This window comes from Amia ocellicauda, chromosome 7, assembly GCF_036373705.1.
Source record: "Amia ocellicauda isolate fAmiCal2 chromosome 7, fAmiCal2.hap1, whole genome shotgun sequence".
Classification (NCBI taxonomy): Eukaryota; Metazoa; Chordata; class Actinopteri; order Amiiformes; family Amiidae; genus Amia; species Amia ocellicauda.
The window spans coordinates 38737790-38809391 of NC_089856.1; the positions used below are offsets into that span (position 1 = coordinate 38737790).

The 71602-nt window shown below is 37.9% G+C and overlaps 7 protein-coding genes and 1 pseudogene across 7 annotated transcripts; all 8 read left to right on the top strand.

Annotated features, from left to right (window-relative positions):
* Window positions 1-3612: 3612 nt before the first annotated feature.
* LOC136753924 (extracellular calcium-sensing receptor-like) lies at window positions 3613-8659 on the top strand. Its single transcript, XM_066710304.1, has 5 exons — window positions 3613-3632; window positions 5595-5766; window positions 6880-7107; window positions 7200-7323; window positions 7746-8659. Exons 1-5 carry the CDS (start codon window positions 3613-3615, stop codon window positions 8657-8659), a joined length of 1458 nt encoding a protein of 485 aa, XP_066566401.1.
* Window positions 8660-10104: 1445 nt separating this feature from the next.
* LOC136753925 (extracellular calcium-sensing receptor-like) lies at window positions 10105-13212 on the top strand (annotated as a pseudogene).
* Window positions 13213-13522: 310 nt separating this feature from the next.
* LOC136753926 (extracellular calcium-sensing receptor-like) lies at window positions 13523-20755 on the top strand. Its single transcript, XM_066710306.1, has 2 exons — window positions 13523-14384; window positions 20706-20755. Exons 1-2 carry the CDS (start codon window positions 13523-13525, stop codon window positions 20753-20755), a joined length of 912 nt encoding a protein of 303 aa, XP_066566403.1.
* Window positions 20756-28102: 7347 nt separating this feature from the next.
* On the top strand, window positions 28103-32580 carry LOC136754143 (extracellular calcium-sensing receptor-like). The gene is made up of 5 exons (XM_066710476.1): window positions 28103-28360; window positions 28520-29335; window positions 30834-31061; window positions 31153-31276; window positions 31667-32580. Exons 1-5 carry the CDS (start codon window positions 28103-28105, stop codon window positions 32578-32580), a joined length of 2340 nt encoding a protein of 779 aa, XP_066566573.1.
* A 3940-nt stretch (window positions 32581-36520) lies between these two features.
* Window positions 36521-41023, top strand: LOC136754144 (extracellular calcium-sensing receptor-like). The gene is made up of 5 exons (XM_066710477.1): window positions 36521-36778; window positions 36938-37753; window positions 39240-39467; window positions 39559-39682; window positions 40110-41023. Exons 1-5 carry the CDS (start codon window positions 36521-36523, stop codon window positions 41021-41023), a joined length of 2340 nt encoding a protein of 779 aa, XP_066566574.1.
* A 3687-nt stretch (window positions 41024-44710) lies between these two features.
* LOC136753927 (extracellular calcium-sensing receptor-like) lies at window positions 44711-49672 on the top strand. Its single transcript, XM_066710307.1, has 5 exons — window positions 44711-44719; window positions 45033-45221; window positions 46376-46603; window positions 46827-46950; window positions 48759-49672. Exons 1-5 carry the CDS (start codon window positions 44711-44713, stop codon window positions 49670-49672), a joined length of 1464 nt encoding a protein of 487 aa, XP_066566404.1.
* A 5891-nt stretch (window positions 49673-55563) lies between these two features.
* Window positions 55564-58741, top strand: LOC136753928 (extracellular calcium-sensing receptor-like). Its single transcript, XM_066710308.1, has 4 exons — window positions 55564-55707; window positions 56944-57171; window positions 57311-57434; window positions 57822-58741. Exons 1-4 carry the CDS (start codon window positions 55564-55566, stop codon window positions 58739-58741), a joined length of 1416 nt encoding a protein of 471 aa, XP_066566405.1.
* A 2967-nt stretch (window positions 58742-61708) lies between these two features.
* Window positions 61709-66333, top strand: LOC136754145 (extracellular calcium-sensing receptor-like). Its single transcript, XM_066710478.1, has 6 exons — window positions 61709-61749; window positions 62031-62322; window positions 63444-64256; window positions 64542-64769; window positions 64909-65032; window positions 65420-66333. The coding sequence occupies exons 1-6, from the start codon at window positions 61724-61726 to the stop codon at window positions 66331-66333; spliced, it is 2397 nt and encodes a 798-aa protein (XP_066566575.1). The 5' UTR covers window positions 61709-61723.
* The last annotated feature ends 5269 nt before the right edge of the window (window positions 66334-71602 follow it).

Below are 71602 nucleotides of genomic sequence, written 5' to 3' on the forward strand. Positions count from 1 at the left end.
TAATAATAATAAATGTACATAGCTTACTTTGCATTGATTGTAAACACGTGTGTGCAGCTCGGGGCAGATGTGATCTTTCTCCTTTGCGGAGAAATTGGCCGGTCGGGGTTGCTGTGTGGAAATACATCTCGGACTATTACTACTTATTTATTATTTATTAATCTTACCAGCTTTCTTTTGTGTCAGTTTTTCTTATCTGTTCTTTATGTTGAAAAGGAGATTCTGACATTTATGTTGACCAGCGGAAATAAACTAGAAATGTCTTAATCTTAATCTTCACCCCTCGCATCTATTCCCGTGATAAACATCTGCCTGCCTGGTGGAAAGAGAATGCTAGGCTGTCCACTGCTCTCCAGGCTAGCAAAAGCATACCTCTCCACAGCAGCCACCTCTGTCCCTAGTGAAAGGGTTTTTTAATCAGAAGGGGACATTGTGAATGTGCAGAGATCTCAGCTTCTGTCAGAAAATGTGGATATGTTGATATTTCTTAAAAAAAAACATGACAAGCTAGGAAAGAGCACAGGCAAAGCCTTAGTTTGTTTATATGAAGATATTTATTTTATTTCTATTATTAATTTATTTTTTATTTGATTTGGGAATTGTTTTCAATTATTTAGTTTTGTTATCTGACATAAAAGGTATTTCAGTTTCACAAAAAAATGTGCAGCAGAAATAATACTTTTTTCATTTAAAAATGTATCTAATTTTGTAAACAAAATCGTGAGAAAATCGTATTGTGAAACCAGTATCGTGAATCGTATCGCACAGCTGTTTGTCTGTTAAAAGTCTGTTTGTGGACTTAATTGTTTTCCCAGACAGGGAGGAGCTGTCTTTGTTAATGATTGATTGACAGTTGCTAATGACGACCGTGGGATCGGACCTTCCCCAGTAGATCAAAGGACGCCATCTGGTTTCTGCATCCCACACCTCCCCCAAGGAAGACAACCACAAACATTCAGGGACCTGCCCTCGAGGAAACACTTTTTGCAAGCATGTGACTGACCTTGCCCACAGAACCACATGTCATGCATTGTATAAAAGGCTGTTCAATTTTGTTGTTCAGAGAGACTCCGCTCAGGTGGAGAGCTTCCATGTCGGGGCCTTCCAGGCTGGGCATGTTAAATAAATACATTATCCTCTGTGCTAAAAGACTTAAATTCTTTAATGGGTTCTTCAGATTGTAACTAGGGGGATGCACTAGGGGGAGTCAAATGTTATGAAATAGACTGGTCTGTGGTGTAAATGAGAACGCAATACAGAGAAGACTGCTGTCTGAGTCGCAGTTAACTTTTAGTTCTGCTTTAAACATTGCTCAAGCTATGGAGTCTGCAAACAAAAATGTAAATGACTTACAGTCTCGGGTTCGAGATCCAACCATCAGCGCGCAGCAAGAGCAAGCACAGTACACAGAACAAAGTGTTTACTAGCAGATGACAGTATAAAATGCCGGCACACACTAATTGTTATCAATGTGGAGGCATGCATAATGCAAAGGACTGTATATTTAAGACAGAAATGTGCCATACTTGTGGCATGAAAGGACATATTAGCAGAGCTTGTAGAAACAAAGCCAGAGTGTATCCTAGTGAAAAAGGGAAACGTCAGATGACCGCCACTGACACCCGCAGTGCTGTTCACTTAGCAGAAGGGGGCAATACTGTACCGGATAGACATGGAAGAGATGTACACAATCTACAGCATGGAGAACATGGATATAGATAAAGTAGATATTTTTACTGTGTTGCTTGATATAAATGGAAAATGGGTAGAATTTGAAGTGGATACTGTCTGTAGTGTTACAATAATAAGCAAGGAAGCTTATTCTAAATTATGTCTTGGAAAACAAACCCAAGCATTAGAAAAGTGCTCCATTAAATGAAAAACATACACTGGCCAGCTGGTGAGTTTTTTAGGAGCAACTACAGTGACAGTGACACACAAAGAAAAGAAAAATGGATTGGAGATGGTTACATCAATTGACACAAACAAACTGTCGGAGACTATGTAATGTACTGGAAGTGCATGAAACTGTATTTAAAGAGGAATTGGGCACTTTACAGGGAGCACAAGCAAAAATATACGCTGATGACAACACTGCGCCCAACTTTTTCAAACCCAGATCAGTCCCCTGTGCTATGAAGTCTAAAGTGGAAGCAGAGCTGGAATGATTTTCAAACTGGGCAGCGCCTATTGTACCTGTCTTGAAACCAGACGGCTCTCTGCGCATCTGTGGGGATTATAAACTCACTGTGAATATAGTGTCCAAACTGGAGCAGTATCCGATACCCAAGATTGAGGATTTATTCGCCATCCTAGCAGAGGGAGAGAGATTCACTAAATTGGATATGAGCCACGTATACCAACAAATTGTTTTAGACGAGGGGTGAAGGAATATGTGACTGTAAATACTCACAAAGGACTGTTTAGATATAATCGGCTTCCCTTTGGTGTTTCTTCAGAACCTGCTATTTTCCAGAGGACCATTGAAGGGTTGCTATGAGGGATTTCCAACATCTTGATCACAGGATGCACTGCAAAAGAACACCTCCAGACTTTGGCAGAAGTGTTGAGCAGGTTGGAAGCGGCAGGACTGCGACTTAGATGAAGTAAGTGCACCTTCCTCGAGAAAGACATTGTGTTTCTGGGACACAAAATTGATGCCACAGGCCTGCACCCAGTGAAAGACAAAGTCAGAGCAATACAGCAGGCCCCAGCTCCAAAAAATGTAACCAAATTAAAGACATATCTGAGACTATTGAATTACTATAATAAATTCCTTCCCAGTGTATCAACACTGTTGGCACAACTGTACTGTTATGCAAAGAGAGGAAGTGGATGTGGGGAACTGAACAACAAGAAGCCTTTGAGGCATCAAAGAAATTATTGCAATCCTCGGAGGTGCTGGTCCATTATGACGAGACTAAAGAGCTGATCCTGTCCTGCACTGCTTCACCATACGGCATGGGAGCTGTTCTGACACACCGTATGCCTGAGGGTATAGACAAACCAATTGGGTTTGTATCTAGAACATTGACTGAGGCAGAAAATAATTACTCTCAGTTGGACAAATAAGGCTAAGCAATGATATTTGGAATACAGAAGTTCCACAATTACATCTATGGTTGACATTTTACAATCTGCACAGACCGCAAAACATTGATCATCCTTTTGAATGAGATGAAAGCTCTTCCACAGATGGCATCACCCAGAATCTAAAGGTGGGCAGTGACCTTAAGAGCATATTAATATACAATTCAGTATAAACCTGGGAAAGATGGTAATGCGGATGCATTCAGTTGCCTCCCGTTACCAGAGACACCACCAGCAGGAATGCTTAAAGACACAAATTTCACAAATTAAGGCATGAATAGGGAAGGACCCGATGTTGGTGAGACTACAAGAGGCTGGCCTGTGCAAGTAACTGAAACTGAATTGATGCCCTTCTTTTCTAGAAAAGACAAACTGAGTGTAATTGATGGTTGTATACTCTGGTCAGCCAGGATTGTTGTTCCAAAACCAGGTTGTGCACAAATCTTGAATCAGTTACACCATGCTCACCCTGGAACGACACGCATGAAAGGTCTAGCTCGGATCTATGTTTGGTGGCTAAGGATGGATGAAGACATCGAAAGGCAAGTCAAAACTTGTGAAACATGTCAAATACACCAGAAAGCGCCTGCTCAAGCACCATTGCATCCTTGGGAGTGGCCTGACAGACCACGAAGAAGACTATATATAGATTATGCAGGCCGATTCCTAGGAAAGATGTTCCTGGTGGTAATAGATGCACATTCAAAATGGATAGACGTTCATCTTTCCAATTTATCAACAGCTGCAGCAACAATAGAGAAACTTCGGCTCAGTTTCAGTTCACATGGATTACCGGAAAACATAGTGTCAGATAATACCACCGCCTTCCTTAGATCAGAGTTTCAAATATTTATGAAAGCAAATGGGATTAGCCATATAACAACAGTGCCTTACTATCCTGCATCTAATGGCTTAGCTGAGAGGGCTGTACAGACGGTGAAAGAGTTCTTAAAGAAGACACCGGGAGACACATTGGAAGTAAAACTGACCAGAGCATTGTTTAGTTATAGGATTACCCCACAGACAACGACGGGATTGTCGGCAGAAATGCTCATGGGAAGAAAACCGAGATCTACCCTGGATCTTTCACAACCTGACCTGAAAGAGTGGAACAACAAATAACACAAGTGGATCATTAGAGCAGTCAATGCAGGATTCCTGAGGACACGCCTGTAAATAGTTCTATGCAACACGAAGTACCAAGACAATCAGGGAGGATGAGAATACCTCCAAATTACCTCAAGGACTATGTTCAGTAGTTAGTGTAGAGGTAGTAGTAGTAACTTTAGGAGAGAGGAAGTGTAATGACGTAGCCGGAGTCAAGATGAACGACAGTGTGGACTGAGTGAGAGACACGTCAGAGAGAGCTTGAGTATTCCAGGACAAACAGGGTCACAAAGACTACAGCAATAGTTAATTACATAGTTTACCTTCCTAAGTTCATGTATCTCCAATAAGGAATAAACGTATATTCAGTTCACATAAAAGTTGTATCGTGTGTTAATTGAGAACCGGCTGACGAGGGAACTTAAGATGCAACAGTAACAAATCATGTACAAAGCCTGCTCTTTCTGATTGAAACATGATTTACATTGTTGAATGTGCAAGAGAAATGTAATGTTATTGTATCCTTGTAGGTTTTACAAAGAAGCATTGGCATTATGTTCACTCCACTGCCTAACAAGTAGATTTGATGTACCTTAAAGCACAAATTAGTGTTACTAAATTATTCTGTAGTAATTTAATCATGAAAATTGTTTTCTTTTACTGCCAAAGAGTGTACAAAGTTAGCTATTATCACAATGTTTCCAAATGCATAATCATTTTAAAGTTTATCCTCAGGCACAGTTAGGCTTGACATCACCTTAGAGGATTAATGCCTGGGAGAGACCATGATATTTACATCCTGGAGAGATTAGCACCTGTGCCACCAGTAGTAGTATAAATAGATGACAAATATTAATAATGAGAACTGGAAGATTTTAATATCTTATAATGCTACTGATCATTTTCATTATCCTGCCTCTCCCAGTGAGTGCAGATGAGCCCTTATGTAGACTGCAAGGAAATGCTGACTATCCACAGTTATCAAAGGATGGAGACATTATAATTGGAGGGATATTCTCATTCCATAGCAGCTGGGATGAGATGAAACCCACTTTCTCAACCATTCCAGAGCAATTGAAATGCAAAAGGTAAGGAACAATGGCAATGATTAAATAAACAATTAATATAATATACAAGCTGTGAAAAGCATATCTAACATATTTATAATTAATATAATAGGAGTTACTGAGGAAAGGTTTGCACATAAACAAGTAAGCTGTTTTAAATTGTTTTTATTTTTAAATATGATAACATGCATGCTAACATATTCATTTCAGTTTAAATTTCAGAGCATTTCAATATGCCCAAACTATGATATTTGCAATAGAAGAGATAAATAACAGTACACAAATTCTTCCTGGTGTTTCACTGGGCTATAAGATCTACGATTCATGCAGCTCTATAACTCTGGCTATAAGAGCAGCCCTGGCTTTAGCAAATGGACCAGAAGAAACAATCTCTGCACAGACCTGCACTCAACCAGCCACAGTTCAAGCTATAATAGGAGAAACCTCATCAACACCAACTATAGCTATTGGAGCATCAGTTGGACCATTTCATATACCAGTGGTAAGTTCTTGCAGTACAAAATAATTTAGCATGAATTAAAAAAGAAAAAAAAACATACTAAAGCTACAGAGTTCAAAACAGTATGACAGTAAGATGATTCTGAGGGACTAAAAAATAAAAATAAAAATAAAACCATTACAAATATTTTAAAAACAAATCAAAGTTTGCATTATCTTTTCTCCCCTCTATAGATAAGCCACTTTGCTACCTGTGCATGCCTAAGCAACAAAAAACATTTCCCTTCATTTCTCAGAACCATCCCCAGTGACTATTACCAAAGCAGAGCCCTGGCACAGCTTGTCAAGCACTTTGGATGGACCTGGGTTGGGGCTCTTTGCAGTGATAATGACTATGGCATCAATGGAATATCTACCTTTGTGGAAGCTGCCCAAAAAGAGGGTGTTTGCATCGAGTATATTGAGCCTTTCTTCAGAACCAACCCTAGGAAGAAAATTTTGAGAATTGTAGATATTATAAAGAAGTCTAGCTCTAAGGTTATTGTAGCTTTCATTTCTCACTTAGACATGGATGTTTTATTGAAAGAATTATCCCAACAGAATGTCACTGGCTTGCAGTGGATTGGCAGCGAGTCCTGGATTGCAGATTCACTCTTTGCCTCAAAAGAAGGACGAAACGTTTTGAGTGGATCAATGGGATTTGCCATCAGTAATGCCGTCATAAGAGGCTTGAAAGAATTTATATTGAAAGTCCACCCATCTGATGCATCTGGTGACTATCTATACAAGGAGCTGTGGGAAGCTGCATTCACCTGTACATTTGCAACCCATTTGAGCACTGAAAACCTCAAAAGATGTACAGGAAATGAGGATTTAAGTGAAGTCCATAACCAATACACGGATGTCTCAGAATTGCAAATTTCCAATAATGTTTATAAAGCAGTTTATGCCATAGGACATGCATTGCATGCAATGCACAGTTGTAAAACTGATCATAATCTTATTGTAAATAAGACATGTACAAACATAAAAAAGATTTCACCAGTAAAGGTGAGTGACATTATCTCAAATATTTAAATTATTTGTGTATTTGTAAGCATTTTGCATTTCCTTTCATAATCAAAATAATCTGTAAAAAATATTTTTATATATTCAGGTATTACATTTTTTGAAGAATGTAAATTTCACAACTAAAAATAATGAGAGGGTATACTTTGATGAAAATGGAGACCCTACAGCAAAATATGAGTTGGTAAACTGGCAACTAAATGAAAAGGGTAAGACAGAGTTCATTACAGTGGGTCACTATGATGCATCTTTACCAAAAGAACAACAGCTAACAATTAAAAACAAACGCATTGTTTGGACACAGAATCAGGACCAGGTAACAGTTAACTTAATATTCAAGTGGCATTACATACATTTAATGAATATATATATCCATTATGAAACAAGAATGTTTTCATTGTTTCTAAGGTGCCAGTGTCAGTGTGCAGTGAGAGCTGTCCCCCAGGCACTCGCAAAGCAGTTCAGAAGGGAAGGCCTGTCTGCTGCTTTGACTGTGTAGCATGTGCTGAAGGAGAGATCAGCAACCAAACAGGTAAGCAAAAAAAAAAAAAAATGAAACAAAGTGGTCATTAAGTTATTTTTGCAAATGTATACTTAATCAAATAAGCTTTAAAAATGGTTTTAATCAAAATAATTCAACAGGTACTAGCAGAATTTAAAAATAAATTACAATATCTTCCATTAGAGAACTATACACTTTGTCATAATCCTTTCAGTGGAGATGTTCTACTTCAGAAATATTATTATTACATATTTAAATAAGGTTAAGAGGTAACTTGGTAATGGGGTGTATAGAAACACACAAGCAGAATGCCAGGAAAATCAGTTGGAAAGAAGACCAAATTATACATATATGTTAGTTTATCGATTATGGTACAGATTTGAGGATATAACCATATATTGAAAAATACATTGATTGCAAAACAATTATTTATTATTATTTATTTATTTTAGATTCTATTGATTGTACAACATGCCCTCTGGAATACTGGCCAAACAAACAACGAGATGAATGCATCTTAAAGGACATTGAATTCCTATCATGTAATGAAGTCATGGGCATATTGCTGATATGTTTTGCATTACTTGGAACTTGCATAACTAGTGCTGTAAGTATTGTTTTCTTTAAATACATGGAAACTCCCATTGTTAGAGCCAATAACTCTGAGCTCAGTTTCCTCCTGCTCTTCTCATTAACTCTGTGTTTCCTTTGCTCACTTACTTTCATTGGCCAGCCCTCTGAGTGGTCCTGTATATTGCGCCACACAGCATTTGGCATCACATTTGTCCTGTGCATCTCTTGTGTTCTGGGGAAAACAATAGTGGTGTTAATGGCCTTCAGGGCTACCCTGCCAGGCAGTAATATTATGAAATGGTTTGGGCCCACACAGCAGAGGTTAAGTGTTCTTGCTTTCACACTCATACAGGTCCTGATTTGTGTCCTTTGGTTAACAATTTCACCTCCTTTTCCTTATAAAAATACAAAGTACTACAAAGAAAAAATAATTCTAGAGTGTGATGTAGGATCAGCAGTGGGGTTTTATGCTGTGTTAGGGTATATTGGATTCCTCTCTGCCATGTGTTTTGTGCTGGCGTTTCTGGCTCGTAAACTACCTGATAACTTCAATGAAGCCAAATTCATCACATTCAGCATGCTCATATTCTGTGCAGTCTGGATCACCTTTATCCCAGCTTATATCAGCTCTCCTGGGAAGTTTACTGTAGCAGTGGAGATATTTGCAATTTTGGCTTCCAGTTTTGGGTTGCTTTTCTGTATTTTCAGCCCAAAATGTTACATCATCTTATTTAAGCCAGAGAGGAATACCAAAAAGCATTTAATGGGTAAAGTGCCCTCAAAATCTCTGTAAGAAAAACAAATCTTATACATCATTTTAATTTGTCAGGTATATTTGTTGACTGGATTTGCTTGCTTTAATTTCATATCAACTTTCCCTGTGATTTTGAAATGTAAAGAAAAGGACTTTACCATTGTACCTCACATTTGTGTCTATTGTCCTGATGTTACTATTGTCACTACTGGACACAAATCCTGATCAATGGTAATCCAGTTGAGAGTTTTTCCATAAAGTATTTCCAAACCTGATGAACAAATATGAATAAGAAGCACTGTATATAATATTACTAGTACATATCATCAAATAATAATAATAATAATAATAATAATAATAATGTAACTGTATGGTGAACATGTAGTACAATTTAAGTAATTGCCAATGTAAAACACTACTAAGATTATTTTTGACTGGGTTTAGAAATATAATAATATATCATAATATAGATACATAATATCAAAAAGATATTTCAGCTTAAAATGCATATTTTACTCATAATTCAGCTCATAATTTTCACTCTAATAATACTGTTAGCCTTGTTATTCCAAGACTGAGTACATACAAGGGAAGAATTTATTTTTCATTTCGGCTCTCAAAGACTTGGAATAATTGCCCCAAAACTTGAAAGAGTGAATTTGATGGTCTCTCTTTTTCTGTTTTAAACATTTTATCTGGCAATTACTTAAAATGACATGCCATTGCTTTGTAAATAGTGCCAGTTAACTGTTTTAATGTTTTAATATTTTTAAATATGATTCAGCATCTTCTTTTTTAAATGTTGTATCACACATTTGATAACGTGTTGTTTGATTGTCTGTGTTCCACGACCCTATTGTATATGAGGCCCCAGTCTCTATGGGTACATTTCCTGGTAAAATAAATTAAATAAAAAGTAATACAAAACTTTAATAAAGTGAGCATGTGTAATTTTTTTCTTCTCAAACTTCATCACAAAAAAACAAACAAATAAATAAATAAATAAATAAGAGTGGTAATGGTTTATCTCAGTAATTGCTAATCATACTTTTCTTTATGCTATTTCATCATTGTATTTTTTACAAAGTAGCATTGTCATTATCTTCTTTCCACTGCCTAACAAGTAGATTTGATATACCTTAAAGCACAAATTAGTCTTACTAAATTAATCTGTAGTAATTTAAATGTGAAGATTGTTTTATATCACTGTCAAAGGGTGTAAGTTAGCCATAATCACAATGGTTCCAACTGCACAATCACATTAAAGTTTATCCTCAGGCTCAGTTAGGCTTGACATCACCTTAGAGAATTAGTGCCTGGGAGAGACCATGAGATTTACATCCTGGAGAGATTAGCACCTGTGCCACCAGTTGTAGTATAAAAGACGACAAATATTAATAATCAGAACTGGAAGATTTTAATATTTTGTAATGCTACTGATTATATTCGTTCTCCTGCCTCTCCCAGTGAGTGCAGATGAGCCCTTATGTAGACTGCAAGGACATGCTGACTATCCACAATTATCAAAGGATGGAGACATTATAATTGGGGGGGATATTCTCATTTCATAGCAGCTGGGATGAGATAAAACCCACTTTCTCAACCATTCCAGAGCAACTGAAATGCAAAAGGTAAGGAACAATTTTCAAACAATAGCACTGATTAAATTAACAACAGTATATATATATATATATATATATATATATATATATATATATATATATATATATAATATAACATCTGAAAACCATATGTATCATATTCATAATTAATACAATATTAATTATTAAAGAAAGGTTTGCACATAGATAAACAAGTAAGCTGTTTTAGAATTATTATTTATTCTAATGTGATAACATGCATGCTAACATATTCATTTCAGTTTAAATTTCAGAGCATTTCAATATGCCCAAACTATGATATTTGCAATAGAAGAGATAAATAACAGTACACAAATTCTTCCTGGTGTTTCACTGGGCTATAAGATCTACGATTCATGCAGCTCTATAACTCTGGCTATAAGAGCAGCCCTGGCTTTAGCAAATGGACCAGAAGAAACAATCTCTGCACAGACCTGCACTCAACCAGCCACAGTTCAAGCTATAATAGGAGAAACCTCATCAACACCAACTATAGCTATTGGAGCATCAGTTGGACCATTTCATATACCAGTGGTAAGTTCTTGCAGTACAAAATAATTTAGCATGAATTAAAAAAGAAAAAAAAACATACTAAAGCTACAGAGTTCAAAACAGTATGACAGTAAGATGATTCTGAGGGACTAAAAAATAAAAATAAAACCATTACAAATATTTTAAAAACAAATCTATGTTTGGATTATCTTTTCTCCCCTCTATAGATAAGCCACTTTGCTACCTGTGCATGCCTAAGCAACAAAAAACATTTCCCTTCATTTCTCAGAACCATCCCCACTGACTATTACCAAAGCAGAGCCCTGGCACAGCTTGTCAAGCACTTTGGATGGACCTGGGTTGGGGCCATTAGAAGTGATAATGATTATGGCATCAATGGAATATCTACCTTTGTGGAAGCTGCCCACAAAGAGGGTGTTTGCATCGAGTATATTGAGCCTTTCTTCAGAACCAACCCTAGGAAGAAAATTTTGAGAATTGTAGATATTATAAAGAAGTCTAGCTCTAAGGTTATTGTAGCTTTCATTTCTCACTTAGACATGGATGTTTTATTGAAAGAATTATCCCAACAGAATGTCACTGGCTTGCAGTGGATTGGCAGCGAGTCCTGGATTGCAGATTCACTCTTTGCCTCAAAAGAAGGACGAAACGTTTTGAGTGGATCAATGGGATTTGCCATCAGTAATGCCGTCATAAGAGGCTTGAAAGAATTTATATTGAAAGTCCACCCATCTGATGCACCTGGAGACTATCTATACAAGGAGCTGTGGGAAGCTGCATTCACCTGTACATTTACAACCCATTTGAGCACTGAAAACCTCAAAAGATGTACAGCAAATGAGGATTTAAGTGAAGTCCATAACCAATACACGGATGTCTCAGAATTGCAAATTACTAATAAAGTTTATAAAGCGGTTTATGCCATAGGACATGCATTACAGGCAGTGTACAGTTGTAAACCTGTTCTAAATCGTCTGGTAAGTAAGACATGTAGAAACATGAAAAAGATTACACCATGGCAGGTAAGTTACATCTCTAATTTATGAATTGTATTTTTAACCACTTTCCATTCTTCATCAAAATAATCTTTAATATTATATACAATTTTTGATTAATTGCAAATCAAACCATTTAATAACTAAAATTCTTTAAAAATGTAGATTCAAATCATTTGACAGCCCTAATAAATATATGATATATTATATATTAGGGCTGTCAAACTATTTTAATAGTGTAGAAATCAGTTTGCACATATCTTAGCAGACGTATAGAAATATAACACATAAGTAACCTGTAATAAAAATAGCATAAAACTAAAGTACTTCACATCTTACGCAATGTGAAAGGACTCTGAAATGGCTCCATCTGTCTATTACAGCTGCATATATATCAATGCACTACAGTGCATTTAAAAAACTGCCATTCAACACCATGCATGGACATCAACAGGGCTGTTTGTGTTGCATTAACAACCTCAGTCACTTTATTCTATGTATCAGTGGGCACAGCGCTGGCTGAAGGGTGAGGGGCATCTTTTCAGTCTTGTATAAATACTGAATTGCAATCCTAACAGCAGTCTAGTAAAAACACCAGACAGCCTGTCGCTAGCCCTACACCTAATACAAAATAATTAGTATACATAATAAAACAGATCAAGGCATTGATCCAAAAACCTGTGTTTGCAACATGATCAAGATTGACAGTTAGAAACTTTCTGAGCCAGTCAGAGGACAGGCAGACAAGAGCTATATCAGGTGTGATTGTTGAATAGTGTATATTTTGTGACATCTGCTTATAAAATAAATAATTATAATAATATATGAATATATGATGTGTAGAAATTCACGTGTTTATGCACTCAACACGATTATAATTATAATGTGCACAGAATGCTCAGAATACAGAAACGTGATACATTGCATTAAACAATATCAACGCATTATTCATTTTTAATTAATTGCATGTATTAATGTGTTAACACTGACAGCCCTAAGATATATATAAACATTATTATCATTATTATTATTTTTTAGGTATTGAATTACTTGAAGAAAGTCAATTTCACAACTAAAAATAATGAGAGAGTATACTTTGATGAGAACGGAGACCGTACAGCAACATACGAATTGATAAACTGGCAACTAAATGAAAAGGGCAAGACAGAGTTCATTACAGTGGGTCACTATGATGCATCTTTACCAAAAGAACAACAGCTAACAATTAATAACAAACGCATTGTTTGGACACAGAATCAGGACTAGGTAACAGTTAACTTAATATTCAAGTGGCATTACATCCATTTAATGAATATATATCCATTTTGAAACAAACATGTTTCCAATTGTGTCTAAGGTGCCAGTGTCAGTGTGCAGTGAGAGCTGTCCCCCAGGCACAAATTATTTTAATCAAAATAATTCAACAGGTACTAGCAGAATTTAAAAATAAATAACAATATCTTCCATTAGAGAACTATACACTTTGTCAGTAGAGATGTTCTACTTCAGAAATATTATTATTATTACATATTTAAATAAGGTTAAGAGGTAACCTAGTAATGGGGTGTATAGAAACACACAAGCAGAATGCCAGGAAAATCAGTTGGAAAGAAGACCAAATTATACATATATGTTAGTTTATCGATTATGGTACAGATTTGAGGATATAACCATACATTGAAAAATACATTGAGAGATTGCAAAATAATTATTTATTATTATTTATTTATTTTAGATTCTATTGATTGTACAACATGCCCTCTGGAATACTGGCCAAACGAGATAAATGCATCTTAAAGGACATTGAATTCCTATCATGTAATGAAGTCATGGGCATATTGCTGATATGTTTTGCATTACTTGGAACTTGCATAACTAGTGCTGTAAGTATTGTTTTCTTTAAATACAAGGAAACTCCCATTGTTAGAGCCAATAACTCTGAGCTCAGTTTCCTCCTGCTCTTCTCATTAACTCTGTGTTTCCTTTGCTCACTTACTTTCATTGGCCAGCCCTCTGAGTGGTCCTGTATGTTGCGCCACACAGCATTTGGCATCACATTTGTCCTGTGCATCTCTTGTGTTCTGGGGAAAACAATAGTGGTGTTAATGGCCTTCATGGCTACACGGCCAGGGAATAATATTATGAAATGGTTTGGGCCCACACAGCAGAGGTTAAGTGTTCTTGCTTTCACACTCATACAGGTCCTGATTTGTGTCCTTTGGTTAACAATTTCACCTCCTTTACCTTATAAAAACACAAAGTACTTCACAGAAAAAATAATTCTCGAGTGTGATGTAGGATCAGCAGTGGGGTTTTATGCTGTGTTAGGGTATATTGGATTCCTCTCTGCCTTGTGCTTTGTGCTGGCTTTTCTGGCTCGTAATCTGCCTGATAACTTTAATGAAGCCAAATTCATCACATTCAGCATGCTCATATTCTGTGCAGTCTGGATCACCTTTATCCCAGCTTATATCAGTTCATCTGGCAAGTTCACAGTAGCTGTGGAGATATTTGCCATCTTGGCTTCCAGTTTTGCGGTACTTTTCTGTATTTTTACTCCAAAATGTTACATCATTTTATTTAAGCCAGAGAGGAATACCAAAAAACATGTAATGCGTAAAGTGCCCTCAAAATCTCTGTTTGAAAAAAAAAATCTTATCAATAATTTTTATTTGTCAGTTATATTCATTGACTGGAATTGCTTGCTTTTGTTTCATATCAACATTCCCTGTGATTTTGAAATGTCAGGGAAAGCACTTCATCATGGTATCTCACATTCGTGTCTAAATTAAATGCATCTGATTGTACTGAACTAGCACTGGATGCAAGAAATATGCCTATACCAGAAATACATAATGTCCTGATGTTATTCGTGTCACTACTGGACACAAATTCTGATCAATGGTAATCCAGTTGAGAGTGTTTCCATATAGTATTTCCAAACCTGATGAACAAATATTAATGAGGCACTGTATGTAAAACCACTAGTACATATAATACAACAAAATAATGTAACTGTATGGTGAACATGTAGTACAATTTAAGTAATTGCAAAAGTAAAACATAACTAAGATTATTTATTTCACTGGGTTTAGAGTGTGGGCTCAAATTAGCGCCATAAGTAATCAATTCAAAATAAAATATATGGTACTTGAGAAAAGTTGAGAAAAAATTAATATTGAGATTAAAAATAAAACAATTGAAAGCAAAATGTATAGAATTGTAAACAAAAATAATGGTATCAAAAACAAAACAACTTGAATGCAAATAATTTTAAATCGAGAACAAAACTCAAATTGATTGAGTCCATTTCACTCACGCACTCACTTGGAGTCACTGCCTTTTGATGCGATCTTTGCTTTTGTCGCTGGTTTCTTTAGATTCGCTTTTTTTTCTTGTTTACAAGTTTTGGCACAGTTTTGCCCTGAGGGCGGGATTTAGAGGGAGGTGTAGATCATGGATCTCCATTGGTCCACTAGGTTTGAGTGATGGTTCTTCTTAACCCAATCAATGAGCAGGGTGGGATGGTCTGTGTTAGATTTCTGAGTGGGATGGTAATCAATCTCAGTTTCAACAGCACCGCTGATTCTAGCAACTACTTAGAAACATCCTGTATGTGCTCCATTGCCCTTACAGTCAAAAGCTGGAAAATCCCCAAACTGGATCCCACCACCTTCTTCAAAATTTCTTCCCCCCCTTACAGCACTGAAACAAAACACAGGATTCACCTGCTATGTGTACAGAGTAAACTATTTCAGATCATGTCCATGTTAATGTAACCTGCACGAGCACTTTAATTCAGCTCCTCAGATAACACAGTGCAAGACACATAATTTAGCAAGAGTCAAATAGAGGGGGCATCGTATTCATGAAGAGTATTGTGATGTTCCAGTTTATGTTTAAGTAAGAAACACACACACACACACAAACACGCACACTATATACACTCACCTAAAGGATTATTAGGAACACCATACTAATACTGTGTTTGACCCCCTTTCGCCTTCAGAACTGCCTTAATTCTACGTGGCATTGATTCAACAAGGTGCTGAAAGCATTCTTTAGAAATGTTGGCCCATATTGATAGGATAGCATCTTGCAGTTGATGGAGATTTGTGGGATGCACATCCAGGGCACGAAGCTCCCGTTCCACCACATCCCAAAGATGCTCTATTGGGTTGAGATCTGGTGACTGTGGGGGCCAGTTTAGTACAGTGAACTCATTGTCATGTTCAAGAAACCAATTTGAAATGATTTGACCTTTGTGACATGGTGCATTATCCTGCTGGAAGTAGCCATCAAAGGATGGGTACATGGTGGTCATAAAGGGATGGACATGGTCAGAAACAATGCTCAGGTAGGCCGTGGCATTTAAACGATGCCCAATTGGCACTAAGGGGCCTAAAGTGTGCCAAGAAAACATCCCCCACACCATTACACCACCACCACCAGCCTGCACAGTGGTAACAAGGCATGATGGATCCATGTTCTCATTCTGTTTACGCCAAATTCTGACTCTACCATCTGAATGTCTCAACAGAAATCGAGACTCATCATACCAGGCAACATTTTTCCAGTCTTCAACTGTCCAATTTTGGTGAGCTTGTGCAAATTGTAGCCTCTTTTTCCTATTTGTAGTGGAGATGAGTGGTACCCGGTGGGGTCTTCTGCTGTTGTAGCCCATCCGCCTCAAGGTTGTACGTGTTGTGGCTTCACAAATGCTTTGCTGCATACCTCGGTTGTAACGAGTGGTTATTTCAGTCAAAGTTGCTCTTCTATCAGCTTGAATCAGTCGGCCCATTCTCCTCTGACCTCTAGCATCAACAAGGCATTTTCGCCCACAGGACTGCCGCATACTGGATGTTTTTCCCTTTTCACACCATTCTTTGTAAACCCTAGAAATGGTTGTGCGTGAAAATCCCAGTAACTGAGCAGATTGTGAAATACTCAGACCGGCCCGTCTGGCACCAACAACCATGCCACGCTCAAAATTGCTTAAATCACCTTTCTTTCCCATTCAGACATTCAGTTTGGAGTTCAGGAGATTGTCTTGACCAGGACCACACCCCTAAATGCATTGAAGCAACTGCCATGTGATTGGTTGGTTAGATAATTGCATTAATGAGAAATTGAACAGGTGTTCCTAATAATCCTTTAGGTGAGTGTATATATATATATATATATATATATACACCGATCAACCATAACATTATGACCACTGACAGGTGAAGTGAAAAACACTGATAATCTCGTTATCATGGCACCTGTCAGTGGATGGGATATATTAGGCAGCAAGTGCACATTAGCTAGACGACTGGGTCAGAGCATCTCCAAATCTGCAGCTCTTGTGTGGTGTTCCCGATCTGCAGTGGTCACTACCTATCAAAAGTGGTCCAAGGAAGGAAAAGCGGTGAATCGGCGACAGGGTCATGGGCGGCCAAGGCTCACTGATGCACGTGGCGAGTGAAGGCTGGCCTGTGTAGTCTGATCCAACAGACGAGCTACTATAGCTCAAATTGCTGAAAAAGTTAATGCTGGTTTTGATAGAAAGGTGTCAGAACACACAGTGCATTGCAGCTTGTTGCGTATGGGGCTGTGTAGCTGCAGACCAGTTAGGGTGCCCATGCTGACCCCTGTCCACTGCCGAAAGCACCTACAATGGGCACGTGAGCATCAGAACTGGAACGGAGCAATGGAAGAAGGTGGCCTGGTCTGATGAATCACAAGTTCAAGGTGTTGACTTGGCCTCCACATTCCCCAGATCTCAATCCAATTGAGCATCTGTGGGATATGCTGGACAAACAAGTCCTATCCATGGAGGCCCCACCTCGAACTCACAGGACTTAAAGGATCTGCTGCTAACATCTTGGTGCCAGATACCACAGCACACCTTCAGAGGTCTAATGGAGTTCATGCCTCGATGGATCAGGGCTGTTTTGGCGGCAAAAGGGGGACCTAGGCAGGTGGTCATAATGTTATGCCTGGTCGGTGTATATATATATATATATATATATATATATATATATATATATATATATATACACATTAACCCATTTACACAGAAAAGTATATTTAATTGATATAAACATCAACATATTTTATTATTATTATTATTATTATTATTATTATTATTATTATTAATGAGTGTTATTCTATCTTTTGGAAGTGCTATCAAATTAGCCTGCCCCACTTATGCGTGACCAGACATTGTAATTTACATTGGATCAGGACTACTTTACTTTTTAAACGTAAAATCTTTCAAATACAGTTAACAGAAAATAAAGCTTCTACAGTAAATTAATAACTGTAACAGAAAAAACACCAACCGAGTACATACTCACTCTAAAAATGTATGATTCTTCAGCGGTTCTATCGACCCTTTGGGTTGTTTGTGAGTTAAAGGGTTCGTTTAAGAAGCGTATGCTCCGTGGTAACACAAGGGAGCATTTAAGAGCCCTTTTCATCATGATCGTGATTGATTTAACACACATTCAACGTGCTTTAAGGATCCTTGTTTGCAGGGAACCTTGGTAAAGGGTTCTAGTAAGAACCTTAAAGATCCTCCACAGTATCAACCCTGGGAATCCAAAAAGGTTCTTATTAGAAACTTCACTTCTTAGAGTTTACATATAGGCTGAGTACTGTAATTGAATATGGAAATATACATGTTTCGTTAAACTAGTGATTCCATAAGCTTTAATTAATTTCTAATACATTTTTGGACAACCCTATAACTCTTAATATGTCAGCACAAAGTAGATAGAGAGCAGAAGATCACAACAATATTAATATGATACTTCGCGCTCTGCGCAGTTGGCGCCCATTTCTCAGATTCTGTTGGCTTTTCTGAGAAGCTGCTCGGCCAACGTGACTTGCTTGCTGTCCAATGGCATCAGTCAAATATATTTCACAATGTACCTCCCTTTCCGTAATTGCTTCTGAAAATGCTGCAACAGCTGCTTTATTTTTTCAGCACTTCTAAATCTCGCAATACCTGCTTTATTTTTTCAGCACTTCTAAATCTCGCAGCGGCTGCAAATCTCACAGCCCCTGCTTTATTTTTTCAGCAGTTGCACTTCAGGGCCACCGTAGGAAACAATCAAAAACACAAGAAGCATAATAAAACTCTGTGAAGTGCTATCTAACGGGGATTAAAAGGACTAATATTACATTACTTGCACAATATCTGGCACGGGCAATTAAGCAACCTGTGCGGCCATCGTGCATGGCAGTGGACCACTGATCCCATAGGAAAGTGGCCACAGACCCAATGAAAAACACAATATAATACATAGCTGGCTAGTCAACAGAGCAGCCTAGCTGAATAACAAAATACAATATATACAGTGAGGGAAAAAAGTATTTGATCCCCTGCTGATTTTGTATGTTTGCCTACTGACAAAGAAATGATCAGTCTATAATTTTAATGGTAGGTGTATTTTAACAGTGAGATACAGAATAACAACAAAAAAATCCAGAAAAACTAATTTCAAAAAAGTTATAAATTGATTTGCATGTTAAAGAGGGAAATAAGTATTTGATCCCCTATCAATCAGCAAGATTTCTGGCTCCCAGGTGTCTTTTATACAGGTAACGAGCTGACATTAGGAGCACTCTCTTAAAGGGAGTGCTCCTAATCTCAGTTTGTTACCTGTATAAAAGACACCTGTCCACAGAAGCAATCAATCAATCAGATTCCAAACTCTCCACCATGGCCAAGACCAAAGAGCTGTCCAAGGATGTCAGGGACAAGATTGTAGACCTACACAAGGCTGGAATGGGCTACAAGACCATCGCCAAGCAGCTTGGTGAGAAGGTGACAACAGTTGGTGCGATTATTCGCAAATGGAAGAAACACAAAATAACTGTCAGTCTCCCTCGGTCTGGGGCTCCATGCAAGATCTCACCTTGTGGAGTTTCAATGATTATGAGAACGGTGATGAATGAGCCCAGAACTACACGGGAGGATCTTGTTAATGATCTCAAGGCAGCTGGGACCATAGTCACCAAGAAAACAATTGGTAACACACTACGCCGGTGTTTTTCTGCTAAGGGGACAGGACAACTGCACCGCATCAAAGGGACGATGGACGGGGCAATGTAATCTTGGGTGAGAACCTCCATCCCTCAGCCAGGGCATTGAAAATGGGTTGTGGATGGGTATTCCAGCATGACAATGACCCAAAACACACAGCCAAGGCAACAAAGGAGTGGCTCAAGAAGAAGCACATTAAGGTCCTGGAGTGGCCTAGCTAGTGTCCAGACCTTAATCCCATAGAAAATCTGTGGCGGGAGCTGAAGGTTCGAGTTGCCAAACGTCAGCCTCGAAACCTTAATGACTTGGAGAGGATCTGCAAAGAGGAGTGGGTCAAAATACCTCCTGAGATGTGTGCAAACCTGGTGGCCAACTACAAGAAATGTCTGACCTCTGTGATTGCCAACAAGGGTTTTGCCACCAAGTACTAAGTCGAAGGGGTCAAATACTTACTTCACTCATTAACATGCAAATCAATGTATAACTTTTTTGAAATGCGTTTTTTTCTAGATTTTTTTGTTGTTATTCTGTCTCGCACTGTTAAAATACACCTACCATTAAAATTATAGACTGATCATTTCTTTGTCAGTGGGCAAATGTACAAAATCAACAGGGGATTTTTTCCCTCACTGTACATATCGCAAAAGACAGCAAGATCTTCATGCTGTCAGTGCGCAGCACAGGAGCATCCAACTCAACTGAATAGTACAGAGTAGAAGAACTCCACTGTGCTGACAATTTATATTTCATACAAACAAACTATATACACCACAGGGCACATGAACAAACTTGGGATGTGAACTGCTCTGATGGAGCGGAACCGTGGCTGCGACCACAGAAGCAGACGGTGTGCTAGATTGTACAGTCTGTGCGACAGGAGACCTCCTTTCCTGTTGATATAGGCAACCACCGCTGTGTTTTCCGTCCGAACCAGCACATGTCTGTCCCATAGGACTTGCAGGAAATGAGACAGTCCAAGGAGTACTGCTTGTAACTCCAGGAGATTGATATGGAGGGCCCAGCAGTCTCTGGCACAGGGACACCTTGACATGAGCTCTCAGTCAGAAGAGGGAGAGACACATGTGTATTGAGGCAACTCCCTCTGGCGCCAGTATGGCGAGCATGGCAACGGAATTGTGGCGCAGTCAGAGGAACTGTGCCTGCTGAGTTGGCATCAGGCGGCTCTTCTCTCGATTGACCCGGAGGTCCAATTCGGAGAGGTGGCCTAAAATCAGGTTCATGTGGCTCTGAACCTGCTGCCTCGAGTGAGAACAAACCAGCCAGCCATCTGGATAATTGAGGACGCAGACCCCCTGACAACGCAAGGGGGCTAACACGACGTCCATGCACTTGGAAAAAGTGCGTTGGGCTAGCGACAGGCCGTAGGGGAGAACAGCAAACTCAAACACTCGGCCCTCAAAGGCAAAGCGGAGAAACTTCCTATGCGCCTGTGCATTGGGGATGTGAAAGTACGCATCTTTCAGATCCACCGTTAGTGAACCAGTCACCAGGCTTGATGGCCTGGGACATGGTGCACAGATTGAGCATCTTGAAGTGCAACACCTTGAGGTAGCAGTTCAGGCACCTCAGATCCAAGTTGGGGCGGAAACCGCCATCTTTCTTGGGCACAAGGAAGTATGTGGAATAGAATCCCTCGTGCTACCCAGGCAGGGGCACTTTGCGGATTGCTCGCTTCTCTAGGAGAGTGGTGATTTCAATGTGAAGCATTCCTCACTCGCGTCCACACCTCGAAAGGGGGGTGGACGTGTTTGAAACTGCAAGGAGTAGCCAACTGATACAATTTCGAGTACCCAAGAGTCTTGGACCCAGAGACAGGCGGCCCTCCTCCAAGATGGCCTGTCTACTGCCCACATCCTGGGATGGGGCAGATAGACTCCCCTCAGACTCCAATGGTGCAGTGCGAGCCGGTGGTGGAGCATCATGGTGTGGGGGGGGCGGCACTGTTGCACTGCCTGCGGTGCCTGTGGGGCCAGGAGAGCGGAGATTTGTTCCATCCTGCTGTTTAAGGCATGGATGGCCTCATCACCCTCCCTGTCCACGGAGCCTGACCTGCGTTGTCGACAGCACAGCGGGGAGGAGGCAAGCGACGACTCAGAAGAGGGGGAGGGAGCCTGTGGCCATCACTCCGCCGCTCTTCCATGTCATTCAAGTGCACGTGCAGGGACGCTCATCGCCGAGCACACATGGGCATGAACAGGGAAACGTGCAGCAGGGGCATCGGTCAGTGTTTGCACCAGGGACACACAACAACTGAAATGGCTTTGCGACAAGTGGAGCGCCTAGCGGGCTTGCTGCTGTAAGTGCGTCTGAACCCGGTAATGTTTATGTACACGGGGGCACTGCGACACCAACCAAACACAACCTTACTGTTGCCGGACAGAACACTGTATATGCCAAGCACCAGGTGCTGGATACAAGCACCGCGTGTACATACCCGTGTGTGCTGGGGTTTCCGGGGACACCGAGTGTCGCAGAGTCAGGGGTCCGAGGGGACCGAGGGTAGTAGACGACCAGCCGTAGCGGGATCTAAAACCGAGGCCTGCACACATGGACAAGGAGGCTAAGCAGAGCTTCTCAGTGAACTGATAGAGCAAGATCTCCTACAGCCGCAGGTGCGGGCTGTAGTGCGGGCAGAAGCCAGCGGAGGAGATCTCTTACGACACACCAAGGCTCAGGCCGGGCAGCTGGGCCTCGGATTTTACTGCCGCTACTAGCTCTCCTGCTGTGGAGGTAAAAGCCCTGTGGACAAAAAACCAACACAGCAACCAGTTGGAATATATAATGCACTATATAAACTGACTATTATTTTTAAAGTGTTCTATTTGTACCCGAAAATGAAACTGAAAGTGCAACCGGAGCCCCAGAGCACAGACGAAACAGAGTCGGATTAGCTATCAATAATAACTAATACAATACAAATAGAAAATTAAAATTAAAATTTTGGATCTGAGGCGGCTGATTCGTCACCTCAAGGTGTTGTGCTTCAAGATGCTCAACCTGTGCACCACGAACCAGGCCATCAAGCCTGGTGACTGGTTCACCACGGTGGATCTGAAAGATGCGTACTTTCACATCCCCATTGCACGGGCGCACAGGAAGTTTCTTTGCTTCGCCTTCGATGGCCGAACTTTTGAGTTTGCTGTTCTCCCCTTCAGCCTGTCACCTAGCCCCACGCACTTCTTCCAAGTGCATGGACGTCGTGTTAGCCCCCTTGCGTTGTCAGGGGGTCCGCGTCCTCAACTATCTAGATGACTGGCTGGTTTGTTCTCACTTGAGGGAGCAGGTTCAGAGCCACATGAACCTGATTTTAGGCCGCCTCTCCGAATTGGGCCTTCGGGTCAATCAAGAGAAGAGCCGCCTGATGCAGTTCCTCGGACTGCCCCTCGATTCCGTTGCCAAGCTCGCCACCCTGGCGCCAGACAGAGTTGCCTCCATACGCACGTGTCTCTCTCTCTTTCGACTGAGAGCTCGTGTCAGGGTATCCCTTTGCCCTTTGCATCAGAGACCCTCCTCCTCGGCCTCCTCCAATTGAGGCTGCTGCAGTGGTGGTTCAGGTCTCTCAGGATGCATCCTCGCCGTGATCGAACACGCCGGGTCACAGTTACTCTGGCGTGCTGGAAGGCACTCCGTTGGTGGCGTAGCCCTCACAATTTAACCCTCGGTGTGCCCCTGTAGCCAGTCTACCACCGAGCAGTTATGATGACAGACGCTTCCAAGCAGGGTTGGGGAGCAGTCTGCGACGGACGTGGAGTCCGAGGCAGGTGGACGGAGCCAGCACGGGCCCATGTGCTGGTTCGGACAGACAGCACAGCGGTGGTCGCCTATATCAACAGGCAAGGAGGTCTCCGGTTTCGCAGACTGTACTGTCTAGTACGCCGTCTATTTCTGTGGGCACAGCCACGGTTCTGCTCCATCAGAGCAGTTCACCTCCCAGGCCTGGCCAACACGGCAGCAGACCTCCTCTCTCAGGGAGGCCACCCAGTCCCGTCTGCGATACAGCAAGTGTGGAGTCTGTTCAGCAGGGCGGACGTGGATCTCTTTGCCTCAGCAGAGTCTACAAACTGCCCACTATGGTTCTGAATCCAAGACCGCTCAGGAACCCTAGTGATCAACACGCAAGCCCACATGTGGCTGCACTGTCTCCTTTACACGTTCCCACCATTCTCCCTTCTCCCGGTGGTCCTGGAGAAGGTCAGTAGAGAATGAGCAACAGTTCTGCTGATAGCCCCTCGGTGGCCTCAGAGATTCTGGTTTGCAGACCTAATCGCCCTCCTCCACGGAGAGCCTTGGCAGCTCCCAGTGAGAGCGGACTTGTTGTCCCAGGTGCAGGGCACGCTTTGGCACCCCAATCCAGGCCTCCTCCAGCTCTGGGCCTGGCCCCTGAGTGGGAGCGATTGATTGCCTAGAGTCTGTCAGACGTGGTAGTAGCCACTATTCATTCGGCGAGAGTTTTTAAAGGGAGCTCGATGGCTGCGGCCTCCTCGAACCCCTTTATTGCCTGCATAGTGTCTTGATGTAATGCTGGACACACTTCTCCAAGCCCCATTTGGGCCACTGAACTCAGCTGAGCTGAAGCTGGTGACACTTAAAGCTAGGGTATGCAATCCTGAGAGGCCAACAGTTAGCAAGCTTGTTTTGAAAGCATAGAGCCCACCCTCGCTTCAGAGGTGTCTCCAAAGCCATGCCCCCCTCTATCACACATGAACACACACACAGAGCAGAGTCTCAGCACCAGGAGGCGATACGTGTTGGTGGAATCGATCGCAACGCTTTCAGATTACCTCATGTCTCATTCACAAGTTAGACATCACAATAATAACGAACGTAAACATCTTATTTACGGTTATTATGTTTTTAAACATAGTAGCTGCGGCTCGCCTTCCATTCTCGAGCTCGCTCTGCACAGCGTCAAGGTTCTCGCGCTGATGACGTGTGATTGTCTGCGCAAACAAGTTGCCCGGCGGAATGCAAATATAGATTGACAGACAGGAAGGACATCCTATCATTACATTCAGACCGAATGCAATGATTGGTCTATCCTTTTTTAGTCCTGTCCCTTCCACAGAAGATATATATATATATTTTTACATTTAGACCACTTAAATTATTGATTGCTATCAGGATGTGGAGAGACTTTCAACCAGCATAACAATCAGTCTCCATTCCATGTCAACAGGCCTACCCTGCTCTGCCCTGTGCAGGCCCTCAGGTGCTATTTGGAACGCACTAAGGACATTCGGTGCTCGGATCAACTGTTTGTGTCTTATGGAGTGCGGACACAGGGCCAGGTGCTTTCAAAGCAGCGCCTCTCGCATTGGATTGTGGACACCATTACCATGGCCTATGAGTCCACCAGGACCCCGGTGCCTGAACACCTGGTGGCCCACTCGACTCGAGGTGTTGCCACATCTTGGGCCCTTTTTCAAGATGCCCCCTTGGCAGACATTTGTTCAGCTGCAGCTTGGGCCTTGACGCTTACATTTGCCCGGTTCTACAGGTTGGACATGATGGGAGTGGTCCCTTCCATTGGGAACACAGTGTTGGCTGCAGTCAAGCCTCAGTAGCCTACGGGCTCTAGCTCCTGCCTTTTCCTCTCCCAGTCTGCCCCTGTTAAGTGCATCCAGAGGGAGCTAGTGAACCGTGTTTTTCCCTTCCACTGGACTATGCCTTCCAGTCAAGCACTCATGTTAGCTGCTTCTGGATTTACTGACAGCCCTGTCGATGTGTTCCCAGGGTCTGTCATGCGGACTACAGGCATGTTGCCTTACGAGGCCGCCCTGTATATAGTTCGTTCATTATACATTTTGTTGCGGTGGTGTATGCGTCTGGCCTGTACCCCTCTCTCTCTCTCTCTCTCTCTCTCTCTCTCTCTCTCTCTCTCTCTATATATATATATATATATATATATATATATATATAATGTGTGTGAAACAGCAGGACTGTGGCTCCGTCTGACCTGTGCAGCATGGAGCTCACTGCCGTTGTTCCCAGCTGATGGTGCTTGAGTTTCGCTGCCTCGCTGTGTATATAGTTCCTTGGTCAGCAGGTCTGTGGCCCGCTCTGGCTGTGTATGCCATGGAGCAAGGGTACCGCTGCTGTTGTCCTCCAGCGAAGGGCGCTTGAGTTTCTCCAGTGCCTCACTGTGTACATAGTTCATTTATTCACATGGTAAGAGCTGTAGCTGCCCTGTGCTAGCTGCGCTATTTGATAGGTGTCAACTGCTCCTGTGTTCTGCATGTGGCGTATGAGCCGACTCCTGCACCCCGTGATGTATATAGTTTGTTTGTACGAAATCTAATTGTCAGCACATTAGAGCTCTTCCACTCTGTGCTAATCAGTTGAGCTGGATTGCTCCTGTGCTGCGCACTGACAGCATGAAGGCTTGCTGTCAAGCAATATGTACATATTGTATATTCTTGTTCAGCTCGGCTGCTCTGTTGACTAGCCAGCTATGTATTCTGTTTGTTTCTTCATTGGGTCTGTAGCCCCGCTCCTATTGGATCACTGCCATGATATACGCGGAGGTTGCAAAAGTTGCTTGATTGCCCGCGCCAGATATTGTGCAAGTAGATTCGGCCTCACTCCTAGCTGCACTAGTAGAGCAGCAGGCATTGCTATTGTGATCAGAGGGTGTAAGAGTTGACCTCTGTAGCCCCACCTTGTATATGCTGATTCTAGACAGTTCCCGGTAAGAGCGCGACTGTGGTCCTCGCTACGGGGCGGCTCAGGTGCGGCCCTACAGGGCCCCTGAGGTTACTGTCTGGAGTTGTGTTGCCGAGGCCCCTAGCAGTACACCTCGGGGCAGGCTCCCTTATCAGCTCACTGCCTCATCCCTTGCGACGGCTTGGTTATACAGTAACCCCTCTCCCTTGGGCAGTGCTTCTGACTATAAAGATAATGATAGGTTGCGGGGCAACCCCGGTTATCTGAAAAAGGAAGCACTGCCCAAAGGTTCTAAGGTCGCGCGGGAGTCCTGGCTCATGGCAAAAGAGGATGAACCTTCGCTGTTCGTTTTATGGAACAGGCTGTGGGAAGGGACCTGTTCTGAGTGATAAGCGCAGGGGCCAATGGCAGCTTTGATAGAGTGACGTTTCGATCAGGTTCCTACGGCAATGCACAGAAACCCCTCCCCCTTGGGCAGTGCTTCCTTTTTCAGATAACCAATGTTGCATACGCAACCAATTATCATCTTGCACTTTTATAATTTGGTCATTTAAGGGTATATATGATGATCTTAGTAACACTTGAACATGAAATGCAAGTTTACATGTGGAAATGGATGTGTTTTCCCGTGTTTTTTGACAATACGACATTTTAACTCTAGTATTGGGGAATAACCCTGTCCTTCTCTGAGGCCGTTTCTCCTGGCCACAAACTTGATTCTCATGCGCTTTCACGTGTTCATCTGTTCACAAGTTAATAATACTGCATGGAAACTCCCCAATTAAAGCTTTAACAAAGAAGCATTGCCATTATCTTCATTCCACTACCAAACAAGGAGATTTGTTAAATATGTTATATATATTTGTTATATATGTGTTATACCCTGAAGCACAAATTTCATTACTAAGATAATCTGTAGCAATTTGGACAAATATTCTTTATTTTTACTGCCAAAGGGTGTAAGTTAGACATAATCACAATGGATCCAACTGCATAATAATTTTAAAGTTCATCCTCAGGCTCAATTAGGCTTGGCATCACCTTAGAGAATTAGTGCCTGGGAGAGACCATGCTATTTACATCCTGGAGAGATTAGCACCTGTGCCACCAGTTGTAGTATAAAAGACAACAAATATTAATAATCAGAACTGGAGGATATTATTGTTTTGTAATGCTACTGATTATATTCATTCTCCTGCCTCTCCCAGTGAGTGCAGATGAGCCCTTATGTAGACTGCAAGGACATGCTGACTATCCACAGTTATCAAAGGATGGAGACATTATAATTGGAGGGATATTCTCATTCCATAGCAGCTGGGATGAGATAAAACCCACTTTCTCAACCATTCCAGAGCAACTGAAATGCAAAAGGTAAGGAACAATTTTCAAACAATGGTACTGATTAACTTAACAACAATATATATAATACATAATATAACATCTGAAAAGCATATCTAACATTTATAATTCATATAATAGGAGTTACTGAGGAAAGGTTTGCACATAGATAAACAAGTAAGCTGTTTTAGATTGTTTTTATTTTTAAATATGATAACATGCATACTAACATATTTATTTCAGTTTAAATTTCAGAGCATTTCAATATGCCCAAACTATGATATTTGCAATAGAAGAGATAAATAACAGTACACAAATTCTTCCTGGTGTTTCACTGGGCTATAAGATCTATGATTCATGCAGCTCTATAACTCTGGCTATAAGAGCAGCCCTGGCTTTAGCAAATGGACCAGAAGAAACAATCTCTGCACAGACCTGCACTCAACCAGCCACAGTTCAAGCTATAATAGGAGACACCGAATCAACACCAACTATAGCTATTGGAGCATCAGTTGGACCATTTCATATACCAGTGGTAAGCATTTTGTCATATAAACTAATTTAGCATGAATCATTAAAGAGAAAAAAAAATAAGCTACACTTCTGAAAAATATGACCAATATGATACTAAGGGACTAAAGAAAACAAAAAGAAAACTAACCAAAATTTGCATATTATTTTCTCTCCTGTATAGATCAGTCACTTTGCTACCTGTGAATGCCTAAGCAACAAACACAATTTCCCTTCATTTCTCAGAACCATCCCCAGTGACTATTACCAAAGCACAGCCCTGGCACAGCTTGTCAAGCACTTTGGATGGACCTGGGTTGGGGCTCTTTGCAGTGATAATGACTATGGCATCAATGGAATATCTACCTTTGTGGAAGCTGCACAAAAAGAGGGTGTTTGCATCGAGTATATTGAGCCTTTCTTCAGAACCAACCCTAGGAAGAAAATTTTGAGAATAATAGATAGTATAAAGAAGTCTAGCTCTAAGGTTATTGTAGCTTTCATTTCTCACTTAGACATGGATGTTTTATTGAAAGAATTATCCCAACAGAATGTCACTGGCTTGCAATGGATTGGCAGCGGGTCCTGGATTGCAGATTCACTCTTTGCGTCAAAAGAAGGACGTAACGTTTTGAGTGGATCAATGGGATTTGCCATCAGTAATGCCGTCATAAGAGGCTTGAAAGAATTTTTATTGAAAGTCCACCCGTCTGATGCACATGGTGACTTTCTATACAAGGAGCTGTGGGAAGCTGCATTCACCTGTACATTTACAACCCATTTGAGCACTGAAAACCTCAAAAGATGTACAGGAAATGAGGATTTAAGTGAAGTCCATAACCAATACATGGATGTCTCAGAATTGCAAATTTCCAATAATGTTTATAAAGCAGTTTATGCCATAGGACATGCATTACAGGCAGTGTACAGTTGTAAACCTGATCTAAATCGTCTGGTAAATAAGACATGTAGAAACATGAGAAAGATTACACCATGGCAGGTGAGTTACATTATCTCTAATTTAAAAATTCCTATTGTATTTTTAACCACTTTCCATTCTTCATCAAAATAATCTTTAATGTCATATAAAATTTTTGATTAATCGCAATTCAATAATTAAAAAAAAAATCTAGATTCAAATCATTTGACAGCCCTAATATATATATATATATATATATATATATATATGATATATTATATATTAGGGCTGTCAAATTATTTTAATAGTGTATTAATCAGTTTGCACATATCTTAGCAGACAAATAGAATTATTGGACATAAGTAACCTGTTAAAAAAATAGCATAAAACTAAAATATAACATCTTACGCAGCGTGAAAGGACTTTGAAATGGCTCTGTCCGTCTATTACAGCTGCATATATCAATGCAGATAACATGCTTTTCAACACTACAGTGCATTTCCAAAAACTGCCTTTCAACACCATGCATGGACATCAACAGGGCTGTATGTGTTGCATTAACAACCTCAGTCACTTTATTTTATGTATCAGTGGGCACAGCGCTGGCTGAAGGAAGGGGCATCTTTTCAATCTTGTATAGATATTGAATTGCAGTCCTAACAGCTTTCTAGTAAAAACACCAGCCAGCCTGTCGCTAGCCCTACACCTAATACAAAATAATTAGTATACATAATCAAACAGATCAAGGCATTGATCCAAAAACCTGAGTTTGCAACATGATCAAGATTGATAGTTAGAAACTTTCTGAGCCAGTTAGAGGACAGGCAGACGAGAGCTATATCAGGTGTGATTCTTGAAAAATGTATATTTTGTGACATCTGCTTATAAAATAAATAATTATATGATATGAATATATGATGTGTAGAAATTCACGTGTTTATGCACTCAACACGATTATAATTCTTTCACAATGACTGATTTTTTACAAAGCCCAGATTGTCGGCTATATTATATTAAATTTAGTCTACCCCATAAACTGTAGGTCTGGGAGTTGAAGAAGAAAGTATTTATTAAATTAATTTTGATGAGTTTACAGCTGAAATGACGTGTAAGTATTTAATTAAAATATTTAGTCAGCTATAAGAATGGAGATGCAGGAGAAATTCACATACGCAGAGATATTTATTTTTGAATTGCAACAGTTGCTCAAAAAGCGACTATGGTGGTGCTAGTGTTAAGTTAATGCATACATAAAAATAGGCTTAAGCTCAATATAGGAAATACAACCATAGTACTGTGCTCATACTAAACTAATCTTCAAACTAACATTTTCAGAAGATAATGCTGCTCTCTTCTTCTGTATGACATGACCAGATAATGATAATACTCTCAAGCAAAGTACTGTTGTGGGAGGTGTTGCCACGTACATGTGCACAGAATGCTCAGAATACAGAAACGTGATACATTGCATTATACAATATCAACGCATTATTCATTTTTAATTAATTGCATGTATTAATGTGTTAACACTGACAGCCCTAAGATATATATAAACATTATTATCTTTTTTTTTTTTTAGGTACTAAATTACTTGAAGAAAGTCAATTTCACAACTAAAAATAATGAGAGAGTATACTTTGATGAGAACGGAGACCCTACAGCAAAATACGAGTTGATAAACTGGCAACTAAATGAAAAGGGCAAAACAGAGTTCATTACAGTGGGTCACTATGATGCATCTTTACCAAAAGAACAACAGCTAACAATTAATAACAAACGCATTGTTTGGACACAGAATCAGGACCAGGTAACAGTTAACTTAATATTCAAGTGGCATTACATCCATTTAATGAATATATATCCATTATGAAACAAACATGTTTCCAATTGTTTCTAAGGTGCCAGTGTCAGTGTGCAGTGAGAGCTGTCCCCCAGGCACTCGCAAAGCTGTTCAGAAGGGAAGGCCTGTCTGTTGCTTTGACTGTGTAGCATGTGATATAGGAGAGTTCAGCAATCAAACAGGTAAGCAAAAAAACTACAAAAGTGATTTTTGCAAATGTATATTTAATAAAATAAGCTTAAAATAAATGCATCATATATTAATGAATTCAACAGGTATTAATAGGATTTTAAATTAAATAACTGTATTTTCAATTAGAGAACTATACCATATACTTTCAGTTGAGGTGTTGTATGTTTCCATATTTAAATGAGGTCAACTTGTAATGGGGTTTATAGAAACACACAAGCAGAATTCCAGGAATGTCAATAAATTTTATATATATATATATATATCAAGTGTATCCTGTCAGCATTGCTTCAATTAAGATACAGATTTAGGTATATAAACATGCATTGAAATTGAAATGAAGAGAGATTGTGATTCAATTAACTTTTTTTTTTTTTCTCAAGATTCTATTCATTGTAGAACATGCCCTCTGGAATACTGGCCAAATAAACAAAGAGATAAATGCATCTTAAAGGAAATTGAGTTCCTATCATATAATGAAATAATGGGAATATTGTTGGTGATTTTTGCATTACTTGGAAGTAGCATAACTAGTGCTGTTATTATTGTATTCATTAAATACAAAGATACTCCTATTGTTAAAGCCAATAACTCGGAGCTCAGTTTTCTCCTGCTCTTCTCATTAACTCTGTGTTTCCTTTGCTCTCTTACTTTCATTGGCCAGCCCTCTGAGTGGTCCTGTATGTTGCGCCACACAGCATTTGGCATCACATTTGTCCTGTGCATCTCTTGTGTTCTGGGGAAAACAATAGTGGTGTTAATGGCCTTCAGGGCTACACTGCCAGGCAATAATATTATGAAATGGTTTGGGCCCACACAGCAGAGGTTAAGTGTTCTTGCTTTGACGCTCATTCAAGTCCTGATTTGTGTGCTTTGGTTAACAATTTCACCTCCTTTACCTTATAAAAACACCAAGTACTTCACAGAAAAAATATTTCTAGAGTGTGATGTAGGATCAGCAGTGGGGTTTTATGCTGTGTTAGGGTATATTGGATTCCTCTCTGCCATGTGCTTTGTGCTGGCTTTTCTGGCTCGTAATCTGCCTGATAACTTTAATGAAGCCAAATTCATCACCTTCAGCATGCTCATATTCTGTGCAGTCTGGATCACCTTTATCCCAGCTTATATCAGTTCATCTGGCAAGTTCACAGTAGCTGTGGAGATATTTGCCATCTTAGCTTCCAGTTTTGGGTTACTTTTCTGTATTTTTACTCCAAAATTTTACATAATTTTATTTAAGCCAGAGAGGAATACCAAAAAACATGTAATGGGTAAAGTGCCCTCAAAATCTCTGTAAGAAAAAAAATCTTATCAATAATTTGAATCTGTCAGTTATATTTGTTGACTGGAATTGCTTGCTTTTGTTTCATATCAACATTCCCTGTGATTTTGAAATGTCATAGAAAGCACTTAATCATGGTATCTCACATTTGTGTCTAAATTAAATGCATCTGATTTTATAGAACTAACACTGCATGCAAAAAACATGTCTATACCAGAAATACATAATGTACTCATGTTATTCATGTCACTACTGGACTTTCACTACTGAAATTCTGATCAATGGTAATCCAGTTGACTGTGTTTCCATAAAGTATTTCCAAACCTGTTTAACAAATATTAATAAAAAGCACTGTATATAATACCACTAGTACATATCATTTAAAAATAATAATGTAACTGTATGGTGAACATGTAGTACAATTTAAGTAATTGCAAATGTAAAACACAACTAAGATGATTTATTTCACTGGGTTTAGAGTATGGGGTCAAATTAACGCAATATGTAATGAATTCTAAATAAAATATATGGTAAATGACAAAAATAAAGTTGAAAAAAAATGGATGTTGCAATCCAATCGGATCAATCGGAGGCAAAATGTATAGATGTATGGCATGGTACTAATACCATAACATGTACAGTGAGGGAAAAAAGTATTTGATCCCCTGCTGATTTTGTACGTTTGCCCACTGACAAAGAAATGATCAGTCTATAATTTTAATGGTAGGTGTATTTTAACAGTGAGAGACAGAAGAACAACAAAAAAATCCAGAAAAAAAAACACATTTCAAAAAATGTATAAATTGATTTGCATGTTAATGAGGAAAATAAGTATTTGACCCCTTCGACTTAGTACTTGGTGGCAAAACCCTTGTTGGCAATCACAGAGGTCAGACGTTTCTTGTAGTTGGCCACCAGGTTTGCACACATCTCAGGAGGGATTTTGTCCCACTCCTCTTTGCAGATCCTCTCCAAGTCATTAAGGTTTCGAGGCTGACATTTGGCAACTCGAACCTTCAGCTCCCTCCACAGATTTTCTATGGGATTAAGGTCTGGAGACTGGCTAGGCCACTCCAGGACCTTAATGTGCTTCTTTTGAGCCACTCCTTTGTTGCCTTGGCTGTGTGTTTTGGGTCATTGTCATGCTGGAATACCCATCCACGACCCATTTTCAATGCCCTGGCTGAGGGAAGGAGGTTCTCACCCAAGATTTGACGGTACATGGCCCCGTCCATCGTCCTTTTGATGCGGTGCAGTTGTCCTGTCCCCTTAGCAGAAAAACACCCCCAAAGCATAATGTTTCCACCTCCATGTTTGACGGTGGGGATGGTGTTCTTGGCGTCATTCCTCCTCCTCCAAACACGGCGAGTTGAGTTGATGCCAAAGAGCTCGATTTTAGTCTCATCTGACCACAACACTTTCACCCAGTTCTCCTCTGAATCATTCAGATGTTCATTGGCAAACTTCAGACGGGCCTGTACAAGTGCTTTCTTGAGCAGGGGGACCTTGCGGGTGCTGCAGGATTTCCTTCATGGCGTAGTGTGTTACCAATTGTTTTCTTGGTGACTATGGTCCCAGCTGCCTTGAGATCATTAACAAGATTCTCCCATGTAGTTCTGGCCTGATTCCTTGGCATTCTCCTGATCATTGAAACTCCACGAGGTGAGATCTTGCATGGATCCCCAGACCGAGGGAGACTGACAGTTATTTTGTGTTTCTTCCATTTGTGAATAATCGCACCAACTGTTGTCACCTTTTCACCAAGCTGCTTGGCGATGGTCTTGTAGCCTATTCCAGCCTTGTGTAGGTCTACAATCTTGTCCCTGAAATCCTTGGACAGCTATTTGGTCTTGGCCATGGTGGAGACTTTGGAATCTGATTGATTGATTGCTTCTGTGGAGAGGTGTCTTTTATACAGGTAACAAGCTGAGATTAGGAGCACTCCCTTTAAGATAGTGCTCCTAATTTCAGCTCGTTACCTGTATAAAAGACACCTGGGAGCCAGAAATTTTGCTGATTGATAGGGGATCAAATACTTATTTCCCTCATTAACATGCAAATCAATGTATAACTTTTTTGAAATGAGTTTTTCTGGATTTTTTTGTTGTTATTCTGTATCTCACTGTTAAAATACACCTACCATTAAAATTATAGACTGATCATTTATTTGTCACTGGGGAAACATACAAAATCAGCAGGGGATCAAATACTTTTTTCCCTCACTGTACAAAGCCTGTCCTTTCTGATTGAAGTGCATTTAATTGTTAAACATGAAAGAGAAATATAATCAGTTGAGATCCACTGCTTTGTTTGTCTCTTATCAATAAAGTTTATCTTATACAAATCAATTATATATTTGTCCAGTAATTGCCAATTGTATTTTTATTTATATCGTTACATCATGTGTTCATGTGTTCATGTAAGTTTTAACCTTACGAGTCACAGATTAAATGAAATTATCCCTCTTGGAGTATACATGGTCTTAGTTTATTGCACTCGTTACGAGCAGCTATAAACCCGACGTCATGCAAATTAAGGGCAAAGGAGCCCATCAATATGTAAATTTGCTCTACGTACACTTCTTGTGCTGTTTTTGCAGGAAAATGCCAAACCTGTTCAAATTAAACAGTGTACAGCTGTCGCTTGTGCCTCACATCTAGTTGTTTAATATTTTGTTTTACTGATCTTACCTAATATGACACTGATGGAGCCTTATACATTTTTTAGAAAGTTACGATTACAACATAATGTACAGAACCACAACAATATAGAGTGCATATTGATAATAGGAAATAAAAAGAAAGAAAAAACAGCTTTCTGCATTGCCATTAACCTGAAAAAAAATATTGCTAACCATGAAACGTCCATCAGCAAATTGCTTTACCTTGAAACCCAAAATAAACTCACCAGTTATCTTGCACTTTATAATATGGTCATTTAAGGGTATATACTATGATCTTAATAGCATTTGAATGTGAAATGCAAGTTTACATGTAAACGTGTTTTTCTCTTGTTTTTTGACAATACGACACTTTTACATAATTAACTCTAGTATTGGGGATTAACCCTGTCCTTCATTCTCGTGCGTTTTCAGGCCAAACACGCACGCGCATCATCAGTTTACAAGTTAAAAATACTGCATGGAAACTCCCCCATTCAAGTCTTTGCAAAGAAGCATTGCCATTATCTTCATTCCACTGCCAAACAAGGAGATGTGTTATATCTTGAAGCACAAATTCTTACTAAAATAATCTGTAGCAATTTGGACAGATTATTTTATTTCACTGTCAAAGGGTGTAAATTTGCCATAATCACAATGGTTCCAACTCCATAACCACTTTAAAGTTTATCCTCAGGCTCAGTTAGGCTTGGCGTCACCTTAGAGGATTAATGCCTGGGAGAGACCGTGATATTTACATCCTGGAGAGATTAGCATCTGTGTCAGTACCAGTTGTAGTATAAAAGACGACAGATATTAACAATCAGAACTGGAGGATAGTATTGTTTTGTAATGCTACTAATCATATTACTTCTCCTGCCTCTCCCAGTGAGTGCAGGTGAGCCCTTATGTAGACTGCAAGGAAATGCTGACTATCCACAGTTATCAAAGGATGGAGACATTATAATTGGAGGGATATTCTCATTCCATAGCAGCTGGGATGAGATAAAACCCACTTTCTCAACCATTCCAGAGCAACTGAAATGCAAAAGGTAAGGAACAATTTTCAAACAATGGTACTGATTAACTTAACAACAATATATATAATACATAATATAACATCTGAAAAGCATATCTAACATTTATAATTCATATAATAGGAGTTACTGAGGAAAGGTTTGCACATAGATAAACAAGTAAGCTGTTTTAGATTGTTTTTATTTTTAAATATGATAACATGCATACTAACATATTTATTTCAGTTTAAATTTCAGAGCATTTCAATATGCCCAAACTATGATATTTGCAATAGAAGAGATAAATAACAGTACACAAATTCTTCCTGGTGTTTCACTGGGCTATAAGATCTATGATTCATGCAGCTCTATAACTCTGGCTATAAGAGCAGCCCTGGCTTTAGCAAATGGACCAGAAGAAACAATCTCTGCACAGACCTGCACTCAACCAGCCACAGTTCAAGCTATAATAGGAGACACCGAATCAACACCAACTATAGCTATTGGAGCATCAGTTGGACCATTTCATATACCAGTGGTAAGCATTTTGTCATATAAACTAATTTAGCATGAATCATTAAAGAGAAAAAAAAATAAGCTACACTTCTGAAAAATATGACCAATATGATACTAAGGGACTAAAGAAAACAAAAAGAAAACTAACCAAAATTTGCATATTATTTTCTCTCCTGTATAGATCAGTCACTTTGCTACCTGTGAATGCCTAAGCAACAAACACAATTTCCCTTCATTTCTCAGAACCATCCCCAGTGACTATTACCAAAGCACAGCCCTGGCACAGCTTGTCAAGCACTTTGGATGGACCTGGGTTGGGGCTCTTTGCAGTGATAATGACTATGGCATCAATGGAATATCTACCTTTGTGGAAGCTGCACAAAAAGAGGGTGTTTGCATCGAGTATATTGAGCCTTTCTTCAGAACCAACCCTAGGAAGAAAATTTTGAGAATAATAGATAGTATAAAGAAGTCTAGCTCTAAGGTTATTGTAGCTTTCATTTCTCACTTAGACATGGATGTTTTATTGAAAGAATTATCCCAACAGAATGTCACTGGCTTGCAATGGATTGGCAGCGGGTCCTGGATTGCAGATTCACTCTTTGCGTCAAAAGAAGGACGTAACGTTTTGAGTGGATCAATGGGATTTGCCATCAGTAATGCCGTCATAAGAGGCTTGAAAGAATTTTTATTGAAAGTCCACCCGTCTGATGCACATGGTGACTTTCTATACAAGGAGCTGTGGGAAGCTGCATTCACCTGTACATTTACAACCCATTTGAGCACTGAAAACCTCAAAAGATGTACAGGAAATGAGGATTTAAGTGAAGTCCATAACCAATACATGGATGTCTCAGAATTGCACATTTCCAATAATGTTTATAAAGCAGTTTATGCCATAGGACATGCATTACAGGCAGTGTACAGTTGTAAACCTGATCTAAATCGTCTGGTAAATAAGACATGTAGAAACATGAGAAAGATTACACCATGGCAGGTGAGTTACATTATCTCTAATTTAAAAATTCCTATTGTATTTTTAACCACTTTCCATTCTTCATCAAAATAATCTTTAATGTCATATAAAATTTTTGATTAATCGCAATTCAATAATTAAAAAAAAAATCTAGATTCAAATCATTTGACAGCCCTAATATATATATATATATATATATGATATATTATATATTAGGGCTGTCAAATTATTTTAATAGTGTATTAATCAGTTTGCACATATCTTAGCAGACAAATAGAATTATTGGACATAAGTAACCTGTTAAAAAAATAGCATAAAACTAAAATATAACATCTTACGCAGCGTGAAAGGACTTTGAAATGGCTCTGTCCGTCTATTACAGCTGCATATATCAATGCAGATAACATGCTTTTCAACACTACAGTGCATTTCCAAAAACTGCCTTTCAACACCATGCATGGACATCAACAGGGCTGTATGTGTTGCATTAACAACCTCAGTCACTTTATTTTATGTATCAGTGGGCACAGCGCTGGCTGAAGGAAAGGGGCATCTTTTCAATCTTGTATAGATATTGAATTGCAGTCCTAACAGCTTTCTAGTAAAAACACCAGCCAGCCTGTTGCTAGCCCTACACCTAATACAAAATAATTAGTATACATAATCAAACAGATCAAGGCATTGATCCAAAAACCTGAGTTTGCAACATGATCAAGATTGATAGTTAGAAACTTTCTGAGCCAGTTAGAGGACAGGCAGACGAGAGCTATATCAGGTGTGATTCTTGAAAGTATATTTTGTGACATCTGCTTATAAAATAAATAATTATATGATATGAATATATGATGTGTAGAAATTCACGTGTTTATGCACTCAACACGATTATAATTCTTTCACAATGACTGATTTTTTACAAAGCCCAGATTGTCGGCTATATTATATTAAATTTAGTCTACCCCATAAACTGTAGGTCTGGGAGTTGAAGAAGAAAGTATTTATTAAATTAATTTTGATGAGTTTACAGCTGAAATGACGTGTAAGTATTTAATTAAAATATTTAGTCAGCTATAAGAATGGAGATGCAGGAGAAATTCACATACGCAGAGATATTTATTTTTGAATTGCAACAGTTGCTCAAAAAGCGACTATGGTGGTGCTAGTGTTAAGTTAATGCATACATAAAAATAGGCTTAAGCTCAATATAGGAAATACAACCATAGTACTGTGCTCATACTAAACTAATCTTCAAACTAACATTTTCAGAAGATAATGCTGCTCTCTTCTTCTGTATGACATGACCAGATAATGATAATACTCTCAAGCAAAGTACTGTTGTGGGAGGTGTTGCCACGTACATGTGCACAGAATGCTCAGAATACAGAAACGTGATACATTGCATTATACAATATCAACGCATTATTCATTTTTAATTAATTGCATGTATTAATGTGTTAACACTGACAGCCCTAAGATATATATAAACATTATTATCTTTTTTTTTTTTTAGGTACTAAATTACTTGAAGAAAGTCAATTTCACAACTAAAAATAATGAGAGAGTATACTTTGATGAGAACGGAGACCCTACAGCAAAATACGAGTTGATAAACTGGCAACTAAATGAAAAGGGCAAAACAGAGTTCATTACAGTGGGTCACTATGATGCATCTTTACCAAAAGAACAACAGCTAACAATTAATAACAAACGCATTGTTTGGACACAGAATCAGGACCAGGTAACAGTTAACTTAATATTCAAGTGGCATTACATCCATTTAATGAATATATATCCATTATGAAACAAACATGTTTCCAATTGTTTCTAAGGTGCCAGTGTCAGTGTGCAGTGAGAGCTGTCCCCCAGGCACTCGCAAAGCTGTTCAGAAGGGAAGGCCTGTCTGTTGCTTTGACTGTGTAGCATGTGATATAGGAGAGTTCAGCAATCAAACAGGTAAGCAAAAAAACTACAAAAGTGATTTTTGCAAATGTATATTTAATAAAATAAGCTTAAAATAAATGCATCATATATTAATGAATTCAACAGGTATTAATAGGATTTTAAATTAAATAACTGTATTTTCAATTAGAGAACTATACCATATACTTTCAGTTGAGGTGTTGTATGTTTCCATATTTAAATGAGGTCAACTTGTAATGGGGTTTATAGAAACACACAAGCAGAATTCCAGGAATGTCAATATATATATATATATATATATATATATATATATATATATATATATATATATATATATATATATCAAGTGTATCCTGTCAGCATTGCTTCAATTAAGATACAGATTTAGGTATATAAACATGCATTGAAATTGAAATGAAGAGAGATTGTGATTCAATTAACTTTTTTTTTTTTTCTCAAGATTCTATTCATTGTAGAACATGCCCTCTGGAATACTGGCCAAATAAACAAAGAGATAAATGCATCTTAAAGGAAATTGAGTTCCTATCATATAATGAAATAATGGGAATATTGTTGGTGATTTTTGCATTACTTGGAAGTAGCATAACTAGTGCTGTTATTATTGTATTCATTAAATACAAAGATACTCCTATTGTTAAAGCCAATAACTCGGAGCTCAGTTTTCTCCTGCTCTTCTCATTAACTCTGTGTTTCCTTTGCTCTCTTACTTTCATTGGCCAGCCCTCTGAGTGGTCCTGTATGTTGCGCCACACAGCATTTGGCATCACATTTGTCCTGTGCATCTCTTGTGTTCTGGGGAAAACAATAGTGGTGTTAATGGCCTTCAGGGCTACACTGCCAGGCAATAATATTATGAAATGGTTTGGGCCCACACAGCAGAGGTTAAGTGTTCTTGCTTTGACGCTCATTCAAGTCCTGATTTGTGTGCTTTGGTTAACAATTTCACCTCCTTTACCTTATAAAAACACCAAGTACTTCACAGAAAAAATAATTCTAGAGTGTGATGTAGGATCAGCAGTGGGGTTTTATGCTGTGTTAGGGTATATTGGATTCCTCTCTGCCATGTGCTTTGTGCTGGCTTTTCTGGCTCGTAATCTGCCTGATAACTTTAATGAAGCCAAATTCATCACCTTCAGCATGCTCATATTCTGTGCAGTCTGGATCACCTTTATCCCAGCTTATATCAGTTCATCTGGCAAGTTCACAGTAGCTGTGGAGATATTTGCCATCTTAGCTTCCAGTTTTGGGTTACTTTTCTGTATTTTTACTCCAAAATTTTACATAATTTTATTTAAGCCAGAGAGGAATACCAAAAAACATGTAATGGGTAAAGTGCCCTCAAAATCTCTGTAAGAAAAAAAATCTTATCAATAATTTGAATCTGTCAGTTATATTTGTTGACTGGAATTGCTTGCTTTTGTTTCATATCAACATTCCCTGTGATTTTGAAATGTCATAGAAAGCACTTAATCATGGTATCTCACATTTGTGTCTAAATTAAATGCATCTGATTTTATAGAACTAACACTGCATGCAAAAAACATGTCTATACCAGAAATACATAATGTACTCATGTTATTCATGTCACTACTGGACTTTCACTACTGAAATTCTGATCAATGGTAATCCAGTTGACTGTGTTTCCATAAAGTATTTCCAAACCTGTTTAACAAATATTAATAAAAAGCACTGTATATAATACCACTAGTACATATCATTTAAAAATAATAATGTAACTGTATGGTGAACATGTAGTACAATTTAAGTAATTGCAAATGTAAAACACAACTAAGATGATTTATTTCACTGGGTTTAGAGTATGGGGTCAAATTAACGCAATATGTAATGAATTCTAAATAAAATATATGGTAAATGACAAAAATAAAGTTGAAAAAAAATGGATGTTGCAATCCAATCGGATCAATCGGAGGCAAAATGTATAGATGTATGGCATGGTACTAATACCATAACATGTACAGTGAGGGAAAAAAGTATTTGATCCCCTGCTGATTTTGTACGTTTGCCCACTGACAAAGAAATGATCAGTCTATAATTTTAATGGTAGGTGTATTTTAACAGTGAGAGACAGAAGAACAACAAAAAAATCCAGAAAAAAAAACACATTTCAAAAAATGTATAAATTGATTTGCATGTTAATGAGGAAAATAAGTATTTGACCCCTTCGACTTAGTACTTGGTGGCAAAACCCTTGTTGGCAATCACAGAGGTCAGACGTTTCTTGTAGTTGGCCACCAGGTTTGCACACATCTCAGGAGGGATTTTGTCCCACTCCTCTTTGCAGATCCTCTCCAAGTCATTAAGGTTTCGAGGCTGACATTTGGCAACTCGAACCTTCAGCTCCCTCCACAGATTTTCTATGGGATTAAGGTCTGGAGACTGGCTAGGCCACTCCAGGACCTTAATGTGCTTCTTTTGAGCCACTCCTTTGTTGCCTTGGCTGTGTGTTTTGGGTCATTGTCATGCTGGAATACCCATCCACGACCCATTTTCAATGCCCTGGCTGAGGGAAGGAGGTTCTCACCCAAGATTTGACGGTACATGGCCCCGTCCATCGTCCTTTTGATGCGGTGCAGTTGTCCTGTCCCCTTAGCAGAAAAACACCCCCAAAGCATAATGTTTCCACCTCCATGTTTGACGGTGGGGATGGTGTTCTTGGCGTCATTCCTCCTCCTCCAAACACGGCGAGTTGAGTTGATGCCAAAGAGCTCGATTTTAGTCTCATCTGACCACAACACTTTCACCCAGTTCTCCTCTGAATCATTCAGATGTTCATTGGCAAACTTCAGACGGGCCTGTACAAGTGCTTTCTTGAGCAGGGGGACCTTGCGGGCGCTGCAGGATTTCCTTCATGGCGTAGTGTGTTACCAATTGTTTTCTTGGTGACTATGGTCCCAGCTGCCTTGAGATCATTAACAAGATTCTCCCATGTAGTTCTGGCCTGATTCCTTGGCATTCTCCTGATCATTGAAACTCCACGAGGTGAGATCTTGCATGGATCCCCAGACCGAGGGAGACTGACAGTTATTTTGTGTTTCTTCCATTTGTGAATAATCGCACCAACTGTTGTCACCTTTTCACCAAGCTGCTTGGCGATGGTCTTGTAGCCTATTCCAGCCTTGTGTAGGTCTACAATCTTGTCCCTGAAATCCTTGGACAGCTCTTTGGTCTTGGCCATGGTGGAGACTTTGGAATCTGATTGATTGATTGCTTCTGTGGAGAGGTGTCTTTTATACAGGTAACAAGCTGAGATTAGGAGCACTCCCTTTAAGATAGTGCTCCTAATTTCAGCTCGTTACCTGTATAAAAGACACCTGGGAGCCAGAAATTTTGCTGATTGATAGGGGATCAAATACTTATTTCCCTCATTAACATGCAAATCAATGTATAACTTTTTTGAAATGAGTTTTTCTGGATTTTTTTGTTGTTATTCTGTATCTCACTGTTAAAATACACCTACCATTAAAATTATAGACTGATCATTTATTTGTCACTGGGGAAACATACAAAATCAGCAGGGGATCAAATACTTTTTTCCCTCACTGTACAAAGCCTGTCCTTTCTGATTGAAGTGCATTTAATTGTTAAACATGAAAGAGAAATATAATCAGTTGAGATCCACTGCTTTGTTTGTCTCTTATTAATAAAGTTTATCTTATACAAATCAATTATATATTTGTCCAGTAATTGCCAATTGTATTTTTATTTATATCGTTACATCATGTGTTCATGTGTTCATGTAAGTTTTAACCTTACGAGTCACAGATTAAATGAAATTATCCCTCTTGGAGTATACATGGTCTTAGTTTATTGCACTCGTTACGAGCAGCTATAAACCCGACGTCATGCAAATTAAGGGCAAAGGAGCCCATCAATATGTAAATTTGCTCTACGTACACTTCTTGTGCTGTTTTTGCAGGAAAATGCCAAACCTGTTCAAATTAAACAGTGTACAGCTGTCGCTTGTGCCTCACATCTAGTTGTTTAATATTTTGTTTTACTGATCTTACCTAATATGACACTGATGGAGCCTTATACATTTTTTAGAAAGTTACGATTACAACATAATGTACAGAACCACAACAATATAGAGTGCATATTGATAATAGGAAATAAAAAGAAAGAAAAAACAGCTTTCTGCATTGCCATTAACCTGAAAAAAAATATTGCTAACCATGAAACGTCCATCAGCAAATTGCTTTACCTTGAAACCCAAAATAAACTCACCAGTTATCTTGCACTTTATAATATGGTCATTTAAGGGTATATACTATGATCTTAATAGCATTTGAATGTGAAATGCAAGTTTACATGTAAACGTGTTTTTCTCTTGTTTTTTGACAATACGACACTTTTACATAATTAACTCTAGTATTGGGGATTAACCCTGTCCTTCATTCTCGTGCGTTTTCAGGCCAAACATGCACGCGCATCATCTGTTTACAAGTTAAAAATACTGCATGGAAACTCCCCCATTCAAGTCTTTGCAAAGAAGCATTGCCATTATCTTCATTCCACTGCCAAACAAGGAGATGTGTTATATCTTGAAGCACAAATTCTTACTAAAATAATCTGTAGCAATTTGGACAGATTATTTTATTTCACTGTCAAAGGGTGTAAATTTGCCATAATCACAATGGTTCCAACTCCATAACCACTTTAAAGTTTATCCTCAGGCTCAGTTAGGCTTGGCGTCACCTTAGAGGATTAATGCCTGGGAGAGACCGTGATATTTACATCCTGGAGAGATTAGCATCTGTGTCAGTACCAGTTGTAGTATAAAAGACGACAGATATTAACAATCAGAACTGGAGGATAGTATTGTTTTGTAATGCTACTAATCATATTACTTCTCCTGCCTCTCCCAGTGAGTGCAGGTGAGCCCTTATGTAGACTGCAAGGAAATGCTGACTATCCACAGTTATCAAAGGATGGAGACATTATAATTGGAGGGATATTCTCATTCCATAGCAGCTGGGATGAGATAAAACCCACTTTCTCAACCATTCCAGAGCAACTGAAATGCAAAAGGTAAGGAACAATTTTCAAACAATGGTACTGATTAACTTAACAACAATATATATAATACATAATATAACATCTGAAAAGCATATCTAACATTTATAATTCATATAATAGGAGTTACTGAGGAAAGGTTTGCACATAGATAAACAAGTAAGCTGTTTTAGATTGTTTTTATTTTTAAATATGATAACATGCATGCTAACATATTTATTTCAGTTTAAATTTCAGAGCATTTCAATATGCCCAAACTATGATATTTGCAATAGAAGAGATAAATAACAGTACACAAATTCTTCCTGGTGTTTCACTGGGCTATAAGATCTATGATTCATGCAGCTCTATAACTCTGGCTATAAGAGCAGCCCTGGCTTTAGCAAATGGACCAGAAGAAACAATCTCTGCACAGACCTGCACTCAACCAGCCACAGTTCAAGCTATAATAGGAGAAACTGAATCAACACCAACTATAGCTATTGGAGCATCAGTTGGACCATTTCATATACCAGTGGTAAGCATTTTTCTGTACACACTAATGTAGCATGCATTATCAAATATTTTATATATATATATATTAATACTTTTAATATTATATATATATATATATATATATATATATATATATATAATGCTACAAAGATCTGAAATACATGACAATACAACAATTCTGAGGGACTAAAGCAAAAAAGATTACCATACAATAGTTGAATAAATAACATTTGCATATGCTTGTCTTCCTTCTATAGATAAGTCATTCTGCTACCTGTGCATGTCTAAGCAACAAAAAACATTTCCCTTCATTTCTCAGAACCATCCCCAGTGACTTTTACCAAAGCAGAGCCCTGGCACAGCTTGTTAAGCACTTTGGATGGACCTGGGTTGGGGCTCTTTGCAGTGATAATGATTATGGCATCAATGGAATATCTACCTTTGTGGAAGCTGCCCAAAAAGAGGGTGTTTGCATCGAGTACATTGAGCCTTTCTTCAGAACCAACCCTAGGAAGAAAATTTTGAGAATTGTAGATATTATAAAGAAGTCTAGCTCTAAGGTTATTGTAGCTTTCATTTCTCACTTAGACATGGATGTTTTATTGAAAGAATTATCCCAACAGAATGTCACTGGCTTGCAGTGGATTGGCAGTGAGTCCTGGATTGCAGATTCACTCTTTGCCTCAAAAGAAGGACGAAACGTTTTGAGTGGATCAATGGGATTTGCCATCAGTAATGCCATCATAAGAGGCTTGAAAGATTTTTTATTGAAAGTCCACCCATCTGATGCATCTGGTGATTTTCTATACAAGGAGCTGTGGGAAGCTGCATTCACCTGTACATTTGCAGCCCATTTGAGCACTGAAAACCTCAAAAGATGTACAGGAAATGAGGATTTAAGTGAAGTCCATAACCAATACATGGATGTCTCAGAATTGCAAATTTCCAATAATGTTTATAAAGCAGTTTATGCCATAGGACATGCATTACATGCAATGCACAGTTGTAAAACTCATCCTAATCTTGTAAATAAGACATGTACAAACATACAAAGGATTTCACCAGGGCAGGTGAGTGACATTATCTCAAATATTTAAATGATTTGTGTATTTGTAAGCATTTTACATTTCCGTTCATAATCAAAATAATCTCATTTTTTTAAAAATATATATTCAGGTATTAAATTATTTGAAAAATGTGAATTTCACAACTAAAAATAATGAGAGGGTATACTTTGATGAGAACGGAGACCCTACAGCAAAATATGAGTTGGTAAACTGGCAACTAAATGAAAAGGGCAAAACAGAGTTCATTACAGTGGGTCACTATGATGCATCTTTACCAAAAGAAAAACAGCTAACAATGAATAACAAAAGCATTGTTTGGACACAGAATCAGGACCAGGTAATGGTTAACTTAATATTCAAGTGGCAAAAATTGATTAATTAATTGTGAACAAAAAGAAGACAAACATTACCAAGCAAGTACATTAGCAAGTATAATTGCTTAAATAAGGGTGTTTTTAATAGCAGATTAATTTGGATTTAATACATAAGAGCTTTCGTCTGTAGTAAATATCTATTTATTGCAATTACAACACAGTTAAATAATGTCCATTGTTTCTAAGGTGCCAGTGTCAGTGTGCAGTGAGAGCTGTCTCCCAGGCACTCGCAAAGCAGTTCAGAAGGGAAGGCCTGTCTGCTGCTTTGACTGTGTACCATGTGCTGAAGGAGAGATCAGCAACCAAACAGGTAAGCAAAAAACAGCCATAAATAAAAGTTAACTAAGGTAATAAATCAATACAATTCAACAGACATTAATATGAATTTAAATTATTACAATTTTCCTTTAGAGATCTACAAACTCTATAAGTCATACTCCTTTCAGTTGAGATGTTCTACTTTAGAAATATAATTGTTCCATATATAGAACTTAGTAATGGGGTGCATACAAATACACAAGCAGAATTCCAGGAAAATATTCAAAGGGACCTTAGTATTCGATTATGAGAAACAAAAAAAAAGTGCCCTTCACTCTGAAAAAAATGAATTGTGGGTCAAGTATACATATTTAATATTCTTAAACATTACTTTAAACATTGTTTTTGGTGCTTTTACTAAAATCACTTAAATTATGACAGATCAGAATTACTTAAAATATTTTCGTTTGAACAAAACAAGAAAAGTAAGTAAAATTAATAATGATTCTAAATAAGTAATGCTTAATTTATTTATTGTAGTTTGCCCAAGTAAATTAAAGTTATTTGAGTCATGTAAATTACTTGGTTTGATACATAGAATCCACTACGTGCATGAACATTGAATCAATAAAGATTTGTTGAAAGGTAAGATGATATCACCGTTTTGCCCATAAAAAAATAAAATAAAATAAAATCGATAATTGTATTGTTTGTCAATGAAGTGATTCACCTGGTGAGAGAGCGGGAGAAATTATTCTGATAACAATGATTTTAGGGTATATCTAGTTGAATCGGTTGTTTCCCCCATTTCTCCCCACGTTGCTGACCAATCAACATAAACTCTTGTAGTTTGGCCAGTTGCATTTGCTAATAAAAGTCAGCTTTTAAATCAATTAACAATTTCATTTGGTGTAGAAGTTGAGTTAAAATTTTAAAATTTAATTCAGTTGTCCATAATTATAGTGTGACGGTCATGGAAATTCAGAGCCACCCAGGCTCATTAATATATAGATACTCCCACAGGGGATGCTGAGAGATGGACTTACAGACTTAAAAATGGTCAGTCCAGTTTATTGACGTTGTAAGTTTATTCCTTTGTATCACTGTTAATGTGGTTTACCTGTCTGTCTAACATCAAGCAAACCTGTTACAATAGTAATTAAGTTAAACCAACTTATGCTAAAGTTTGCCTATACTGAAAAACAATTCTTGTTGAAAATATTTAATAAATATTCATCAAGTTGTAAGTATTTGTAACTTGCAGTTATTTTATATTTATATTTTAATTTTGTATATGTTTTTTATGTTGAAGGTACTTCAATGATTTAAGGTCCACAAACTATACAAAATTAAGTACTGGCAACGTAAAATAATTGAAAGTTTTAAGAAGTATTTTCAAAAAAATTAAAAAATGTTAGTGCAGAGACATCCAGCTGCCTATGAAACCAATGGGAATTTCACAAATGACAGGCAGATATGTTTTATTTTACCGACTGCAGGAATACATCACTACCTTAGTGATTCATACAACCACTACCTGATCCATTGACAATGGTGTCTGGACAATCTATCTTTAGACAAAATGGATCAAACTGGATCGTACGTTATGGATACCAGAGTGTTGTAGGCATATTCATAATACTATATAAATGTATTAGATGTTCTTAAGAATCAGTTCTGCCAAGTTAGTTACAATAATATAGAACATATAGGCTACAACTATATATTTCATCCTGATATGTTAACACACATGGCTACACAGGACAAATTTAAACAATATGAATGGGCACTTAATGCGGTTTAATTCTCTCACAGAGAAACAATAATGGAAAATATTAACTTTTTTATTTATTTTTTTAGATTCTATTGATTGTACAACATGCCCCCTGGAATACTGGCCAAACAAACAAAGAGATGAATGCATCTTAAAGGACACTGAATTCCTATCATATAATGAAATCATGGGCATATTGTTGGTATGTTTTGCATTACTTGGAACTTGCATAACTAGTGCTGTTATTATTGTTTTCTATAAATACAGACACACTCCAATAGTGAGAGCCAATAACTCTGAGCTCAGTTTCCTCCTGCTCTTCTCATTAACTCTGTGTTTCCTTTGCTCTCTTACTTTCATTGGCCAGCCCTCTGAGTGGTCCTGTATGTTGCGCCACACAGCATTTGGCATCACATTTGTCCTGTGCATCTCTTGTGTTCTGTTGAAAACAATAGTGGTGTTAATGGCCTTCAGGGCTACACTGCCAGGCAATAATATTATGAAATGGTTTGGGCCCACACAGCAGAGGTTAAGTGTTCTTTCTTTCACACTCATACAGGTCCTGATTTGTGTCCTTTGGTTGACAAATTCACCTCCTTTTCCTCACAAAAATACAGAATACTACAAAGAAAAAATCATTCTCGAGTGTGATGTAGGATCAGCAGTGGGGTTTTATGCTGTGTTAGGGTATATTGGATTCCTCTCTGCCATGTGCTTTGTGCTGGCTTTTCTGGCTCGTAAATTGCCTGATAACTTCAATGAAGCCAAATTCATCACATTCAGCATGCTCATATTCTGTGCAGTCTGGATCACCTTTATCCCAGCTTATATCAGCTCTCCTGGGAAGTTTACTGTAGCAGTGGAGATATTTGCCATTTTAGCCTCAAGTTATGGGTTGCTTTTCTGTATTTTTATTCCAAAGTGTTACATTATCTTACTAAAACCTGAGAAGAATACAAAAAAACATTTGATGGGTAAAATGCCTTCAAAGTCACTTTAATAAACAATCCAGATTTTCCTTTTTTGTGTAATTTGCTTGTTTATAAATTATACATCATATCATGTATGTCAATAAACATTTCTTTCATATTAATTTTATTGGGTAAAATTGTATATCCTGACTGTTAGGATATCAGAACATTATAAAACATACATCTAAGTTGTATCAATATATTACATGACACTGCTTTTGCAGACACATATCAATAACTCCAGCAACCCCCCCCCCGCCCCCTCCAGCCACAACCCCTCACACGCATTGTCCTTTTCATCACTGATGAGTGAACAAGATTTCCTATAGATTATTCTCTGCATGAACTTAATTAAACCTTGCTGTCAACCTATCAAATAACTGCACAAACCTTCCATGCCCAGTCTCATTGAAGACAGCCAAAAAGATCTGCCAGTTGAATACACACTAACTTGTAATCTTCTTTTTAAAAATATTTAATAAAAAGGTCTCTAGTCATGCATTTATTTTAACCTTTTATTAATCTGCTGCAGTAACCTCCTTTCATTTAGTTTTATGAGATGATTTTGCTTTCACATTAGATGTCCGCAGTCATCCAAAAGAAAAAACTATCAAATCGATCACTTCTTCATGGTTTATATTTGACTTTACAAAGAACAAACAAACAAACATGTTTCAACCAGACAATGGCCGGCCTCTGCGTTTCTCATGCAACAAGGTCAGCTGCATTCTTTTTATTTAGCCAACAATCAAGTAAGCTATACAAACAATTGATTACCTAGAATTTACATTTACTATATAATAAATATACACTCACCTAAAGGATTATTAGGAACACCTGTTCAATTTCTCATTAATGCAATTATCTAACCAACCAATGACATGGCAGTTGCTTCAATGCATTTGAAGTGGTGTGGTCCTGGTCAAGACAATCTCCTGAACTCCAAACTGAATGTCTGAATGGGAAAGAAAGGTGATTTAAGCAATTTTGAGCGTGGCATGGTTGTTGGTGCCAGACGGGCCGGTCTGAGTATTTCACAATATGCTCAGTTACTGGGATTTTCACGCACAACCATTTCTAGGGTTTACAAAGAATGGTGTGAAAAGGGAAAAACATCCAGTATGCGGCAGTCCTGTGGGCGAAAATGCCTTGTTGATGCTAGAGGTCAGAGGACAATGGCCGACTGATTCAAGCTGATAGAAGAGCAACTTTGACTGAAATAACCACTCGTTACAACCGAGGTATGCAGCAAAGCATTTGTGAAGCCACAACACGTACAACCTTGAGGCGGATGGGCTACAACAGCAGAAGACCCCACCGGGTACCACTCATCTCCACTACAAATAGGAAAAAGAGGCTACAATTTGCACAAGCTCACCAAAATTGGACAGTTGAAGACTGGAAAAATGTTGCCTGGTCTGATGAGTCTCGATTTCTGTTGAGACATTCAGATGGTAGAGTCAGAATTTGGCGTAAACAGAATGAGAACATGGATCCATCATGCCTTGTTACCACTGTGCAGGCTGGTGGTGGTGGTGTAATGGTGTGGGGGATGTTTTCTTGGCACACTTTAGGCCCCTTAGTGCCAATTGGGCATCGTTTAAATGCCACGGCCTACCTGAGCATTGTTTCTGACCATGTCCATCCCTTTATGACCACCATGTACCCATCCTCTGATTGCTACTTCCAGCAGGATAATGCACCATGTCACAAAGGTCGAATCATTTCAAATTGGTTTCTTGAACATGACAATGAGTTCACTGTACAAAACTGGCCCCCACAGTCACCAGATCTCAACCCAATAGAGCATCTTTGGGATGTGGTGGAACGGGAGCTTCGTGCCCTGGATGTACATCCCACAAATCTCCATCAACTGCAAGATGCTATCCTATCAATATGGGCCAACATTTCTAAAGAATGCTTTCAGCACCTTGTTGAATCAATGCCACGTAGAATTAAGGCAGTTCTGAAGGCGAAAGGGGGTCAAACACAGTATTAGTATGGTGTTCCTAATAATCCTTTAGGTGAGTGTATATAGTGTGCGTGTTTGTGTGTGTGTGTGTGTTTCTTACTTAAACATAAACTGGAACATCACAATACTCTTCATGAATACGATGCCCCCTCTATTTGACTCTTGCTAAATTATGTGTCTTGCACTGTGTTATCTGAGGAGCTGAATTAAAGTGCTCGTGCAGGTTACATTAACATGGACATGATCTGAAATAGTTTACTCTGTACACATAGCAGGTGAATCCTGTGTTTTGTTTCAGTGCTGTAAGGGGGGGAAGAAATTTTGAAGAAGGTGGTGGGATCCAGTTTGGGGATTTTCCAGCTTTTGACTGTAAGGGCAATGGAGCACATACAGGATGTTTCTAAGTAGTTGCTAGAATCAGCGGTGCTGTTGAAACTGAGATTGATTACCATCCCACTCAGAAATCTAACACAGACCATCCCACCCTGCTCATTGATTGGGTTAAGAAGAACCATCACTCAAACCTAGTGGACCAATGGAGATCCATGATCTACACCTCCCTCTAAATCCCGCCCTCAGGGCAAAACTGTGCCAAAAACACAGTATTAGTATGGTGTTCCTAATAATCCTTTAGGTGAGTGTATAATAAAGTGTACTTAGGAATGCATGCAATATTATGTCAAAAAAGGAATCATATCCAATTTCCATTTGTGTCCCTGGGTGCGTGTGTCGCTGCTGATCTGGCAAACCAGTGGAGCTTTTCCAGATTAGCAGGGACATGCACCCGGGGACACAAATGGAAACTGGGCTTCAAGGCATTCAATATGGAAAACAGGAGACACTTCTTCACGCAGAGAGTTGTCACAATCTGGAACAAACTCCCCAGCAATGTGGTTGAAGCTGAAAATTTTGGAACATTTCAAATCAGACTGGATAGGATCCTTGGATCATTCAGTTATTAATGAACACCAAACAAGCATGATGGGTTGAATGGCCTCCTCTCATTTTAAACTTTCTTATGATCTTCTTAATTCCTCCACAATGCCTAATGTTTTAATCTGTTTGTGTTGATATCCCCACCTCTCCCATTAATACCAATGCATTTCAGTGTTTGTATGTTTTGTTCAAATTCCTGAAAGTGTCTAGCTACTGGTGATGTGAGATTGATTCTCTTAATAGAGCTTTTATGTTCACTTAATCAAATGTTTAGATGTCTTGTAGTCTTACCTGCATAACAAATAACACATGTGATTCTTGTTCTTATTAGAATGTTTTTCCCTGTACTTGAATTAAACTGGACAGATTAAACTGTTTTAACCAAATTATTACAAGAAGCACACTTAAGGCAAGGAAAACAATCAGATATGACTGGGAAGACTGGACAAGGGTGTTTAAAAACATCTGCATGAACCAGATGGTCCCTGAAATTACATGCTCTATGATAGGTGAAAAGAGGAGAATCACATTTTTGGATCAGTGGATCAGTATATGCCAATGCACACCAATTAAAGATTGTATAGCATTACTTTGTAAACCACACTTAGATAGAAAAATCACTGAAAACATTTTTTTCCTTTTACAAGTTGTTATCAATAACTCATCTCGACTTTTTAGGCTGACAGTTTGTTGTGGTTTGTTTAGCCATGTATCCGGATAAGCTCTTTTTTGAAAACATTCACTCATCACTGCTGTCTCTTCTTCAAAGTCCTCCTCCTTCTCACAAATCCTACGCAACCTATACAGTTGACTAATCAGTCAACAATCCAATTCCTGACACAAAAGGACGACGGGGGGTTGATCATACTTTTATAATCTCTTCCCTATATACATCTGCATTTTTTAGCACAACAGCACCCCCTTGTCTGCAGGTTTAATTTCTATACTACTGTCATCCATAAGGCCCTTTAATGCCAGATATTATCTTTTGACTGACTGTTGTATATTTTGTAGCCTTTTGAATTTTGTTTATATGGATCTTTGAATAATACATCTACATCCCTTTCAACCAAACAACAGAATGTATTTGCAGAAGCATTCATTATCTGCAGTGTAAATATATTGTAAATTTAAAAGCAGACATTTTACTTGTACGATCTATGTAATTAGAAAATTCAAAAAAACATTCTAACTTTAAATTCCCCCCAAAAAATTACTCTTATTAGTTTTTTTGTCGTAAAAGGGTCAGTTTTTGTCGTGGGTACAAATGACTACAACTACTAGTGCTGAATCAGTTTCAGTAGACTTTATTATATTGTAAATGTAATTGAAGTTAATCTTTTTTTATATATTAGAATATCACTTCACATTATTTGATATAAATTGGATTCATTCTGCCTTTTAAAAAAAATAAATAAAATTGAATAACAATTTTGTGTATGATTGTTGAAACTGGACAGAAATCAAGTGTATTTTTGAAATTGTGTATTTATAACAATTAACTGATGTAACTTTCTTATTGGAATGTGATAACATTTGGATTGTTCATGTTTTTTTATGTTTTCTTACATATATGGTAGCTGTAAATTCGTTGATTTGATATTAATTATTCAGTTTGTTTAATTGTATAATTTATCATTGTTAAGATTGCCGTTTATCTTAATTGAATGATGCTAAATAAATAGAATGCAGTTGACCTTGTAACCTGAGAAACGCTGAGGAAAGTCTTTTTCTGGTAAAAACATGTTTTATTTGTCCGTTGTATCCTCAAATATAAAACATGAATAAGTGATCGATTTGATCATTTTTTTCTTTTGGATGAGTGCAGACATCTAATGTGAAAACAAACTATTGTTTTGAAGTCAACACACCACTTTTTAAATATGGAAGATTGAGAGGAAGGGATAATACTATATGTATGAGATGATTTGCCACTTGACACTTTTAATTATTCCTAGTACAGCCTTTATGTCTAGCAGCATAAAATAAAGCCAGGATAACATCCCTGTGAAAGAACAAAAAGAAGGGATAAATCCTTTGCAAATACAATTCTCCAACATATTAATTAGCCCAAATACTTTAAAGAAGGCAAAAACATATTCTGATGACTGATTCATTCATGCTCTAGTGACCCAAATAGATACTGTTCTATAGTTAGCAGAGTGATTACTGAAACATCTGTATACACAGTGGCCCAGGTTGCAGTGCTGTTCGTTCTTTAACCTCAGGCTCAATGGTACTTTCACCACTGAGAATTAATGCTTACGTGATAACAATACATTAACACTTTTTTCAACACCTGTGACACATGCACACTGCTATAAAAAGATATCAAACGTTTATATATACAATAATATGCCAACAAGAACATTTTGCAATGCTGCTCATAGAAGTTGTGCTGTTTGCAATTTCAACAAGTGCTGACGATCCCTTATGTAGACTGCAGGGGAAACCTGAATATCCACAGTTATCAAACGATGGTGATATTATAATTGGAGGGATCTTCTCATTCCACAGCAGCTGGGATAACACACAACTGTCTTTCTCATCTATGCCAGAGAAGCTGAAATGCATGAAGTAAGTAACAGCTACACAACATGATAATATAGTGCAATGTTATACAGATTTAAGAGAAGAAAAGAAAGAAAACCTAAAATGCACCAAAGAAAGAGAAATCTGAAAAATAATTTGAAAAATAATTACAGTTTGATTATTACATTTATAGTGAATTAATCCAAGAATGTTGTCATACATGGAAGAATATGAATAAATAAGTAAATAATAATAAGTAATAAGTAAATAGTAGATGAAATGTAAACACAGATCTTGTTCCCTTATCAAGATATTTGGTGTCTTTCTTCTAGTTTAAATTTCAGATCATTTCAATATGCTCAGACCATGATCTTCACCATAGAGGAGATAAATAACAGCACTGAAATTCTTCCTGATGTTTCACTGGGATATAAGATATATGATTCTTGTGGATCAGCAACCATGACAGTAAGAGCAGCAATGGCTTTAGCAAATGGATATGATGACATGCTCTCTGAAACATCCTGCTCCAAACCAGCTGCAGTTCAGGCTATAATAGGAGAAACATCATCCTCACCAACTGTTGCTATATCAACATCAATTGGACCTTTTTATATACCTGTGGTAAGCTGTTTTAAATATAAAAAATAAAATACTGTGCCTTCACCAATCTAGATCAATTTAAAAGATGTGAAATGAAAAACCTTTCCTGCTTGTCATGAAATCTGAATATATTTATTTAAAAATATTTTTATGTCCTAGATAAGTCATTATTCAACATGTGCATGTCTAAGCAACAAGGTCAAATTCCCTTCATTTCTCAGAACCGTCCCCAGCGACTTATATCAAAGCAGAGCCCTGGCACAGCTTGTCAAGCATTTTGGATGGACCTGGGTTGGGGCCATTAGAACTGATGATGATTATGGCAACAATGGGATGGCAACATTTGCGGAAGCTGCTCAACAAGAGGGTGTTTGTATTGAATATTCAGAACCTTTTTTTAGAAACTACCCAAAGGAGAAAATCCTAAACATTTTAGATATAATAAAGAAATCAAGCTCAAAAGTAATAGTTGCCTTCCTCTCACACATGGATATGGATGTTTTGTTAAAAGAATTATCACATCATAATGTCACTGGGTTCCAGTGGATAGGAACTGAAGGTTGGATTTCTGACTCCTACATTGCCTCATTAGAAGGTCATAATATCCTCAGCGGTGCAATAGGATTTGCAATCGCTAAATCAGAAGTTAGAGGTTTGAAAGACTTTCTGTTGAATGTTCTACCATCTGATTCACCTGGCAACACTATTTTCAAGGAGTTTTGGGAAACTCTATTCAGCTGTACATTTTCCAGCCCAGAGAACATTGAAAACATAAAGCCATGCACAGGAAATGAAACTTTAAATGGCATAAATCATACATACACTGATTTATCACTAATGCAAATTCTCGGCAATATTTATAAGGGTGTGTATGCTGTAGCTCATGCATTGCATGACATTGTATCTTGCATAAATGACCACTACCAGTCTGTCAATGAGACATGTGTCAACAAGAAGATTGAACCGTGGCAGGTAAGGAGATTCATGTAAATAAATAAATATTGTTAAGCCAACAGTTGATTACTTTATATATAGTTCTCTCATGAGCGAGAAGGAATGACAGACAGCAACTTCCATCCAATCAGTCTATAACCACAAACCACCACAGCTCTGATTAAAAAATAAATATACACACACAGTATTAGATAAATTAACAAACTCACCTTTCAATCAGAGTCAAATAAGGTAGTGCTTGTACATTTCAACCAATTTGTGTTAATACACATATTTTATTTAAGGTTATATGTGTCTGTATAGGTACTAGATCGTTTGAAAAAAGTTCACTTCACTACTAAAGATGGTGAGGAAGTCTATTTTGATGAAAACGGAGACCCTGCAGCCAAATATGATTTGGTCAACTGGCAGCTGAATGAAGATGGCAGAACTGAATTTGTCACTGTGGGTTTCTATGATGCATCTTTACCTGAAGCACAGCAGCTGACCCTGAATAACAGAAGTATTGTTTGGGCACGCGATGGTCACCAGGTAGTTTAAAATTCATGTGTATGTGCTACTGTAATTTTTTTGTATGTGTCAGGTTAATACGTTTTCATCATGAGATATCGACAACACTTCCTTAATTATAAGTAAAGCAACACAATGTTTTAATTCCTTAATGCCTAAGGTGCCAGTATCAGTGTGCAGTGAGAGCTGTCCCCCTGGCACTCGTAAGGCCGTTCAGAAGGGAAGGCCAATTTGCTGCTTTGACTGCATAGCATGTGCTGAAGGAGAGATCAGCAATACAACAGGTATGCACCATATGTATTTTGTTCTTATTATCATTATTATTTTCAAAGAATATTATGGTGGTATTTGGGACATTTCCAGGATGTTCTAGAAAGTAGTTTGTACTGTCATTATCTCATAGCAGATATTGAGAATCTCACTGATGAAATACCTTACAGATGTCTATTTCCTCAGTGATGAATACTGCAATTGATCAAAGTGACAAAAACTAAACAGAAGTTGCTGAATCACATATAAGTCAATACAATTTTGCATTCAGCATGCAGCATTCAATAACGGAAAAACAATATATTTTGACTATTATGTGCTGTATTTATGCCCAGACATCTATTTGTCTTTGTATTGGTCTTTCATTTCCTAATGGGTTACATAATATTATTTCATTGTAGATTCTGTTAATTGTGTGAAATGCCATCCGGAATACTGGTCAAATAAGGAAGGAAATGAATGTGTCTTAAAGGAAATTGAATTCCTTTCTTACGCAGAAATCATGGGAATGATATTGGCATCTTTCTCAATACTTGGATCATGCATAACCATTGCTGTAGCTATTGTGTTCTTTAAAAATAAAGGTACTCCAATAGTGAGAGCCAATAACTCTGAGCTCAGTTTCCTCCTGCTCTTCTCATTAACTCTGTGTTTCCTTTGCTCACTTACTTTCATTGGCCAGCCCTCTGAGTGGTCCTGTATGTTGCGCCACACAGCATTTGGCATCACATTTGTCCTGTGCATCTCTTGTGTTCTGTTGAAAACCATAGTGGTGTTAATGGCCTTCAGGGCTACACTGCCAGGCAATAATATTATGAAATGGTTTGGGCCCACACAGCAGAGGTTAAGTATTTTTGCTTTTACATTCATTCAGGCCTTAATATGCACCCTGTGGCTGATTCTATTCCCCCCTTTTCCAAATGAAAATTTGATATATTATAAAGACAGAATCATTCTGGAGTGTGACCTGGGATCTGTAGGTGCATTCTGGGCTGTGTTAGGGTATATTGGATTCCTCTCTGCCATGTGCTTTTTGCTGGCTTTTCTGGCTCGTAAACTTCCTGATAACTTCAATGAAGCCAAATTCATCACATTCAGCATGCTCATATTCTGTGCAGTCTGGATCACCTTTATCCCAGCATATGTCAGTTCACCTGGTAAGTTCACTGTAGCTGTGGAAATATTTGCCATTTTAGCTTCTAGTTTTGGGTTACTTTTTTGTATTTTTATGCCAAAATGTTACATTATTTTATTAAAACCTGAGAAAAATACCAAAAAACATTTAATGGGCAAAAAAATGCTGCCGTCAAAATCTCTGTGAGAAAAAACCCAACAAGTATCTGTATGAAATTCATATATGCATAATACAGTTTGAATTTGCTGTGTGAAGTCATAATTTCAAAGCTGACATTCACATTGCGATCAGGAATACTATTTTGACAAATGGTGTGATTATCAAATGCAATCAAAACAATAGTTTTCCCTAATCAAGTAGAGCAAATTACATGCCAACCTTGATGCTCTTGTAAGTGATACTAACAATTTCCTTTAGCATTCAAATGCATTAGGTTTAATGCTGAATGTCAGCAATGCAGGGTCTGGTCTGATTAACATTCCCACAAATAGTAATAGGTCAACAGCACCCGGCCATTAGTATGTGTGTCTCTAGTCACATTACACCAACTCAGGTGCTCTTAATTTATATCCAAGTTAGTCCCATCTTCTGCTACAAAAAATGCATTAAATTACAGTGGAATTGCATCTTACACGGGGGTTCTGAAGTTGGCGTCTTAGGCAAACATCGCACATGGTGAAAATTACTCCTGAAAATCCCTTAAATCGCCCATAAAATACAGTATACATGGTTTTGTGTATACAACCCTGTACAGTCATATGCATGTATAAATGTATAATGTATACAGTGATGTACAATATATAATAAAGAGCACATATGTAAAATATAATTTGACTTTTTAATTATATAAAAAGAGCGCGAGAGTCGGAAGAATGAAAGAATACAAAAGGAAAGTATAAACTGACTGAGTCTAACTCTAGGTCATATGCTCATTGAGTGTAATGGCGAAATGGCCCGCACTATTTAAATAGTTACTTTATTTGTTGTTTAATAGATGATTAATTGACACTTTATAATAAAATTAATAATTAATTATAAAGTTGTTATCGCTCAGTTATAGCAATACATGGAAAGTCAAACAGGTAGCTAAAAAGTATAAATCATTCATAATCAAAAAGTGTAAATTAATGTATTAGGAATGTGTCAAAGCAGTAGTGAAGAGGCACATTTTTTAGCTACCTGTTAATATATTTATAATTTATACAAATCATGAATAACACATTAAAAAGCAGCACCTTATTTTAAAGTGTTACCCTTGAAGATATATGTCAATAAACATTTCTTTGATACTAATATATTGGGTCAAATCTTGTAACGCGACATTTAGGATATCAGAACATTTTTTCCATATATGACCAATTAACCTTTTCGCATACGAATTCTAAACGCTGCACTGTACAACTGTGAGTGAGATTTCTTTCAGGCGCATAACTTTTCTCCATGTATTATTAATGTTGCAGATATTCAGTGTACAGCATTTCTACAAATATGTATAAGTGTAGAAGCTAATAATAAGGTGCTTCTTGAACAATTTGCATTAGTATCTGCTGCCATCTGATTTTGTACGGATTTACACATACAAATCATTGTGAAACACCCTTCAAACATGGCACATACTGGCAAAAATGCATGAGGGAAGGAAACTGAGGTAAGTGAGCATTTCTGTGAGGATGATTTTGATTTGTGCTTTGAGTTTTGTTTGGCTTCTGTGTTTCTTCATGCAAGTGCTAAGTTACACTGCATGTGGAAGTATCAGTTTATTTTGTTTCATTGGGATTCAATGAGTGCCTTAGTACAGGAGCTAGTAGGAGAGAGATACACCTTTGTACACAGTGTAATTCACAAAGCAAATAAAAAACAAATCAAAAGCAAAACAAAAAAACAAAGCACAAATTAAAATCATCCTTATCAAAATGCTCACTTACCTCAGTTTCCTTTCCTTTGCTTTGCTTAACTAATGCTTTTTTGCTGGTATGTGGCCATATGGGAGTGGGGGGGGGGGGTACTCAATGATTAGTATGTGTACATCTGTAAAAAAAACAGAAGGTGGCGGCGGATAGTAATCCAAAGTGTTTATAGTATACATTGGTTATTGTATAGATTCCCCTGGAACTGTACAGGCTTTCTAATTCAAGGTCAAAGTCCTGATACCCATTTAAACCCAGGCAGCAGCTGCCATATAGTTGAATCTATACTTTACATGACACTACTGTTGCAGACATATGTCAATAACTTCAGTAACCCCCCTCGCACCCTCCAACCACAACCCCTCACATGCATTGTCCATTTCACCACTGATGAGTCAGCAAGATTTCCTATATATTCAGCCTAGCTAGGGAGCTTTCTTCACTGCATAGAATTCATTAATCATTTCTGTCAACCTAGCAAAGAACTGAACAAGCCTTCCATGCCCAGCCCGACTGAAAAGATCTGCCATCTGAACACACACTAACTTATGATCTTTTATTTCAGTATGATTAATAAAAGGGTCTCCAGTCACGATGCATTTGTTTTAACCTGATGAGTCTGTTGCAGTAGCCTCCTTTTATTTGTTTTTTTAGATGATTTACCACAAAACACTGTTTTAATTAATCCTAGTACAGCCATCATATCTAGCAGCTTAAAAAATATAAGGATATCATCCCTACGAAAGGGATAAATCATTTGGAAATACAATTCTCCAATTTATTAATTAGGCCTAATACAGTAAAGAAGGCAAAAAAAAAAAAAAAAATGATTCTGAGGACTGATTCATTCATGCTCTAGTGACCCAAATAGAGTGATTACTGAAACATCTGTATACACAGTGGCCCAGGTCGCAGTGCTGTTCGTTCTTTAACCTCGGGCTCAATGGTACTTTCACCACTGAGAATTAATGCTTACGTGATAACAATACATTAACCATTTTCTCAACACCTGTGACACATGCACACTGCTATAAAAATATATCAAACGTTTATATATACAATAATATGCCAACAAGAACGTTTTGCAATGCTGCTCATAGAGGTTGTGCTGTTTGCAATTTCAACAAGTGCTGACGATCCCTTATGTAGACTGCAGGGGAAACCTGAATATCCACAGTTATCAAACGATGGTGATATTATAATTGGAGGGATCTTCTCATTCCACAGCAGCTGGGATAACACACAACTGTCTTTCTCATCTATGCCAGAGAAGCTGAAATGCATGAAGTAAGTAACAGCTACACAACATGATACTACAATACAATGTAATACATATTTAAGAAAAGAAAGAGATAAACTAAAAACTAAAAATGAATCGAAGAAAAATCTGAAAAAGAATCAGAAGAAAAATACAAATTAAAATTAAAAGGTTGATTATTAAATATAGTGAATTAATCCAAGAATGTTGTCATACATGGAAGAATATGAATAAATAAGTAGTAAATAGTAGATGAAATGTAAACACAGATCTTGTTCCCTTATCAAGATATTTGGTGTCTTTCTTCTAGTTTAAATTTCAGATCATTTCAATATGCTCAGACCATGATCTTCACCATAGAGGAGATAAATAACAGCACTGAAATTCTTCCTGATGTTTCACTGGGATATAAGATATATGATTCTTGTGGATCAGCAACCATGGCTGTAAGAGCAGGAATGGCTTTAGCAAATGGATATGATGACATGCTCTCTGAAACATCCTGCTCCAAACCAGCTGCAGTTCAGGCTATAATAGGAGAAACATCATCCTCACCAACTGTTGCTATATCAACATCAATTGGGCCTTTTTATATACCTGTGGTAAGCAGGTTTATATATGAAAAATGAAATACAGATCTTCATTATTTGCATTCACAAATCTAGATCATGAAATTAAAAGATTTAATATGTTGAAATGAAAAATGTTTCACCCTTGTCATGAAATCTGAATGCATGTATATTAGGGCTCTCAGCATTAACGCACATGATTTATTTGAATAACATATATATATATATATATATATATATATATATATATATATATATATACACCTGTAGTTGAACCACAGACACAAATGTGATGGAGAAGAAAAATACTTAGCAATACCTGCCACAACAGTACCTTGTGAGAGACTCTTCTCACTCTCAGGTCCTGTCATACAGAAGAAGAGAGCAGCATTATCTTCTGAAAATGCTAATAGACTAGTTTGTCTGGGCAACTGGCTCAGTCAGAAGAAATAGGTGACCTTTAGTACTATGGATTTATTTCCTATGTTGAGCCTATGCCTTTAAAAGACTATGAAGCTGAGGGGATACAATGCAAGTAAACTATAGTTTAATCATACTATAAAATGTATTTTAAGTATCTATGTTGTACTGTAGCCTAATAATAAATAACTAAAAATATGGATGATTGTTAATAATATAATCGTTTACCCATACAAATTCTGTTAACATTTTCTACATTCTCTACAAAATGTGTCTGCTGTCCTGAAGCAAAAATGTAGAAGCAACAGGTTTCATTCTACGCTTTCTAGCAAATTGTCATTTCGTGTCCTCTCAGCTGCAATGCAGATTTTCGTTGAAGTTTAGTCATTTGTTCAGTTTAGTTAAATTAATCTGATGATCTAACTGCATTTATATGGGACCATTCTCAATACATTAATAATGAAGAATCAGAAAACTCTACTTGATGGCTTGAATTGTAATTAAAACAACTGTAATTTGTTAGAGGGATTTCCTTAGGATTTGTTTACACCCTTTCTGATAGAATTAGATTAATATATAATGTAAACATCTTATGTAATTTTAACATACAATTAAATATGTGATTAAGAATAATCATTTGACAACCCTAATTTATATATGAATATATATATATATATATATATATATATATATTTTTTTTTTTTTTTTTTTATTATTTTTCTTTCCATTCCCAGATAAGTCACTTTGCAACATGTGCATGTCTAAGCAACAAGGTCAAATTCCCTTCATTTCTCAGAACTGTCCCCAGCGACTTATATCAAAGCAGAGCCCTGGCACAGCTTGTCAAGCATTTTGGATGGACCTGGGTTGGGGCCATTAGAACTGATGATGATTATGGCAACAATGGGATGGCAACATTTGCGGAAGCTGCTCAACAAGAGGGTGTTTGTATTGAATATTCAGAACCTTTTTTTAGAAACTACCCAAAGGAGAAAATCCTAAACATTTTAGATATAATAAAGAAATCAAGCTCAAAAGTAATAGTTGCCTTCCTCTCACACATGGATATGGATGTTTTGTTAAAAGAATTATCGCATCATAATGTCACTGGGTTCCAGTGGATAGGAAGTGAATCCTGGATTTCCGACTCCTACATTGCCTCAGTAGAAGGTCATAATATCCTCAGCGGTGCAATAGGGTTTGCAATCGCTAAATCAGAAGTTAGAGGTTTGAAAGACTTTCTGTTGAATGTTCTACCATCTGATTCACCTGGCAACACTATTTTCAAGGAGTTTTGGGAAACTCTATTCAGCTGTACATTTTCCAGCCCAGAGAACATTGAAAACATAAAGCCATGCACAGGAAATGAAACTTTAAATGGCATAAATCATACATACACTGATTTATCACTAATGCAAATTCTCGGCAATATTTATAAGGGTGTGTATGCTGTAGCTCATGCATTGCATGACATTGTATCTTGCATAAATGACCACTACCAGTCTGTCAATGAGACATGTGTCAACAAGAAGATTGAACCGTGGCAGGTAAGGAGATTCATGTAAATAAATAAATATTGTTAAGCCAACAGTTGATTACTTTATATATAGTTCTCTCGTGAGCGAGAAGGAATGACAGACAGCAACTTCCATCCAATCAGTCTATAACCACAAACCACCACAGCTCTGATTAAAAAATAAATATACACACACAGTATTAGATAAATTAACAAACTCACCTTTCAATCAGAGTCAAATAAGGTAGTGCTTGTACATTTCAACCAATTTGTGTTAATACACATATTTTATTTAAGGTTATATGTGTCTGTATAGGTACTAGATCGTTTGAAAAAAGTTCACTTCACTACTAAAGATGGTGAGGAAGTCTATTTTGATGAAAACGGAGACCCTGCAGCCAAATATGATTTGGTCAACTGGCAGCTGAATGAAGATGGCAGAACTGAATTTGTCACTGTGGGTTTCTATGATGCATCTTTACCTGAAGCACAGCAGCTGACCCTGAATAACAGAAGTATTGTTTGGGCACGCGATGGTCACCAGGTAGTTTAAAATTCATGTGCATGTGCTACTGTAATTTTTTTGTATGTGTCAGGTTAATACGTTTTCATCATGAGATATCGACAACACTTCCTTAATTATAAGTAAAGCAACACAATGTTTTAATTCCTTAATGCCTAAGGTGCCAGTATCAGTGTGCAGTGAGAGCTGTCCCCCTGGCACTCGTAAGGCCGTTCAGAAGGGAAGGCCAATTTGCTGCTTTGACTGCATAGCATGTGCTGAAGGAGAGATCAGCAATACAACAGGTATGCACCATATGTATTTTGTTCTTATTATCATTATTATTTTCAAAGAATATTATGGTGGTATTTGGGACATTTCCAAGATGTTTTAGAAAGTAGTTTGTACTGTCATTATCTCATAGCAGATATTGAGAATCTCACTGATGAAATACCTTACAGATGTCTATTTCCTCAGTGATGAATACTGCAATTGATCAAAGTGACAAAAACTAAACAGAAGTTGCTGAATCACATATAAGTCAATACAATTTTGCATTCAGCATGCAGCATTCAATAACGGAAAAACAATATATTTTGACTATTATGTGCTGTATTTATGCCCAGACATCTATCTGTCTTTGTATTGGTCTTTCATTTCCTAATGGGCTACATAATATTATTTCATTGTAGATTCTGTTGATTGTGTGAAATGCCATCCGGAATACTGGTCAAATAAGGAAGGAAATGAATGTGTCTTAAAGGAAATTGAATTCCTTTCTTACGCAGAAATCATGGGAATGATATTGGCATCTTTCTCAATACTTGGATCATGCATAACCATTGCTGTAGCTATTGTGTTCTTTAAAAATAAAGGTACTCCAATAGTGAGAGCCAATAACTCTGAGCTCAGTTTCCTCCTGCTCTTCTCATTAACTCTGTGTTTCCTTTGCTCACTTACTTTCATTGGCCAGCCCTCTGAGTGGTCCTGTATGTTGCGCCACACAGCATTTGGCATCACATTTGTCCTGTGCATCTCTTGTGTTCTGTTGAAAACCATAGTGGTGTTAATGGCCTTCAGGGCTACACTGCCAGGCAATAATATTATGAAATGGTTTGGGCCCACACAGCAGAGGTTAAGTATTTTTGCTTTTACATTCATTCAGGCTTTAATATGCACCCTGTGGCTGATTCTATTCCCCCCTTTTCCAAATCATAATTTCATATACTATAAAGACAGAATCATTCTGGAGTGTGACCTGGGATCTGCAGGTGCATTCTGGGCTGTGTTAGGGTATATTGGATTCCTCTCTGCCATGTGCTTTGTGCTGGCTTTTCTGGCTCGGAAACTGCCTGATAACTTCAATGAAGCCAAATTCATCACATTTAGCATGCTCATATTCTGTGCAGTCTGGATCACCTTTATCCCAGCTTATATCAGCTCTCCTGGGAAGTTCACTGTTGCTGTGGAAATATTTGCCATTTTAGCTTCTAGTTTTGGGTTACTTTTTTGTATTTTTATGCCAAAATGTTACATTATTTTATTAAAGCCTGAGAAAAACACGAAAAAGCATTTAATGGGCAAAATGCCCTGCAAATCTCTGTGAGAACCCTGTGAGAATTCATAATAAAATTTGAATTTTCAGTGGGAATTAATAGTTGACATTGACAATCCCATAAAATACAGTATATTAGGATCCTATTTTGACAAATACTAAATGGTTATACTAATGTATTGTATATAATATTGTAATAAAACCAATTCAAAAGTCAATTATCTATTTTAAGCTTATATAATAATACTGTAGTATTTAAAAGACTGTTTCAATAATTGCAAAAGTAATATTGAAATACCGAATGCAACTTAAAGGCAGATTGCCAGACTAAACTTTAAATAGTTTTTTAAAGTTTAGATTACATTATTATTATTATTATTATTATTATTATTATTATTATTATTATTATTATTATTATTATTATTACTAGTAGTAGTAGTAGTAGTAGTAGTAGTAGTAGTAGTAGTAGTAGTCGTTGTTGTTGTGACATAAAACCACCTCTTATAATATTTCAGATTAGTAAAATACCAGACCAAGGACAAATACAATTCCATATTTTGTTGCATATTTTTGACACTGTCAGAAAAGTGTTAAGTAAATGAACATTTTTTCTTTAAAACCATATACCTATTGCAAGCCAAATTATTATTTAGAGATATCTCTAAATGCATTTCAAGATATCTTGAAATATTTAGAGATATCTCTAAATCATTAAAAAATATATTTAAATGATTTAGAGATATCTGCAAACTATTTAGAGATATCTAAATAAAGTGCTTTTTATAGATATCTCTAAATGATTTGCAAATATCCCTAAATAAGAAACATTTACAACTACAAACAACTTACAAACTTTAGAAAGTTTACAAGTCTCTGTGTGAAGAAGTGTCTCCTGTTTTCCATCTTGAATGCCTTGAAGCCCAATTTCCATTTGTGTTCCTGGGTCCCTGTGTCCCTGCTGATCTGGAAAAGCTCCTCTGGTTTGATGTGGTCAATGCTTTTCATGATTTTGAAGACTTGGATCAAGTCCCCACATAGTCTCTGTTCCAGGGTGAAAAGGTTCAGTTCCCTCAGTCTCTCCTAGTAGGACATTCCCTTCAGACCTGGAATAAGTCTGGTTGCTTTCCTCTGAACTGCCTCCAGAGCAGCAATATCTTTCTTCGAAGTGTGGAGCCCAGAACTGCACACAGTATTCCAGATGAGGTCTAACTAGTGCATTGTACAGTCTTAACATTACTGCCCTTGTTTTAAATTCTACACTTTTGACAATATACCCTAGCATTCTGTTTGCCTTTTTTATTGCTTCCCCACACTGTTTGGATGAAGAAAGTGAGGAGTCCACATAGACTCCTAGGTCTTTCTCATGCGTTACTTCATCTAATTCTATTCCTCCCATAGTGTAATTATAGTGGACATTTTTGTTATCTGCATGTAATACCTTGCACTTGTCCACATTGAATTTCATCTGCCAGGTGTCAGCTCACAACTGAAAATTAAATAAGTCCTTTTGAATAGCCTGTGCTGCCGAGATTGTATTTGCTGAGCCACCTATTTTAGTATCATCTGCAAATTTGACAAGTTTGCTAACTATCCCAGAGTCCAGATCATTGATATAGATTAGAAACAGCAAATGCCCTAATACTGATCCCTGTGGAACTCCACTAACAACCTCACTCCTGTTAGAAGCAACTCCTCTAATCGACACCCTCTGTTTCCAATACATCAACCAGTTCATAATCCATCTATTTACATTACCCTGAATGCCTACAGCTTCCAATTTGAGGATCAGTCTGTGGTGTGGAACCTTATCTAAAGCTTTTTGAAAATCTAAGTATATCATATCATATGCTTTCACATGATCTACAGCTGCAGTTGCATGTTCGAAAAATTCCAATAAATTTGTAAGACATGATCTAGCTCGTCTAAACCCATGTTGACTATCTCCAAGAATATGGTTTCCATTAAGATGCTCCTCTGTTTTCTGTCTAATCATTTTTTCCAACATTTTACAAGTGATGCAGGTGAGACTGATTGGCCTGTAATTTCCTGGCTCAGTTTTGTCCCCTTTCTTGTGGATTGGTTTGACATTTGCTGTCTTCCAGTCAGTTGGCACATCCCCTGTTCTAAGTGTCATTTGGAATAATTGAGTTAGCGGCCTATACATAATTTCCCTAATTTCTTTAAGTACTGTTGGAAATATCCCATCTGGCCCAGGTGATTTGTTTGTTTTTAATTCTGCTAATCCCTTTAGTACCTCCTCCTCATTTATCCAGATCTCTCTTAGGGTTTAACTGGACTGATTGTTAACCTATGGTATGTTATCTGTTTTTTCTATTGTAAAAACCTCTGTGAAATACTCATTTAGAACATTTGCCACATATTGTTTGTTTTCCAAGATACTTCAATTTTAACCCTTTATCTGTTTCACTTCCTCCTTTATTGACCTCTTGCTGTTGTAGTATAAAAAAAAACTCTTTGCATTAGTTTTAGCTCCAAGAGCTATGCTTCTTTCTATTTCCCTATTTGCTTTCCTGATCCCTTTCTTAAGATCTCTTTGCAGTTCAACATATTCTTTGTATTTTGATTAATCTCTATCCCTTTTGTATGCGCTATACAACATTTTCTTTCTCTTTATATTTTTTTGCATACTTCTATTAAACCTTTTTGGCCAATGTTTTCTGGTCCTCAGTTTGCTAAGTTCTGGTACAAATTTCTCCTGAGCCTCAAGCAGTATATTCTTAAAATATAACCATTAATTTTCAACTGAATCTGTATCCAGTGTGCCCCAGTCACTCTTCTAAGTGTCGCCTCATACCTTCAAGGTTTGTTTTCTAAAATTGTAGATCATTGTTTTAGACTTGGTCCTTGTTTTGTGAAAGAATGCCTCAAAGCTAACCGTATTGTGATCACAGTTTGACATTGGTTCTCTAACTAGTGACCCTCTAACTCTGTCTTGGTCATTTGAAAAGATCAGGTCAATGCATGCACTCTCTCTGGTTGGTTCCCTGACAACTTGAGTTAGATAGCAGTCTTTTACCATTTCAACCATTTCTATTTCTGCTTCTGTAGACCCAACTGGGCTTTCCCAGTGTATGTTTGGGAAATTGAAATCCCCCATTATAACAGCCACATCCTTGCTACATGCAGTCCTGATTACATTGTACAATGCAACATCTTTCTGAATATCTGAGTTGGGTGGTCTGTACCACACTCCTACCACTAATCCTCCAGATCTCTTGTTCAAAAGTTTAACCCACAAAGATTCTGTTCCATTACTGGGACAGTAATTTCAGTTCTTCTGCCTCAATGTCATTTTTGACACATACACTAACCTAAAGGATTATTAGGAACACCATACTAATACTGTGTTTGACCCCCTTTCGCCTTCAGAACTGCCTTAATTCTACGTGGTATTGATTCAACAAGGTGCTGAAAGCATTCTTTAGAAATGTTGGCCCATATTGATAGGATAGCATCTTGCAGTTGATGCAGATTTGTGGGATGCACATCCAGGGCATGAAGCTCCCGTTCCACCACATCCCAAAGATGCTCTATTGGGTTGAGAGCTGGTGACTGTGGGGGCCAGTTTAGTACAGTGAACTCATTGTCATGTTCAAGAAACCAATTTGAAATGATTCGACCTTTGTGACATGGTGCATTATCCTGCTGGAAGTAGCCATCAGAGGATGGGTACATGGTGGTCATAAAGGGATGGACATGGTCAGAAACAATGCTCAGGTAGGCCGTGGCATTTAAACGATGCCCAATTGGCACTAAGGGGCCTAAAGTGTGCCAAGAAAACATCCCCCACACCATTATACCACCACCACCAGCCTGCACAGTGGTAACAAGGCATGATGGATCCATGTTCTCATTCTGTTTACGCCAAATTCTGACTCTACCATCTGAATGTCTCAACAGAAATCGAGACTCATCAGACCAGGCAACATTTTTCCAGTCTTCAACTGTCCAATTTTGGTGAGCTTGTGCAAATTGTAGCCTCTTTTTCCTATTTGTAGTGGAGATGAGTGGTACCCGGTGGGGTCTTCTGCTGTTGTAGCCCATCCGCCTCAAGGTTGTACATGTTGTGGCTTCACAAATGCTTTGCTGCATACCTCGGTTGTAACGAGTGGTTATTTCAGTCAAAGTTGCTCTTCTATCAGCTTGAATCAGTCGGCCCATTCTCCTCTGACCTCTAGCATCAACAAGGCATTTTCGCCCACTGGACTGCCGCATACTGGATGTTTTTCCCTTTTCACACCATTCTTTGTAAACCCTAGAAATGGTTGTGCGTGAAAATCCCAGTAACTGAGCAGATTGTGAAATACTCAGACCGGCCCGTCTGGCACCAACAACCATGCCACGCTCAAAATTGCTTAAATCACCTTTCTTTCCCATTCAGACATTCAGTTTGGAGTTCAGGAGATTGTCTTTACCAGGACCACACCCCTAAATGCATTGAAGCAACTGTCATGTGATTGGTTGGTTAGATAATTGCATTAATGAGAAATTGAACAGGTGTTCCTAATAATCCTTTAGGTGAGTGTAATGCTACCCCACCACCTCTTCGATTTTGCCTGTCCCTCCTAAACTGTGTGTATCCTTTCGTTTGAAGATATCTCAAAATGATTTGAAGATATCTTTAAATGATTTAGAGATATCTGCAAATCATTTAGAGATATCTGCAATTCATTTAGAGATATCTGTAAATGACTTATTATTAATTTTGAGATATCTCTAAATAATTTTGTAATATCTTCAATTGACTTCCTGTTCATTTAGAGATATCTGCAAATCATTTCAAAATATCTTCAAATTACTTTCTGTATTTTGGCTGTTTCCTCATTCAGTTACACAGAAATTAATTAACAAGTTAACAGGAAGTGATAATCTTGGACTACATACACCTAGTGATTTGAAGATATCTCTAAATGAACAGGAAGTAATTTGCAGATATCTCTAAATGATTTCAAGATATATGTATATCATTTAGAGATATCTCTAAATGTACTTTTAAATTAGCTATCTTTAAATGATTTGCAGATATCTCTAATTGATTTGAAGATATGTTTAAATGATGTTTAGACATCTTTAAATATTTGAAGATATCTTTAAATGAATTAAATATATCTCTAAATTATAATTTGGCTTGCCATATATACCAGCCCCTGGAGCTCCTCCTCATATTATTATCTCTGTACCTGCCAATGTTTCTTCACTGCCCCCCCCCCAGTGTGTTTATAGCAACCACAGATCAATATTATTATTATCATTAGAAGTAGCAGGAATACTTTAGTAATTGTTTAGTTCATAATAATAA

What these genes read in the sequence shown, in the direction of transcription:
- LOC136753924 (XM_066710304.1), top strand. Translation starts at nt 3,613, where the DNA reads ATGGATGAAGACATCGAAAG. An exon ending in ATGGATGAAGACATCGAAAG is followed by an intron (nt 3,633 to 5,594) that starts GCAAGTCAAAAC and finishes CGATTCATGCAG; the next exon opens with CTCTATAACTCTGGCTATAA. An exon ending in GACCATTTCATATACCAGTG is followed by an intron (nt 5,767 to 6,879) that starts GTAAGTTCTTGC and finishes TTATATATTCAG; the next exon opens with GTATTACATTTTTTGAAGAA.
- LOC136753926 (XM_066710306.1), top strand. Translation starts at nt 13,523, where the DNA reads ATGCCCTCTGGAATACTGGCCAAACGAGATAAATGCATCTTAAAGGAC. An exon ending in TACCAAAAAACATGTAATGC is followed by an intron (nt 14,385 to 20,705) that starts GTAAAGTGCCCT and finishes CTGTTGATATAG; the next exon opens with GCAACCACCGCTGTGTTTTC.
- LOC136754143 (XM_066710476.1), top strand. Translation starts at nt 28,103, where the DNA reads ATGATATTTGCAATAGAAGAGATAAATAACAGTACACAAATTCTTCCT. An exon ending in GACCATTTCATATACCAGTG is followed by an intron (nt 28,361 to 28,519) that starts GTAAGCATTTTG and finishes TCTCCTGTATAG; the next exon opens with ATCAGTCACTTTGCTACCTG. An exon ending in AGAGTTCAGCAATCAAACAG is followed by an intron (nt 31,277 to 31,666) that starts GTAAGCAAAAAA and finishes TTTTTTCTCAAG; the next exon opens with ATTCTATTCATTGTAGAACA.
- LOC136754144 (XM_066710477.1), top strand. Translation starts at nt 36,521, where the DNA reads ATGATATTTGCAATAGAAGAGATAAATAACAGTACACAAATTCTTCCT. An exon ending in GAAAGATTACACCATGGCAG is followed by an intron (nt 37,754 to 39,239) that starts GTGAGTTACATT and finishes TTTTTTTTTTAG; the next exon opens with GTACTAAATTACTTGAAGAA. An exon ending in AGAGTTCAGCAATCAAACAG is followed by an intron (nt 39,683 to 40,109) that starts GTAAGCAAAAAA and finishes TTTTTTCTCAAG; the next exon opens with ATTCTATTCATTGTAGAACA.
- LOC136753927 (XM_066710307.1), top strand. An exon ending in GACCATTTCATATACCAGTG is followed by an intron (nt 45,222 to 46,375) that starts GTAAGCATTTTT and finishes ATATATATTCAG; the next exon opens with GTATTAAATTATTTGAAAAA. An exon ending in AGAGATCAGCAACCAAACAG is followed by an intron (nt 46,951 to 48,758) that starts GTAAGCAAAAAA and finishes TTATTTTTTTAG; the next exon opens with ATTCTATTGATTGTACAACA.
- LOC136753928 (XM_066710308.1), top strand. Translation starts at nt 55,564, where the DNA reads ATGGCTTTAGCAAATGGATATGATGACATGCTCTCTGAAACATCCTGC. An exon ending in GACCTTTTTATATACCTGTG is followed by an intron (nt 55,708 to 56,943) that starts GTAAGCTGTTTT and finishes GTGTCTGTATAG; the next exon opens with GTACTAGATCGTTTGAAAAA. An exon ending in AGAGATCAGCAATACAACAG is followed by an intron (nt 57,435 to 57,821) that starts GTATGCACCATA and finishes ATTTCATTGTAG; the next exon opens with ATTCTGTTAATTGTGTGAAA.
- LOC136754145 (XM_066710478.1), top strand. Translation starts at nt 61,724, where the DNA reads ATGCCAGAGAAGCTGAAATGCATGAA. An exon ending in GAGAAGCTGAAATGCATGAA is followed by an intron (nt 61,750 to 62,030) that starts GTAAGTAACAGC and finishes TCTTTCTTCTAG; the next exon opens with TTTAAATTTCAGATCATTTC. An exon ending in AGAAGATTGAACCGTGGCAG is followed by an intron (nt 64,257 to 64,541) that starts GTAAGGAGATTC and finishes GTGTCTGTATAG; the next exon opens with GTACTAGATCGTTTGAAAAA.